We start from the raw sequence: 65,052 nt of genomic DNA on the forward strand, positions 1-65,052 counted from the left end.
CTTTAGTTATCCGAGGGTATCTGGCTTGATCCCAAGAGGCTTCCGTGCCTTATATGGCAGCTCTATGGCACAGAGGAGTCAGGAGTGAAGTTAACCTGGAAAAATTGGGTGAGGTGTGAGAGAAGATGTTTTTTAAATGTTTGTCTTTGTTTCTCACTGCCCAAGTCTATTTTAAATTGCATTAAATTATTTTTTCCCTAAGTCGAGTCTGTTTTGCCTATGATGGTAATTGGCAAGCGACGTCCCCGTCTTTATCTCAACCCATGAGCTTTTTCATCTTATTTCCTTCCCCTGTCCTGTCGTGGAGGGCATGTGATTCAAGGCATAGGTTTATGCTGTATGTTATATTTAAATGGAACATAATATATTCCAAATGGAACATAATATATTCCACCAGTGGTCAATCCAGGGAATGTAAGAGCATGCCACAACTAGTAACCAATATTGCTAGGACTGTATTTTAAGTGGTAGAAGCTCCTTGGTTGCTGCTGTAGTTCAACCTCAGCACTGCTGATGCCCTTATCACTTTAAAAGATTTAGGCATATAAATAAATAGATTTCATACTTTCTTACTGTTGCTATTCTTGCCTTCTTCCTCCACTGATGTTATCATCATGTGAGGTTTACTTTAAATAGTATATCTCCAAAAGCCCTTGTCACTTTACTGCCTATTATGTGCCAGTCCTACACCTGTGCTGCTATATAAATGCTAATAATACATTAATATGCTCATTCTTTCTAAGTTCTGTAGGTGGAATTCCATCTGGTTTGTATATGTCAAGTGAGATGATAGTGTGAAAAGTCCTTGCTGTTCGGAATTTGTGATGGCTTATGAGCAGTTGGGAAATGACAGAAAAAAAGATCACAGAACTGGACATGCCTATCATGTGAACAAAGAGATCCAGACATACGCTTAAGACAGCAGCTCGGACTGGTGCAGAATACCCAAGTGGTGTAATTCTTCTCTAATCTCCGAAAAACCTTAGTGAAGTAATTAGGACATTAACCAGCCTTTTCAGTTGTTTCTTAATATTTTCATCTCAACCTCATCTATTTAAGACAGTTTTGATACTTGGAGCACTGGCATTTCTTTGACAAGATGTATCCACTGTGGACTCTTTTGGGAGAGAGTGGCAAGAACTCAGAGCATGTCCAGCCTCCCAGAAAATCTTTCCTCCTTCAGCCAGATAACTGGTCTCGGATAGGCAGGTCCTCAGTTCCAGAAAGATCTGTCTTGGCTTCCGCATACCCGTGCAGGAACTCACCAGCAGGGAGTGATATGCAGGGCCAGGGTAAATTTGTACAAAATACGATGGTTCTATGATTCTGTGAAAGTATCTTGATTATTCCCTGGGCTGAAGTTGTGTCCTTTCCCATGAGATATGGATGGATTTGGCTGAATTTGACTAGGAAAACTTTATCCTAAGAACTTTGTAATCCAAAGTGTAAAAAGCTAGAGAATATAGGAAATAATTTTGCAACTTTTCCAAGTTGCAAATTGGATGACGTCTGAAAGTGTCCCCATTGGCTAATCTAAATTGTATTCTGAGCTGCTCTAAGTATTCATCGCTTGCCAAGGATTCATGTAACCACGGATTACAAAGGGGAGAAATTCAGTGCTTCCTTGGTAAAGAGAAAACAAGTTTTCCCTTCCTGCATTTAATCTCTTGGTCACTTCCACTGGAACAAATACTGATTGTGATTAAGCCTAAACCAGGAACTTTCGAAACCAGAAATAATTAATAGAAATTAGCCTTTAAAATAGTACTCACTCATTGCTAGCTGCACAGTCTAGATGCTTGTTGCAGAGATACACACACAGCTACACACAAGCTGTCTTGTGGGGTGAGACTTAGGAATGGAACTTTTATCGTGCACAGAAAACCGTATCATCATCATCATCCAGGTTTTAAGGCTGGTTAGGAAGCAGGAGAGCTGAGAATCACAGAAGCTGGGACAGCCCTGGGGCTGAGGGCGGGAGGAGGAGGAGAGGGAGGAGGAGGAAGGCAGCTGCTTGCCGGCTCTCCTCGCAGCCTGCAGCGCTGCCGGCCAGCAGTGCCCCTATGGCCAGGAGCAAGGCCACCCTCCGCACATGGCTGGGCTGCCCTGGGCTGCTGGGCTGTTTCTTGCTGGGCTTTCTTGCAGGTGAGTACAGAGCCACCGGGGCTCAGCCTGCAGACTTTGCCCTGTGCAGATACTTACAGGCAACTCCTGTTGTGATTCACTCCCCATCGGGGAGCTTTCATTGCCTTTTAGGGACGTTATAAAATACCCGTCCCGCTGCTGTTTTCTAAGAGATTGTTCTCTCTAGCAGTTTTGGTCTTCAGGGAGGGAGGAATACAATGGCTGCACGCTTCAGCCCGAGAGGAGCCCTGGTGAACTGACAGCCTCCTGCAACGGGCAGTCAGACCTTCAAAGAGGAGAGATTAATATAAGAGTTTGAGACTTCTGTGCTTCCAAAACGTCCAAGATTATTTTTTTTTATTTGTATTTCCTGATTTTTTCTGAGGATCTATTTAAATGCTCCTATTCAGTTGCTATTTTAGAAATTAAGGGCAGAATGTAGAGGAGGAGTTTTGACTGACAGCCAAGAGTGCAGTTGCTGAATTTTCCATCATGTACAATGAACTTCACTAGAACATTAGATCCTTTTTCTGCAATTGCTTGCAGCATTTGATTCTAAGTCTAAAATGGCATGTCTGCATCTGTCCTTTTTAAACTTGTGTTGTCGCACACACCCGAGGCTAAAGCATGAAGGAAAAATCTATGAGGGCTGTTAAATATAAAAAAAAAAAAAAAATCATTAGGTTGATTTAGGAGATCCCTGAGCTGCAAATTTCTGGTGCTTGTGCTATTATACATTTCCCTGAACATCATCTTTTGGCCATGCTCCAAAGCAGGATACTGGGAAAGATGGACCTTTGGTTTGATCCAGTACCACTGTTGTGTTCAGGGTGTTACTGCAATTGCATTTAAACCTAACAGCTCATGTGCGCATGTGACAGCACATATACTTGGCTTTATTATCTCAATTTTCCCAGTTTGGGATTTTCTAGCTATTATAGTAAAAGCTTTTGTGGTTTGGTTTTTTTTTTTAAGACAAATTCATGTAGTTGATATACTCTCCCTTTCAGGTTTATGGCAACTGTGAAATCTTTAACTTTTTAAAACTGACTAGGGTGACAGTTAACTTTATTCCTTTAATTATTAAATAGACTAACCCTACCCTTCCCCAAATCTGTAACTATTATAATGCTGGCAGGGTGGCTGTTGAGTCCTAGACCTTCACATTAAATATGCTTATGCACATCTTTTAAAATATATAAATTAAATAAGAGAAGTTCATCACAAATATCAGTTCAATCCTCCCACTGCAAACAGTTAATTGAGAATTTAAACTATAGTTTAAATTTAATGATAGATGAATCTACCTTTAAAAGGGGACTGTATTTAATCCCTAAAAGGTATTTAGGGTGTTGTGCTCTTCTAATTATATCACTTTTATGTCAATTCATTTGACAAAGTGTATTTTACTTTTCTGTTTCACTTCTGTGTTTGAGCCAGCAAACACTGACAGAGGGTGCTCTAAGCCCTGTTCATCCTCATGGTTTTAATGAGACTGTTCAGCACTTTAGGTTGCACGTGGGCTCAAATCTGTGAGGGCTGTGTTCTTGCTATGTAGGAAGCTTTTTGAATGTGTTTCAGGATGGCTTACAAAACCGACTGAAAAAAACCCCAACTCTTCAGATGCTGATCAAAATGTGAGACAGAAACTTGTGGCTGAAATGAAAGCAGAAAACATCAAGCAATTCCTTCGGTAAGCCCTGTGTGTCTTGGTTTTTAAATAATACTATCAGTCACAAAAGCCAAAAGTGATAACATCAGCTCCAAGGAGCAGCCTCTGAAAGCAGAGCTGTTACGATGCTTTGGAAGTATTTGGTTTGTACAGAATGTCTGGAGGAAGGAAAAGGGAGAGACTCACAATGCTTCTGTTCCCCCTCCCCATTTTTGAAGTTACTTTTTTGGAGCAGTTGTACTGTTAAGTGTATTTCCCTCAAGCTGCCTTACTGCCAGTGCTTATCATGCTTTTTTATTATGGTTTTCCATAGCCTTGAGTTAATGCAATACAAGTGTCTGGTTTTTCCTCATGAGTGTTTGAAGCTCTAACACCAGATAACTTTGCTTTGTCTCAGACTGAGATGATTTTACTGTATTTAGGATCATAGCATCATAGAATCATAGAATGTTTTGGGTTGGAAGGCACCCCTAGAGGCCATCTAGTCCAACCCCCTGCAGTGAGCAGGGACACCCCTAATTCGATCAGGTTGCTCAGAGCCCCGTCCAACCTGGCCTTGAATGTTTCCAGGGATGGGGCCTCCACTACCTCTCTGGGCAACCCCTGCTAGTGTTTCACCACTCGCATTGTAAAGAATTTCTTCCTTATATCCAGCCTAAACCTACCCTGCTTCAGTTTAAAACCATTACCCCTTGTCTTGTCACAGCTGGCCCTACTAAAAAGATTTTCCCCATCTTTCCTATAGGCCCCCTTTAGGTACTGAAAGGCCGCAGTCAGGTCTCCCCGCAGCCTTCTCTTCTCCAGGCTGAACAAGCCCAACTCTCTCAGCCTGCCCTCATGCACTGCTGTTAATTACATTTGATTGATAATCTGTCCAGTGTCTCCTTAAACTTTCAGTTTAAGCAGCTAGTCACAGTAGGAAATGAATACATATTAAAATGTAGCATTAAAAATGATAGAGTTTACGTGGCACTGGGCTGTGTGTATAGTTGCAACCGGTAATTCCTTCAGTGTGGCCATACTGGATACCATGCTGTTAACTGGGTGCTCGAGATCCCATCACGCCCTGTCTCCTGCTTGAGAAGGTGAAGGGCCCTGTCCAAGTGCAGGGTGTGTGTAAGGTTGGGTGTGTGTAAGGTTGGTTATGCCTTGCATGGTGTATTTGTTATTAAATATGTTTTTTGCATCCTAGTGCATCCATGCAGTTCTTTCAAAACATCTAAAAAGCTAGGGATATAGAAATACCCTCTTTTTTTTTTTTTGCTATGTATTTAACTAGAAATGAAAAAAAAAATAATAATTCTTGTGCATATTTATATCTTCTACAGAGGAACAAATAAATTCACACAAAAAGTAAACGAATATAACCTCTGGTTAGTAACATGTTGGTATTCAGCATGTAACTGAGCAGCTGCATCACAAACATCAAAGGATTACTGGCAAATTTGATTTCTGTACATTGATTCTAAAACCAAAAGGTTTCATAACATTAATTAGCTTTTTAAGTCTCTAGGCCTTATCTTATTTTGTATTTGTTTCTCTCAGTAGCTTGGAGAGTTCCTGAAGATTATGTTTGAGTGAGAGCCCAGGCAATATCGAGATTGATGACAGCGTGAAATAGCTCTGCAATTATGCTAAAGTTTCTTGGCCATAGGGTATTAATAGTGTCTGGTTTGTCTTCTTGCTTTGATAATGGGCCAAATGCTTCATACTGTTGTTTTTTTTCCTAAATTCAAATAAAAAGCAGGAACTGCAGAAAAATTATATTAATACACTATCCAAAAAGTTTGTTAAAAGCATAAAAAAACGTGAACTTGAGAATTTTGGTCCATATTCTTAGTTTTTTAAAGCACTAAATCTGCTTTTGTCAAATGGGGAAAACAAACTGTGAGCCTCAGAAAATGCAATAATAAAAAAAAAAATCACTACTGTTCAGGGTGATTGTCTTCTCTAAGGAAAAGCCTGGCTATGTATATCAGTGGCTGTAACGTCCTTGACTTTAACAAGGCTTTGGACACCGTCTCCTGCAGCATTCTCTTTTGGAAGCTGAGGAAGCACATACTGAAGAACAAGGTGTTACACGAGTTGAAAATAGGCTGAACTGACAAGCTGAAGTGGTACTAATCATGATATTTGGTATCACTAATTAATTGTAATTCAATGGTATCTGACATCCGTGGGGCAGCCATTAACAAGTAGACTGTTGGGAATCCAAGACTGGTGCTTAGGACCCGGCAGACACATCAGCATTCACCATAACTCATTTGTTCAGTGGGCCAAGCAAATTCTGGACCGATTTGTGTAGGGTAGACCAGAGGGGCTGGATATCATTTCTGACTATTTATCACCATTAAATGTTATACCTGATCTGGATGTACATGTAGTTAAGAAGGCTTTTATTAATCAGGCTTTTGATTAAGAAAAAAAGAACAAATCTGTGCACATAATTTGACATCATGATTTTCAAGTTAAACTTATTAGTACATGTAATGCCAACAATGTACAAACCCGTCATCAGATACCAGAATTATTTGGAGGGCTCCTTTCTGAATGTGTAGCTTTTCTGGATCTATTTCTGCCCCTTGCATACTGTTCATATGCTTTTGCTGAATGTCTTTGGCACTGATTTTCATTGCTTGTGTGTAGAAGTGGCTATTTCTGTTTGCAAAGAGAAAGGTTCAGCTGACTTCTCTTAAGGCCTCAGGAAAGATCCTCTGCTCTGACTACATTTCATGCTTATGCTGATGCAAACTGATAAACAATCATGTTATATGGCTCAGACTTTAACTGTAAGACCTTACTTTCCATGCACGTGGCTTAAAGATAAGCTTTATACACACTGATCCAAGTTCACTATTGTGCTTTGCTGCATTTGCTGCTTACCAGCAATTTTCTGTTTTGTTCTAGCTCATTTACCAAGTTGCCTCACCTCGCAGGAACTGAACAGAATCTTCTTCTTGCCAAACAAATTCAAAGCCAGTGGAAGGAATTTGGACTGGATTCAGCAGAACTTGTTCATTATGATGTGCTGCTTTCGTACCCAAATGAAAAGCAGCCAAACTACATCTCAGTAATTGATGATCAAGGGAATGAGGTGATCTTTTTAATGATTAAACTATATTTATGTAAGACTTCTTTAAAGAAACAGTGTCTTCCTCTGTTTTCCCACCCACTCATCCCAGCATGTGCTTTATAATACAATAAAAAATCCAGTGCAAAGGGGAGTCATATTTAGAAATGGTTTTCCAGGCTGTGCAGCAGAACAGAGCAGAGTGGCTGAAATCTCAGTGCCTCATACAGTAGAGGAAGCATGTGTGGGAGATACTGTGATTGGACTGGATGATCTCCCAAGGTGCCTTCCAACCCTTGCCATCCTGTGATTCTGTGATTCTGTAAGGTGTAAGAACGGCCATACTGGTTCAGATTAAGGATGCATGTAGGCCAATACCCTGTTTCTGTAATCAGCCTCAAGTGGATGCACAGGGAAGTTTGAAAACAAAGAATTGTGTGTAAGGCACGCAATTCTTCCAGTGCCTAGCTGTTTTCAGCTCAGGGGTTCTCTGAACATGATGCAAGTAGTCTCTTTAAGAATCCTCATTAGACCTCTTTTCCAAGATAGTAACCCTTGTTAGATCTCTCTTCCAAGTAGCTATCTAAACTGTGCTTGAACATCTGTACAATTTTTGCTTCCACAACATGCTGAGGTAAGGAATCCCACACAGACCCTATCCATTGCATCAAGTGCTGCCTTGTTGCATTCACTCTGAACCTGATCCTACTTCCTACGGGAGTCTCCTAAGTTAGTGTTGGAAGTAATAATGAACTGTCAATCTATAGTCACCTTCTTCACTTTGTGCACCCAGGAGAATTCAAGAAGTAGGTGCAAAATATGGCAAGGAGCAAGGAGAGGAGATGGGACTGCTAGAGAAGCATCATAGCACAGGGGTAGGGATGAAGAGCCCTGGTAGAAACTGAGGAATGTGTGCTTGGGGGAGCTTAGAGGTGAAAGAATAGAGACATTCTTCCAGAAACTCCCTCACCCGGTCTCTCAGCTATAATCTCACAAGGTGACAAAGAGTGGACATGAACATTGAGGCAACATGAGAGTTACAATAGATAGTGATGAAAGGCAGCGTGTTTAACTGGAGCGTAACTAGCAAAGAGGTGAAGAGAGGAGCAGTAATACAGGTGGGAGTAATCACAAAAAATGCCTGGGATGGCATGGACGAACTAGGTGTCTTTTTATTGTCATCACCTCTTGGCAATTTTCAGCTCTTCTTTGCTTAAGTTCAGGCAGTGACTGATGAGCATCTTCCGACAAGTGATCTGTCTCTCTGTACTCATATCTGCATTCTGTTACAAAAAATAAGCTTTGTATCCCTAGCTGGTTTTTCATTTGAATTTATACATGATAGTCAGAATTGTATTTTTTTGCTAACAATTTCTGGAAACTAGCATATAATTTGCAATAGCTGAGTAAATTTTTGCCTGGAGGTAGAATGTTTGACTGAAGACTTCTGTTATCTATTGATAGATTTTCAATACATCATTGTTTGAACCACGTCCACAGGGGTACGAAAACGTTACTGATATACTACCACCATATAATGCTTTTTCAGCACAAGGAGTACCAGAGGTAAGAAAAAAAAAGAGTAAAAGTATTATTAGCTGAAGTCATACTTTGTGACACACTTGATGGGATAGATTGCTGCAACTTCATAAAATATTTCTTGCAGTAGTTTTAATTAACTGCTAGCATAAGAGAACATGTAAGGACACATAGGCCACATATTGTGTGAAGGTTAGAAGTTGTCGGTTAGAAAAAGTGTTCTCTCAAATTGCTAGAAACCTGGATCACATAATAAGTGAAAAGCTTTTATCTTTCTGGAGAATGTTAGGTGCTTCTCAGAGTGCTCCACATTACTCGATCACATGGAGAGGCCTTGCTTAAGTGTTAAGTAGAAGTAGCAATATATAAATCAAGTTGGAAGATGTTTTGGATTAAGCAAATTCTCTTCAAAGGCAACAAAGGTCCCTCACTTAATCTGATAATTCATCATGGAGGAGCAAGTCAGGGACATCATTGCATTGCATAGATGGATGAAATTATATCATAGTGGGTTTGTATGCAAGGGATACCACTGTTTTTTCACTGCCACAGATGTTTGTCAGTTTAGCAAAGTACATTGGTTCATTTTCCAACCTGTTTATAGGGCTGCTGTTAAGTGCAGCATAATACAGAAAGGTCAGCAGGTTGAGCCAAAGCTTCCTATAGAATGTTATGGAAATCCTTTGCTATTGTTTTTATGGGCACTGGATCTAATTTGTAGAAACGCAAAAAAATAACGATATCATACATAGTGAATAAAACTGGGTATTTCTGAAAACAGATATTTTGTTTATTGAGTGACCAGTTGCCATGAAACTGCTTTTCTTTTCTGTGCAGGCAGATCTCGTATATGTGAATTATGGCCGCACCGAAGATTATTTTAAACTGGAGCGTGAAATGGGAATTAACTGTACAGGAAAGATTGTCATTGCCAGATATGGGAAGATCTTCAGAGGAAACAAAGTAAGGGTAGTGTTTTATTTTTTCCTCTGTGGGTCAGACACTGCTCATGGTAGAGCCGGTGGGAGTTAATGAGGGCTGTAAGTTGGAACATATGAGCAGAAGGAAGCCTGCAATGTATCCATTGTGACTGTATTCTAAGAATAGCTTCCAAAACAATAAAAACAGATGAATGTATTAATCTCCTGGGACGGAGATGACTGCAGACTCCTTCGGCAGTTCTGGCAAAAGATTAGTATAGGGAACAGGATAGTCTGTAGAGCCAAGGCTTTTAATACTTTTCCTCCATAGAACTGCCGTATTTTGAAGAAGTGTTTGACAAGGAATTTGATGCACAGAGACTGAATAACTAACTCTTCTGACTCTGGACAGCAACTCTGGCAAAACTGGTGACAATGGGACAGTGGGAATAGCAGTCAGTTTTGGTGCCTCGATTTTATGTCCTGTGCTTTATTTCACAGCCTTGAGCTACGACTAAAGGTATGATACAAATAACGAACATACTGCGTTCCACTGTGGCTTGCTCTTCTGCTGAGTCCGTGGTCATTTTCACTCTTCCACATATACAACTTCTAAAGCTATGTCCCCATGGAAGTAAATTGCAATATTCAGATTTATTACTGCATTAAAAAAAAAAAAAGGCATTTCTTAAAAGCAAATAATTTCACAGGTTAAAAATGCCATATTAGCAGGAGCCCAAGGGATCATACTTTATTCAGACCCTGCTGACTACTGCGCCCCAGGAGTAGCTCCATATCCAAATGGCTGGAACCTGCCAGGGGGAGGAGTCCAGCGTGGGAATGCGTTAAACCTGAATGGAGCTGGGGACCCTCTAACACCAGGTTATCCTGCAAAAGGTGAGTGAAAATCTGTAGCCTGGATCATCAAGTACTTTATAGATTGGTGCTGAAAGTTATTGTGGTGCTAGAAATTAATCTATTTTTGGTACAGATGCAAAGAAAAAAGCTGCTTAAAATTATTTTTAGCAGGAGTTAACTAAGTTCTACCTGTATGTCATTTCAAGTGGTTGCTTTTGAGTTAGGCAGGGAAAATACATTTTTAGGAAAATCTCTTTGTATGATTCCAGCCTCGTAACCCTTAGAAAAGCAGGACATGTAGGTTTACAGACTGTGAAGCAGTAGAAAATGGCTGAGAATTTACAGCCATTTTTAAATATCTGTATTTCTCAAGAGGACCAGTTTAAACTTGATTATAGTCTACCATTAAAGAGGAGTAATAGCTTTGCTTGAAGGTATGTTTCCTTGTTGATCCTGAATTCCAAGAAGAAAAACAGTTTAAAATCCTCTTTTCAGGGAGTAAAGTTTCTGTACGAAAAATAACAGTAGCCTGGAGTCTTTTGAAACTTGGCACCATGGTGCTTGTCTTGTCCTTGTAGGCATCCTGAACTCTGAATTAAGGTGCCTACCAGTCCTGTCTGCCAATGGGATGGGAACACAGGGGTGCTTCTGGAAAGCTCACTGGCTTGTGTGCTCATTGTTGTGGGCATAAAACACCACCATACTGAAAAACCAGGATAGACTGTGTGTGCCTGGCTCACCAGATTCAGAGAGACATTGACTGTCTTCAACATAGGTAAATGCATCTGTGGATGTCTTCTGCAGCTTGTCAACAGGCTGAACGTGGGCTGTCTGCACTTCACACACCAGCTTGGTTGCCCTACAGTCAGCTTTGAGGAGATGTAATAATATTCATGGACAGCAAATCTAACCTTGCTTTAAGTGTGGGAGCTTCTCTTACACAGTTGTGCAGATGTGCTATTGGGTTTGTGGTTCTGTCATTACATTTTGGTTTCCTAGAAGCAATATCTAATAAATGATGTAGGAGTTAAAAAAATGGTGTATGTATGTGGCTACTGTGTGGCTGCACTGTTCAGAAGTATTTCCAGTTTGATGAAAGTTGCTAAGAACACTATAAACTTGACATTTTTTTTCTGGTTTCTCAGAGTACACTTTCAGGTATAAAGTTAATGAAGGTGTAGGGATTCCCAAGATCCCAGTTCATCCCATTGGATATCATGATGCAGAAGTATTATTACAGTGAGTATACATCAGTCCTCCTCACCAGAAGTCAGTATTCATAAAGGTACAGCAAATTTTTTTATACTAAGATGGTAAAATCTATGCTGTTACTTGTATTTATTGCTCTTTTGTAGTAGTGTGTGTGCTTCAGAAAATGTGGAAAATTCAAAGCAATCTATATCTGGAATAATGTTTTTAAGAATTTTGTAAACCCACCTTGGTTTAGGTGCACTAATTATTAAGGGAATTTAAGGTTTTAGCCTACTGGTCAACTACATTTGTCTTGGTTTTGACTTAACAGTTCAATGGGAGGACCTGCAGCCCCAGACAGCAGCTGGAAGGGAAGTCTCAATGTGTCTTATAACATAGGGCCAGGATTTGCAGACAACTCTTCTACAAGGTCTGTTTTAACACTTGCCTATTTATAAATTATTGCCAAAAAAATCTCAACAGGAAAAAGACTGTGAAACAATACATCTAGAGATATTCTGGAGAAATTTACTTGGTTCTGAGTGGGCATCACTTGGTCATAATTATTAGAATTTGAAAATAAAATAGCAAAACTATGGTTTTCCTCAGTGTCCCCAGTGTCAATGGATAGACAGATTCAGAGGGTATAGGTCCAGCCCTGTGGTTCCAACTTTAATACTTACTTTAAGGTTCAGACATTATTTCACTGGTCCTTTTAAAAAATGGCTATATAGCACTAAGTAGACATTTTTTAATACTGTTGGATTGACCCTAAACTTAAACCCTAAGCTAAATTCCAAGTTTGGTCTTTCTTTTCTGTTTTTGGTGACCAGGGGGACAATAGGACAGCCAGCTTGTACCAGTCCAATGGGGAAGGACTGACAATTCGGTAGCTGTCTTCTCCTTACATTTTTCTTGTCCATTGGAAGCCTCCCAAGGTTTCTGTGAACTTAGATCTGTGAACTGTGGCAATGATTTGGGAGTCCATTAACTGTTCCCCAAAGCTGGTAGGCCCCATGGTTGTAAGCCCTGAACCCAGAACAGAAAAGCCCAAAGCACATATATCTTACAATTTGTTTGGGAGGAGCTGGCCTTTGACCACTTGGATTAGCAATACGATGTTTGCGGTTTACAGGTTTTTTTCAGCTCTAACAGAGAAATAGGTCTAGGTCTCCAGCACTAACAGAGCTGCTCTCTAGCAGACGAAGCCACAGAACTGTTGCATTTGGTGATCAGGGATTTGACTGGCTGTCAGGGACTGTCACAGCAGTCTTCCTTGCTTATAAATGATAAGCTGCAATAGTTAAAGCTAAGATCACTTTTCTATCACTTTTTCACATAAAAATACTTTCAGTTTCTATCAGGACTGGTAGCGGACCACAGTGAACCAAAAATGTTGTATCATTATGACTGCTCCACCTCCTACAAAACAAGAGTATGTCTGAATGTATAATTTTATAAAGACCTCATTTGTCATGATTCTTTTCTTCTCTGCTTTAACACTAGCTGAAAAGTGGGAAAAAATAAACAAGAAAGCATATTTGACATTATTAAGGTGCTGTTTGGAATGTCTTGAAGAGCAGCAATGAGAAAAGAAACAATATGATTCATGCACAAAACACATACATAGGAAATATTTTTGAGTGCACTTTTTAACATCTTCCTACTTGATAGGGTAACAGTTTTTGTAAATATGGGCTAATCCTACACATACTTCTTTCTCAGAGAAACTCCATATCAAAAATGAACCTTTTGAGCCTACCTAGAAAGTCCTTTGCATGTGGATAGTGTGCAAGTATATTCATGCTCAAGGCACTGGTGTCAGTTATTTCCTGGGCAAAGATCCAGTAGCTGTCCTGAAGTAGGTTTTGATTTTGACATTTGTGCAGATTTGCTGCTGAAAAGATAACTTCAAATGCGAAACTCTGGAGTTTTGCCAGACACAAAAAAAAGCATTGTTTGATGCTTTGTTTCTTCTACAAGTTAAGAGGAGCTGAATACTACATTATTTTGAGCTCTCCTAACACCTGAATTTCCTTCCTTTTGATTTATTTATTCCTGGAGGCGTATTTCTAATGACCTTCTCTCCAAGTTCTATCATGACACACAATTGTGGTACAAAACCAAAGTGTATTTTTAGTAAAATATGTATATCTGTAATTATCATTTTGGCCAAAATATAAATGTATTTTTAATTACTGTATGTGCTTTTCAATTTACTCCTCTAATACACAATTATCCGATTGACTCCCATAAATAACAATTTAATGAATTCTGTAAATGTCTGAAAGTTTATAATTGGCCCACTTCATAGGGTTGTTTCTAAGGCATCTTTCTTCCAGCAGGTTAATCTGAAATAAAAAATGGGACACTGATACAGCATGACAGGTTAGACCAGTGCTGAACACACAAAGCAGAACAGCAGCACAAACCTTCTGGCTTACACGCTATTCTGTTGAATTTTTATTTCCTCCTCAGTCAGAAATGGTTACTCCCTACTGCTTTTTCATTTCAGAAAAGTCAGAATGCATGTTCATACAAACAATAAAATAACACGAATTTACAATGTCATTGGAATCCTCAGAGGAGCTGTGGAACCAGGTGAGCATTGGCTGTGTGAGGATTTTAGTTCCTTCTTTATCTTGTGTTTGGTGAAATTGTTCTTACGTTGCAAGAAACTTCAAGTTTTTTAGATAGCCAGATAATAGGGAGTCTGAGGAACCCTGTTCTCCTGTCCCTCCCAGCACACAGTTTTTCATTGGCATTCCCAAGAATATATTTGAATGAAAAAGTTAGAATGATAGATGTCAAAGAATTTTTTTATAATGCCTGTCATTTTACAGTAGGTTGCCCCTTACATTATTTGTACATTTTTCCTTTGCAAAAATTAACACAATGCAAAGTACAGAAAAGTAGTAATGATTTGGGACCTCTACATACTGTTGTTCATACCTTAGTAGCAGGCCAAATACATGAGAGACTTTTAAGTAGAAAAATAGGTATAAAATATTTCTTGTCTTCATTTATATACTTCAGTAGAGAAAGTGAATGATTGCAGATTACCTTAACACAAAAAAAATTATAGAACCGGTATTAAACTTCATATTTTGTTTGACACAAGTAGTGATGCAATCAAAGGAAATACAGGTAACCAAAATGCATTTTTAATTAAAGTTTGATATTATGTGTTTGTTTCCAGACAGATATATTATTTTAGGAGGTCATAGAGACTCTTGGGTATTTGGTGGTATCGATCCGACTACGGGTGCAGCTGTTCTGCAAGAGGTTGTACGGAGTTTTGGTAAAATGAAGATGGAAGGTAACTTACTTATTACAGGCATAAAATGAGGGATAGGGAAAACAGCAGCTTTGAGGAACTGTGTTCAATGTTCCGATAAGCAGTTGTGTTGATTTCACTTTTCACCTCTACAGAAAGCTGTATTTCTGATTATGAAAAAGGCAAATACATTGAAGAGATGCATATATAGCATTGCATCCTAGTTGGCTGAATTTTTTCCCTCACATCTCTCATGAGTGTAATAGTATCCTCTTAGTCATGTGGATATTAAAATAGTGCATAAGAAATGCCTCTGCAATAATATGATCTTCTAAGGAGTTTAGAGGGAATTTTTTTTACTCTGTATCAATTAAGTGCTATTTTTTTAAGTGATTGCAATTAACTGTGATCTTTCACTAGACTTTCTAGCTTTAAGCTGAATTTTCAAGTGTAACTATGTGATTGCAGGTTGGAGACCTAAGCGAACTATTATTTTTGCTAGCTGGGATGCAGAAGAATTTGGATTGTTGGGTTCCACAGAATGGGCTGAGGTAAACAAAGAACAGTGTAAAGAAAGCAAAACTTGAAAGTCTGTTGCAGGCAGCTGCAGTACCCAGTGGCATTTATTCCTAGACTGCAATCAATAGCTTCAAGGTAAAATTGGAGCACAACAGACTCCTTCAGGTGCTGTGAGGCCCTCATGTATTTATGCAAATTACCAACCTAACTTCTTACAACATAAGTGCACTAACTAGTCTAAGATTTAAAAATCTCCTTTGATTCAAAGCTAATGTCCCCCAGTGGTCTCTATGTGGAAACCTATCCCTTCAATTAACAGAATGGCATCATTTTGTGTAACCTATACTGGTTTATTTTCCAATTTTCTATTTGAGAAATTCCTTAGTTCCTGTAAACTAAAGTCCAGATCATGTACCTGTGATCCATAAGCCCACCAAGCCCTTTGTGTGGAAATTAATCCCCCTGGGCAAACAAAAGTGTAGGTAATCTAAGAATGGATAGTTCCAAATTCCTGTGAAAATTCCAGAATTGTGGAGTCTCAGGGCCAGGACAATCAATTAATTCTGTAGTGTGATCCCTGACTATATTCCTGCCTGCCAGAAGGATGTTGGGAGATTCAGAAGTAAGGTTCTGAATGTTTTTCTCTTCCTTTCCCTGTTGGGCACCTTCAGTTCTTAACCCTGTAAGTGGATTTTTTCAGCCCTGGTAAGAAATATAGGTCTTATGAGAGTTTTCATTGCTTTGTCTGTAAAATCCAAAGTAGGAATAGAGCAGGCAGAAAATTGTGTGATGAAACACATTTCTACTGAACTACATCCATTTATTAGTACTGAATGGTTTAACAGAAATATGTTGTCTTGTTCTTCTGTTAGAATTTTGTTTACAAGGTTATATTTAGATATGTGGATAGAGTTTTCAAAATCGATAAAATAAAATATTTTAATCTTTTTGGTTTATATTATTGGCATGTATTTCAGTAAACCACAAAATTACATAGCAAAATGACATGTGTCAGAGGAGGGAACAAAACTAGAAATATGCTCCCAAACACCAAAGGGATTCCATCATTCTGCTGTTAACAAAGCTGATATTTCTCTTTGGATTTCTTTCTCCCATAAACAGTTTGGCTTCCAGCTGCAATAGACTTTCTGCACCTTACTGTTGGCTTATGGGACATTAGATTAAGAAACCATAATTTAAATTATCTTTAAAATAATTTACTGAGAAATTCTAAAGACTTGGCATTAAAGTTTCATCCCACCTGATTATACTGTATATAAAATTATACTGTATATAAAACTTCATTTGTGATTTCCTTGTCTATGTATCTGTGCATGTATTTAGATGCATGTACAGATACATAGACCATGAGGACCACGAAATAATGATTCTTAAAAGATCCACTTCTCTTGACAAAGTCATGAATAAATTAGGGTTTTTTATGTTTGACTCGTTCACATATTGCTACTGCTGTTCTGTGATGTTTTTTGTTTAATAATTTAATATCTAGTAATCTATCATCCATTATTTCATGAAATGTCAGCTATACTAGGTTAGAAAGCCATGATCACAATTCATATTTGAACCTCAACATTTTTATATTATTGTTTTCTTGTTTTATGTTGTGGTGCTCATTCCTCCTCTTTGACACCTAAATTAGATTCAGTTTCTCTAGAGACATTCCTCACAGCTTACATCCATGTTCTCTGCAGCTGCCAGATCTGTCATCTACTAAATCTTGAGGAAAATTAACCCGTCATATTCAGTCTTCTGTGTAACAAAAAGACTCTGCAACTCTGACAACATCCTTCTGTTACATAGACAATCTCATAAATGCTCAGAAGTGAAGGAATTTCTTTATGTTGCAAATATGCGTTTGCATATATGCAAGGCCTCATGTATGCATATACAGGCTTGCTCCCTCCCTTCATATTCTTTTGCAGAATCTCCTCTGCTGTTTGTTTTAAAGATATTAATTTCATTATGAAGTTATCAATTACCTATCCAGTTTTTAGTTCACATGACTTACAAATGATTAGTTGGGTTATAAATTGAATGAATCAAGCAACAATTACGAACCTAATTAGAATATCTATCACAAAGCCAAGACTTAGTCAAATACCGCTTACTGATTAGAATATCGATTTCAAACATAATTACCAGTTCGCAAAAATCAAACAAGTGTGTATATATTTAGCATGAAAGTAATGCTTGGTTGACTCAAAACAGTCAGTCAAAGTCATTTTAATAAGAAAAGTCAGTGCTTTGACTCATCCCTTTCTGAAATGGAAGAGTAGAAATGACAGCAATGCTCGGTTTATCAGTGTTAAAATTGAGTTCAGTGCTGGGAGCTCACATGAATAACTAGGGATTAAAAGCATGGAGGAATTCTGGCTGACCTCCCGGTCACATGTTGCATGTTCAGAAAGCACTGCAAATGCAGAGTTAAAACACATGTATAACCTTAATTTACCCTGTTCCAATACTGCTCAGTAATTTTCCTGTTCCATCTTGCTCCTGTGTCAAGCAGCAGGCAGCACCTACATTTTGGGGATGTTTTCCACAGCAAATTAAGTCCCAGAAAGCAGGACTGAATTTCCTGTGCCCAGATCATTGACCCATCCTCAAACATTAATGTAATTAGTAAGGTACAGAGTGCTACTTTTCCTGACTGGGTTTTTAAAGGTAATGCTGTAAAAAACGGTGTGCTTAACATGCTCTTTGGCTAAATGTCAATAATTGAAAGTAATAGTTACACTTCCACACCCCCAGGAAAATGCCAGAGTCCTCCAGGAGCGGGCAGTTGCTTACATCAACACAGATTCTTCTATAGAAGGTGTGTCTTTTTTTTTTTAACTCACTTTACTTCACAGATGGCAATTTTAATAGTTCACTGTGTATTATTTATTGCATCCAGAGCTGGCAAATATAAGATAGATAATGTGATGTTCAGAATAAGTGTAGTAAATACAGAATTAAGTGGAGAGAGAGAACAATTTAAATTCTTATGTTGCTTTCTTCCTGCAAATAGTGCCATCCTTGAGCTGCAGCCCACGAGTCTGAAGTCCAGAATGTCTCCTCCAGAGGTGTTTAGCATTCCGTGCTAATGAGCTGAGTGGTCTGAACGTTAAACTTGCTCTTAACTGCATTAGCTTTAATTTACAGTTATAGTTTTAATATCTGCTGCTCCTTGCTCCACTTGCAGTTCCAGCTCTTTTCCCTGTGGAATTATAGTATGTTGGGACACTAATCTATTACGATCTTAAGACAATTTGTGTCAAGACCTTAAGCTTACATTTTGTGGGGGTGGGACCCATTTTGGTCCCTTTGTTTTGGTCACCTTTGTTCATTGCTATCAGCAAGGAGAATATGCAGGGAGTTACATATATATTACTGTAGGGCTCTCCTGGAAAAATAAGCGCTGAAGAGTGTTTCACAAAAAACCTGATCCACCATTATCCAATTTAATATGACCTTCAGATTACGAGAAGAATCTGTCATATAGGAATGCTGCTTAGAAACTGGATTTCGAATTTTGGGCCCAACACTATGGCCTAAATCACAAAATCCTTCTTAAATTGTACTGAGCTTTCTTGCAGAAGGATTTAGTTTACTGTTGTCTGTGCTGAAATAATAGTCAGTAGAGTCCTGTGAAGCTGTCCTACATCATAACCTCAGTTATTTAGGGCGTTGCTCTTCCCATGTTAAACCCAACTTATTTGGGCTTACTGTGTGTGAATAAAATGAATATCAACAGGCATATCCAAGAACTCTTTTCATTCCTGTCAGCTGAAAATTTTGTCTGTCACAAAAGGATTGGAAAGAAAGAAAAGCCAAACCTAGTTTCTAAATGCTCAGTTGGAGTTGGGTTGTAGGGAGGGTTAGAGCTGTTCCTTCAATTATGCAGCCTACATGCTGTGTAAAAAGTAGAGCAGAATTTCATGCCTAGATCTCACGGATGAAAGAATAGCTTTACAACTGCTTCATATTCTCAGCATGGATTGTAACACATATTTTTTAGTTGGTTTGCAGCCAACATGCTGCTGCCTTAACGATTTTCTTCTAAATCTTGATTATTCAAACATCTCTCTTGCTTTATGCATTAAAGAAAATGTGAAAGTAAAACCACTGGAAAAGAAATATGTAATAAGGAAAAAAACACCATGTTCACTGTACTGTTTTAAGTATCTTGGACATCTTTCACCTGACTGAGCATTAATATTCCCCGTAGAGCCATAGCATCCATGTACTTCACCAATTACTTTGTTTATCATCATATATTCCCCACTGCACTTATGCCACGTTTTGGACAGCAAATTATTTCTATTCATTGTCCTTTAGCAATGAAAAGCAGAGTAGCAGGTCATCCTTTGGAGCATTTTTGTGACTTTAATTTCCAGTTCTCAAATATAGACTCTCCTTGGAAACATTATTAACAATATCTAGCATTTTTTCTATCATCACGGGGTTTTCTGTAATTGTCAGCCTAGTCCTCTGGTGAGTACACACTGTGCAAAGGATGACCCAGAGGTCTAAAGCCGTATCAAAACCTAATAACTGTGTTCTCTGAGAGCTTATGTTTTATTACATCAAAGCCTTCTCACTCCTATTCCCCTCTTTGTTGTTGTCCACAGTTGAGCACAGAGGTGCTTCCACAGCTGCTGCCTGGTGGCTGTAATCTATAGAGAAGAGTGCTTCACACTCCTGCCTGCCTCAAAAGTGGCGATAGTTTCTTTTCAATGGGGCTCTTGCAATGCAGACAGCTTCAGTATGAGATACCTGGCTCAATGCAGCCTGCAGGCACTGTGGAAACCTCACGGGTGTAAAGTGTAGAAGCCACAGCGTGGTGGTAAAAGGGGAGGTTTAGGAGACAGTAGCTGAAAACATTACTCTGCATCTTTGTTGTCTCCTACTCGGGTGAGAGTTAGTTCTGAAATACAAAATGCCAAATATCTTACGAGTCTCTTACTCAGAAGATGATCTGTCTTTCAGATACAGCCTGAAAAAACATTGAAAAAGTCCTCCTTATGATAAGAGAAGAAGCAGCTGCATTGAAAGGCTTCTTAGAATGTCTTGCAGGGAACACATCTTTCCTCCTGCACTATTCCTATCTAAACAAACTTTATTTTTAACATCCTATGAAGAGTAGGATGTTACCATTGCCTTCCGTTTAACACAAGCTTTGGGGGGAGCTTCACAAGTTCTGAGTGACAAGGGCTTGTAGCTAATGAGGGGTAGTTGGGCATATTTTACAACTCTGGGAAGGCTTAATTACATTACTGTGTACGTACTATCACCAGTGCATCACTGCTGTGTAGCAGCAGTAGCTTATACGATATGACCAAGTAGTCTATTTCTGTGTATATTCTGAGGCAAGATCTAAATTCTTGCCTTGGAGTCAAGAAGTCTGTCTAAGACAAGACTGCAGGATTTAATCCATTAGGGAGATAATGTCACTGGTATGTGAAGGGAAAAATTTCATGTCTTTGTTCATTTTCAGGCAACTACACATTAAGAGTTGACTGCACCCCTCTTCTCTACAAACTGGTGTATAATCTGACAAAAGAGGTACAGAACCAGAGTTTCTGTTATTTGTGACTTTCTATGAATGTAAAACTTCAAATTTATTGGGTAAAATTGGATTATTGAATAATATTGGATTTATCTTCTCACTGTTCTGGAAGAATCTTGACCCAATCGAAATCAATAGCAAAACATCCCATCAGTAGTCCAGGCTCACTATTCTTAGAAAGGTTGAAATGAGTCACTGACATAAGCGGAATTTTATTTGTAATGTGTAGTAAAAATAATAATAATAAAAAAAGATAATAAAACACTTGAGCAAGATCAGTTCTCTAAAGTAATAATCATTCAAGGAAATGGATTGCATTTTAAATTTCCCTTTCATGTGCAAAAGAGAATCTATTCATTTTCATATCGGCTAGCTATCATTTGCCCTCTGTCAGTTCCCCCTGAATCTCCTTAATATCTCACTGAGCCCCTGAAATACTGTGATAAGTACTGAAGGATTGGGCAGCTTTTGTAACAGGCCAGATGTCTGGATTTGCATGACTACAAGCGGTCTAATCATGTGTCCTTTGCTTTCACCTCTCAGGATGACTTGTCATAAGGCTGAAAGATTGTGGTCCACTAAAGCATGACATTTCATTGGCCACATGAGGAGTTAACCAGATTAGGGACCCAGCATGAGCCATTGTTACTACCCTCAGGTCTGGATTAATGTCAATTAACAGAAGACATCTCTGCCTGACTTAAGCAATGTAGAGTGCCTTTAAAGGCAATGGGTAGAAGTAAGTGCCTTTAGGATGAGATTCCTTTGACCGAATGTGGTTGTCCATTCTTGTACCTACAGAACTCTGAAACTGTTTTTTCCCCCTGATGAGAAGCCCAAGTATAAAAATCAGCATTGCAACTGCCCTTGGTAGGATGACTTTAGGTTAGTCTCCCATCTCTGATGGGAGATGCATTCATTCTGAGTTATTTTCAAATGCAGTACATTGACTTTTAACACTGGAAACGCCATGGTTTGAGTCTGAGGTGGATTATCCATCCTATTCCCATGGTCTTCTTTTCTTTTCTACGTTTTATTTGCTTATCAACTCTTTCTATCTTACTCTTTCTTCCTTGTGGGGGAATAAGCTGTGCTTGTTCAAATGTTAGCTGTGACACTTCACACACTGAAGGGCATTCTCTTTCACCTATAACAATTTCTATGTCCCTAGTGCTTCAGGGCCCTGAGTAGAATAATTTACTTCCTGTCTGCAGCAAGCCACTTACCCAGGGATACATTCTTCTGCAAAAGATAAAGTAAAAAAAAATATCTAGGCTAAAGATAGTACCTCACTCTTGATCTTAAGTTAACTTTTTGACTATTGGAGTTGGAGTTGGAGTAGAAAACTTGCATTAAAATTCCATATGAAGTACTTGAGACTGGCTTTTCAAAAAATTTTCATATTCAGTGTTACTTAATCATTTGACAGTAGAAGCATAATATAAACAATAGAAAGCGTGACAACTGTTCCATAATTCCATGCTTTTTCCTCGTTAAAAAGCTCCTGGAAATACATTATATTCACCCATATTTGTCATAGCTTCATTTGTAAAGGAAATTATTTTATGGCAGAGAGTTGTCAGTGAAAAGTCTAACTATTCTCTGAGCTCCTTAAAGCCACCGTTGGTACAACTTAGATTTTTTTTTTTTTCTTTTTAGCTTGTTATAGACAAAATCCACAACTACTTTTTCTTTTCCGTTGTTCCACAGAGCAGGATTCTGCACCAACATTCCGATTTTCTGCTGTTCTCTGCTTTCTGTACATAGTCGAGGAGCACTTTTCCCAGTTAACTTTTATCATATTATATCTGTCCAAAGAATCTCATCTGAAATCCTTTTTTCCATTTTACCTTTTTTTTTAATTATCTTACTGAATAAATTTGAGACACTTGCCAGATTTCTCTAGAAGAGTGTTTTTATCTTTTTCTACTGCTAAACCTGGGACTGCCTCTCATCTTTTTGAAAAATAAAATTACAGTTCAATTTTTACAGTGGTTCAATGTTGTAGTTTTCATTTCCAAACCATCTGTAGTTTACCAGTGTTGGTGTGCCACCAGTGGTCTTCATAAATCACAGGCCGTGAAACCTCTCTCCAGAACAGTTAAACTCTTTTGAACTTTTCTATAAGACCATTCATGGAGACTGCTGGAATTTTCCCAAGGAAAAATGGTGTTTTGGTGGACCCTTGGAGAGAAGTCTTAGACTAGATATAAGGAAGAAATTCTTTACAATGAGGGTGGTGAAACACTGGCACAGGTTGCCCAGAGAGGTGGTGGAGGCCCCATCCCTGGAAACATTCAAGGCCAGGTTGGATGGAGCTCAGCAACCTGATCTAGTTGAAGATGTCCCTGCTCCCTGCAGGGGGGGTTGGACTAGATGACCTCTAGGGCTCCCTTCCAACTCAAAACATTCTATGATTCTATGAAGTCAGGGATAGCAAGGGGTGTTTGCTGAAGAACCGGTTCTAACTAGGACACCATTTTTGTTGGCATAGAAACATGTATATAGATGACTGTTAGACCCTGTAGAAATGTGGCACATCTTTTACTTGACTCACTGCTTCTAATATCACAGGATAAAACTCATTTAAGGGTTCAAACATCTTTATTCTCCAGGTCTCTAAAAATTCTAGTGAATTGGATTAGCAAAAGAGGGAGAGAAACTAAAGCAACAGCTAGAACAGGGGAGCTCTGTTTTGCAGAGGGATCTGCTTAACTTTGTTCCTTCTTTTTTTCTTCGCTTGCATTTAGGTAGCCTCCTATAAAGATAATCAAAGACTACAACCTGTGCCTTTGCTAATCAGTTGTGTCTTTTTCACTAATCTGAAGAAAACCCCCATTTTTTCCTAGGGCTAGAAGGACTAAGTCAGAGTGATTATATTCTTAGTTTTGCTTTTTCAGCTGCAGTGCATTTGGGTTTGGATGATATTGGGAAGCTAGAGGTACACATCGAAGCATCAGGCCATTAAGTCTTTGCATATCCTGGTTGTTAGTTACTTGGATAGGAATAGTGAACAGTCCTGTGTGCCTCAGGAGTCCTAGTTAATTCTCAGAAACAGCATAAATGGGATGAAAATGTTCCCTATGCTTTGCATGAGGATTTTGTGTGGGACTGTATTTCATTCAGGAAGCCCAGTATGTGAAAGAACATTAGTGCAGATGTGGGTGATTATGCATGTCCAAAAGAAAGTTATTTCTATCAATATTAAAGAGCCTGACATCCAACTATTCAACATCCCAAGATCTCTTTGTCTTTCTTGTTTTTCAGAGAGCCACTTAGAATATTAGAATCATAGATTTGTTTAGGTTGGAAAAGACCTTTAAGATCATGAAATCCAACCATTAACATAACCCTGCCATCCCACCACTAAACCATGTCCCTAAGCACCTCATCTGCCCAGCTTTTAAATACCTGCAGGGATGGGGACTCGACCACTTCCCTGGGCAGCCTGTTCCAGTGCTTAACAGTTCCAATGCTTAACACTTCTCACCAAAAAAATGTAGTGTACACATGAAGTGTCATCTTTCAAGGAGTTCTGCATTTAAGTGTGACCGTCAGCATACATATGGGACATTGAGCTGTTGAAAGTCTTTTTTGGCTTTGCTATACTGCTAGGCTTTAGACAATTGGTCACCACTGGCCAGCATCTGCAGTAGTTCAATTCCTCTGTTCTGATCATCTCTTCTTACTTTGTATTTATACTTAAAGAACTCTGCATCTTCCCTTGAGGTAGCAGTAAGCTTATGCTGATTCTAGATTTGGATCTAAGTGGCAAATAGAAGGCTTTACTAGGCTCTCAGTGTTGTACGAAGAAGCTGGCCAATGAGTTTTACATAAGCTGAGCTGTCAGAATAGCATCTCTGCCAGAGCATGGAGTACTTTTACTCCCATATGTCAAGAGTTCAGCTTGCTCTTATTAATGTGCCATTTCCAATTGAGCTCTAGAACTTGAACAAAGTGCCCTGAAAATGACAGCAGCCAAGCAGTTACTTCACAAAGTCGTTATTTTTCTGCCAGCTGCTGACTTAATCTCAGAGGTCAGAACTCCTTGGATTTTCAATTTGGAGTCTGTAGATCTTTCAGGGCAGAATTTAAGTCTTCACAATACTGTGGGACCATGTATTTAGTCATGAATATTTATGGTTTGTATTTTGGAAAAAAAAGTAAAAATCCCAATCCTCTGCACTTCATAACTAATCTTATACTTAAAGGACCATGTCTGTTAAAGATTGTTTAAGTGTAGATGGAGACCAGGGCCAGAGTCTTTATTTATTTTTACTTCTGCCATAGATTTTCTAAGAGCTTTGGTCAACTATTTTTATACTCTTTCATAGTTTTCCAGGCTTTACTAATACTTACCTTTTCCATCCTGGTTACATAGCTTTTAGATTTTATTTTTAAGGTAAGGGTGGGACCTACATTTTTACATACAGTGTCTTGCACAATGGTGCTCCAGTCTTGGTTGAGTCCCATTGGCACTGTTGTAATATAGTTAATGACTGGTTTTGACCCTTCTAGAACCATTCTTTTGTACCCTTCCTATAGCAAAAAGCAGTCAAATTTCAGGCTCAGCCTGCTGGGAGAATATTGCTGCTGTGTGTGACAAACCTCCACAGGGTTTAGGGCTGTTATAAGCTGGTGTGTGTGTACATACACAGCACTATAATAAGGTGGTAATCCCAGGACCCACTTTCCCCAGAGGAGGATGAGCTCCAGCTGGTGTCCTTGAGCTTTTAACTTGCTGTTCCCCGCTGTTTACGGTTGATTCCTGAGATGCTCTTCATGGTTGAGATCCATAAATGTATGTAACAAATGTAAATAGTGTATGTACACTTCCTCGCATGCAGTAATGCTGTTGATTAACAATGATGCAGATAGCTGTAAAGGTCTCCTTTGATACTGAATTGAGTCAGAGGTACTTCCAATGAGATTATAATCTTTTCCTCTCCAGATTTTAAGCCCTGATGAGGGTTATGAAAATAGGACTCTTTATGAGAGTTGGCTTGAGAAAGATCCTGCACCTGAAAATAACAGCTATCCCAGGTAAGCTGTTAATCTTTTTTTTTCTTTCCCAGTATTTTCATCATATCATAGCATGGCTACTCTCCAGGATTTTTCAAGATCTGCTATTGATGACAGCAATACAAAACCTTTTAGTAGAAGGTGGATCTCTGGCAATATCTTTTAAAGTAAAATAAAATAAAATTTGATTACTTTTTTTTTAATGATAATGACATCTATGCCTGCTGTTAAATGAAACCTCACACTTTTTACAGGCCTTTTATTAGTAGAAAAGCAATTTGGAAAGGAATCAAAAAAGACCAGGGCAGGGAAAGAATTTAAAATATGGTTTAGTCACCTTACTAAAGGAGAGAATATCAAAATTGTTAGGATAAGCAAATGCTCAGCTGGAAGAAACTGCCTAGAGCGGTATTTAAAAAGCTCTAGTGATATTTATTCTTTGTTTATACAGTAGATGTAAATTTAATACACTACAAATCTGTATCTGAAGGTATTAAAACTTCATATTTGAAGGTATTAGAACTCCAAAACACTGCTTGAGCCTGTGACTTGTAGAGCTAAATCTTACTCATAATGTGGCATTACTCACCTAAGGTAAATAGCACTGCCCCTTTGCGTGGTCTCACCAAAATGCTCTGCGTGTGTTACCCTGTCTTTCAGGCCTTCGTAAGATGAGTTTCTAGATTCATCAGACTCACTGAGATTTGTTCCTTTTAAAAAAGCTGCCAGATCTGACCTTTCTCAGTTGATACAAATAGTTCCTTGCAGAAATTTATACTGACAGAAGAACTTTAGCTGGGTTATTTTTCTTTTTTAGCTGAGAAACACCAATTTTTCACTAGGCTAGACATATAAGCCTAAAACTTAATATAAAACTTAATTGAATATTTGAAGATACTTTGAATATTACATCTGTCTGTATTATCATTATTATTTTCTTTTCCTCTGCCTTGCCATACCTACCCAGCAGATGGCAATATTTACTCGTAAGTAGCAACTTGTGTCTTCTGCAGTAGAAATTATTTACCAGTCTTTGATTGTACTGTGGAGTATGCTAAGTATATAAACACATCTGCCTTTACATATATTGCTGCCCAGTTCATATTAGTTTGGAAATAGATGATTAATGTTTTAGGATTGCAGAGACATGTCTGATACAATTTTATGGCTCTTGTGCATAATGCGTGCTTTTTTTTTTTTACACGTGGTCAGTGTCATAAGCAGGATTGCTACCTTTAAAAGATCTTCCTAGGAATATTGGATACTGAATTAGTGTGGTGGAATAAAATCTTTTAGAGTAATTAATCTTGCCACGTATGTGGTCTCTGGTCTTACTAGTGTCCCTGATATGCCTTCTGGAAGAGCTGACCTCCATTTCTTTGAAAAAGCTGCATTTTGCATAAATTACTGCCATACAAGAAAGTAAGTGCTCTCACTGTGATGTTGTCTTCTCTACATGTAGAATAAACAAACTGGGATCAGGCAGTGATTTTGAAGCTTACTTTCAGAGACTGGGAATTGCATCAGGCAGAGTCCGTTATACCAAGAATAGGGTAAGTCTTCCAGATTGCTTGAAGAATTTTGATAGTGCTGAGCAGTCGCCTTTTAAAAACATTTATTCATGATTAATAAAAAAGCTTCAGAGAATCTTTGACTTTTGTCTGTCAGTGCCATTTCTTAATCTACCAAGAAGCCTAAACGTCTGGAGAATAAAACATGTTACGGTGGTGCGTATATTCTATAGGCTGTCAAGTTCACAGAAAGGTAGCTATAGAATTGGAGGTGTGTATTTCATTCCAACATACTATTAGTAGGCCGCTTAATATACAGAACTTCCTTGACTGTGTTCAGAAATAACAATATAAAAAGGGGCCATCCTTGAGGACTTCTGCTATCCAAACCCCCAAACTGTTTTCACTTTTAGCAAAGGCAATCTCTGTACAGTAGAACCGAAGGGAGGTCTGTGCAGCTAGAGAGAAGGAAGCCTGCTCACTTAATCTTGTGCAACAGTCCATGGGTTCAGGGTGGTTTAATTTCCTAAAATGAACACACAAAAATGGAAGGATAGTAAATTGTGTTTTGTAGCAAATAGCTATTTTGATTTGGAAACTGTGCAAAGCATCATAGTCATTAAGTGATCAATACATCCCTTAACTGCAGTTAGAATGCAGGGCACTGACAAATTTGCTTGCTCTTTTTCAGAAAGCAGACAAATTCAGCAATTATCCTGTTTATCACACTGTGTATGAGACCTTTGAGTTAGTGGAAAAATTTTATGACCCCACCTTCAAGAAACAGCTAACGATTGCCCAGTTACGAGGCAAGCTGGTTTATGAACTTGCAGATTCCCAGGTCATTCCATTCGACTGTAGAGATTATGGAGAAGCCTTAAAAGGATACAGCAATGGAATTTATAAATTGGCCAAGAAACATGAAGAACAGCTGAAAACTTACAAAGTATCATTTGGTGAGTAATACCAACAACAGTATTTCTTAAGTGCATTAATTAGAATTATGCAAGGACACAGTGTATCTGTTATAGCTCTGAAATTAAATTCCTTACTTTCCTGTTTCAATTCTGCCACCATAATAAAGATCCTCCATTATTTTTTTCCTAAACATAACACAGGTTTAACACTTTATAGATGTGAGGGTTACAGATGAGAGGGTTATAATAATTTTCAAGCATATTATAAATTTTGGGCATTATTGCAGTGGTCATGAGCAATCATGGACCACAACCAAATGCAGAACAAAGAGACAGCACCAGCCTGCTTCTCACCTTCTTGCTTAAAAAAGAAGACAAGATAAACATTTATGGCAACTGCCTGGAACTTGGGAGACACAGGTGCCCATTCCTCCCCAGCCAAAGGCTTCATCTGACTTTGGGGAACTTGCTCACCATCTGTCTCTGTCCCCAGATACCTTTTTTAGGCAACTGAAGCGCTTCTCCTAACTCCTCTGCATAGATACATCCATTTGCCGAGTGCTTGAAAACATTGCAACGAAGCATATAAACCAGGTTGGGAGCCGCAGAGTGCTCTGGATCCCAGGCGAGGATAGCTCCCACATAATTTTCTTTCTCCCTCTCTATTCTCTCTTTCTTTCTTCTTGCCTCATTCACCCCTTGTGTTTCTGCATCAAGGAGGCTTTTCAGTTGGTCCTAATTAACTTGGTATCTGGTGGACCCATGGTTTAGAGACATAAAAAAAGTTTTTTGGAGATGCAATACTCTTTTGTGTTGTGTGAAACATTAGAAGTAACTCAAATCAAATCCTCATTTGGGGAAAATTAAAAGTGACATTTAAAACTTCATGTAATGGCTTAGGTGAAAAATTCTTGACTATTCCAAAAAGACACACTTTTTTGTAAAAAGGAGGAGACAGAGGAAGACTTGAGGGATAGATTATGTGGTCTGAGATTTTGCATAACACGAGGATTTATTCCAATATGTTCTTGTGTTTACTGCAGCATATCTCATAAGGAAACATCAATTCTGGCATTTCTTTTTGCAGTAGTACAACATCTACCAAAATTTCTGTTAAATCATTTATTTTCATTGTTTGAGTTTCTTTCTCATTTCAGATTAGAAGTTGCCCAAACGACCTTCTGATCAATGCATCTATTTTTGCTCCTACATTCTAGAAGAAATCTTTTTTTTCAGCTTTTTTCCCCCCAAATATCACTTAACCCTCTCATAACTTTATAGGTGTATCACTTCGACCATTTTTTTAATAAGGCATGTTTTTCAGTATTTTCATTACTTTCATGGATCTTTGGTGCCTGATCAGCTTGAAATTATTTCTTGAATAAAACTATAACTTTTAATTTTTATTTATTCTATTGCACCAGAATGCATTAAAATATATAGGGAGTTTTTACAATACCTTGAAAATTAAAATTAATTTCGCTCAGTGTTTTCATAGAATTGCTTATTGACAAGACTGAATGTCAGAAAATTGTTAATTAAGCCTGAATAAATCACATCATTGTCCTTCAAATAATAGATGAAGGTTTTTATTTGCCTTTGGATTCATATTTCAGCTGCTCCTCTGCAACAACGAAGGCTAGAAACCTTTCTTCATGAAATATGTACATGTATCATATGCTATCAGGTACAAAGGTTTGCAGGGGAAAAAATGTGATATTTTCTAAAATAACCAATACTGAAAGCACTGAATAGCTAGTGAGCACGAGCACAAATTCTCTTACATGTTGTCAGATGACCTTTCTTTTTTTTCTCTTAAGTCCCCTCCTACTGCTTCTGAAATATAATCTGTTGCCGTGATATAACCATGATGTCAGCAGGGCAGAACTCTGTCCTCTGGCAAACTATTGCCACGGTCATGGACAAGTGTAAATTCTCACCCTCACGAGGTGACATGGGTCTGTCTATACTGCAGTCCATAAACAGGTCACATGTATAAAATCTGTGCCTCTAATTATGTAAACCAAACAAAAATATTAATACAAGAACAAGCAGGTGTAGGCTGGTGATGGATAAATAAGTTCTCTAGCAATAGAAGAGCAAACGAGACTGCAGAACAGCTTTCAGTAGGAGTCCTGGGAACAGAAAGCTTATCACACTAAATAGTGCGATAAATTTATAAACAGTGAAGGGCCATAGTTGCCAACGGAGGACCAGATTTAGGAGATGACCTAATCTTATGCCCCATATTCCCATATGATCAAAGAGAGGATACTTTGTTTTATCTAAAATTTTCTGAAACTTGTGGGCAAAATGTACAAGTTGTAAATCTTCCTTCTTTGTGATGGAGTTGAATTTTGGTAAGGCTAGAAGTTCTTCTCATCATAACATCCACCTTTTACTTATTCTACCAAAAATTGTTGTATAAATTGATACTTTCCCCAGGTGTGTATTAAATAGACCCTTCCATGGAAAAATCATCACAGCTGATACTGTCATTAAAAGGAAAGCCTACTGCTTCTTTGCCTGAGTAATTCTGCATAGCTTAGATGTTCTGCCAGGGCCAGGGCAGGAAAAAGCAACTGACTTACCCCCCAGCCCCACTGCACATAGTCAGGCGTAACAGGCAAAATCCTGGGGTTGGAGCATACGTGCTGTGGGATGGCACACGGGGTGATGACAGAGACACCTTGTATGCTCTAACTCTAGCGCATGTGTGGAGCAAGCATGGGCCTTGGCTACTTCCATGTACCTTGTTTATCACTGTGTTGCACAGCAGTTCTGTCTTTTATGCCTCACCTAATAATGGAAGACTCCTTTTCACAAGGAGTCACATGGAGAGGACAAGGGGGAATGGACACAAGTTGCTCTTGGGGAGATTCTAATTGGACATGAGAGGGAAATTTTTTCCAATGAGAACAGTCACCCATTGGAATAATCTCCCCAGGGGAGTGGTTGACTCTGCACATTGGACACTTATAAGACTTAGCTGGACAGGGTGCTGGGTCATCTTGTCTAGACTGTGCTCTTACCTAGAAAGGTTGGACCAGATGATCCTTGAGGTCCCTTCCAACCTAGAATTCTATGATTCTGTGATTCTATAATACTATCCAATAGACATATCACACTCTTGCTTAGGGACATGGTTCAGTGGTGGGATGGCAGTCTTAGGTTAAGGGTTGGACTTGATCTTAAAGGTCTTTTCCAACCTAAATGATTCTACGATTCCATGAGGGAAATCCTGCTGTCTTTCCACAGCCTGCTGGAAAAGCTGGTATTTTTGATGTAAGTCAGTCAGGGTTTTCATACTTAAATGCTGCAGTGCATCCCTTTGTTAAAAAGCAAACTGCAGAGTTCTCCATTTGCAATGCCAGCCAGTCTTTTCCTTGCCAGGCAGAGGGAAGATTTATGCTTGTGAAAACTTTATGAAGCATTTGGCTTTATTGTTGGCCTTGTTGCACAACGTCTTTGTCTATTACTGCTAGTAGTGCAGATCTTTAAAGTCTGCACTAGGGAAACTAATGAATTATGGAACAACAACAAAATGAATGCAATTATATCAGAAAAAATATATACTTTTTCTCCCACTGGGCAACTGAAAGGGCTCAGCAGGTACTCTGAAGTTGTTCACAAAGTCCTTCCTCTTCTAGATCCTCTTTTTTCCGCTGTGGCGAACTTCTCAAAGGCTGCTGCTGAATTTCATGTGAGACTCGGACAAGTTAACAAGGAAGAGTAAGTCTGAAAAACAAAAATTATATATATATATCTGTCCTAGGTACCCAGGATGGCAGTTCTTCCTTAGTTCTTCCTTTCCAGTGACTACACAAGGAGTATCTCTGATTGCTGTAGAAGAGAGCCCTTGAACTCTGAGACAGGCAATATCTGCTAAGATGAATTCTACTTCCCATGATGAATAGTATCAGATGTAGAGCTTATTACAGTATGTTTGTCATTAAAATTATTGTAATATATGGAAAGGCACACAGCAGTGAAAGTTAAAGTTGGGCTGAGCTCTGTATTTAGACACCTACACTTAAGTGTTATAGTTGATGCCAGAATTTGTCCTTTCAGCACACTTCAAGGAGACAGGGTGATGATTCAGAGTATCTAAGACATAGAATCATAGAATGCTTTGAGTTGGAAGGAACCTTAAAGATCATCTAGTTCCAGCCCCCCTGCCACGGACAGGGACACCTTCAGCTAGACCAGGTTGCTCAAAGTCCCATCCAACCTGGCCTTGGGAGGGGGCATTCACAAGTTCTCTGGGCAAGCTCTTCCAGTGCCTCACCACTCTCATAGTGAAGAATTTCTTCCTTCTATCTAATCAAAGTCTACCCTCTTTCAGTTTAAAGCCATTACCTTTGTCCTATCACTACATGCCCTTGTAAAAAGTCCCTCTACAGCTTTCTTGTAGGCCCCCTTAAGGTACTGGAAGGCTGCAGTAAGGTTTCTCTGGAGCCTTCTCTTCCACAGGCTGAAAAAGCCCAACTCTCTCAGCCTGTCCTCATAAGAAAGGTGCTCCAGCCCTCGGATCATCTTCATGGCCCTCCTCTGGATTATCTTCAACAGGTCCATGTCCTTATGTTGTGGGCCCCAGAGCCAAATGTAGTACTCCAGGTCTCACAAGAGCAGAATAGAGGGAGAGAATCACCTCCTTCAACCTGCTGGCCACGTTTCCTTTGATGGCCAGGATATGGTTGGCTTTCTGGGCTGTAAACACACATTGCCGGGTCATGCTGAGCTTCTCATCAACCAGCACCCCCGAGTCCTTCTCAGGGTTGCTCTCAATCCATTCTCCACCCAGCCTGTATTTGTGCTTGGGATTGCCCCGACCCATGTGCAGGACCTTGCACTTGGCCTTGTTGAACTTCATGAGGTTCGCATGGGCCCAAGTCTCAAGCCTGTCAAGGCCCCTCTAGATGGCTTCCTTTCCCTCAAGCGTGTCCACCGCACCACACAGCTTGGTGTCATTGGCAGTTTTGCTGAGGGTGCACTCAATCCCACTGTCCGTGTTGGCCACAAAGGTGTTAAACATTGCCGGTCCCATATGTTCCACATGATGTTTGCACACACAAGGACTCCCATCCCTCTGAGTACAGTGGCTGGGGGCCAGATGCTCCCAGGCACCTGGTATGGTACCAGATAGTTTAGGCAACTGAATCCCATCCTTACTATGTTAGTAGATAGATTAGAGTGGGAGTTGGGAACACTTGGCTTATGGGTGGACACCAAAATCTAGGTATCATCGTCTTGATGTAAATCTCAGCCTTCCTCTCCCCTCTGTTAAGTGGGATTTTTCTAGTGACATTTAATAGTAAGTATCTGACACTCTCAGAGAATCTCCATTTTATTTTTTGCAGTGTGAAATCTTGTAGCTGAGTTTTCTAGCACAGAAATCTCAATGCATGAATATAACATGTATGAAATATCTCCATCTGCAAAACTTCACCTTTTTGCAAAGTGTAGACCATCTTTGTCATTTTTTTTTTTCTGTCCAAATAAGAGGAAAAGTGTTTAAATGAAACTGGGAAGTCATGTTTCCTCATTGTGTGAAACGTCTGTCTCTATTTTCTGCAGTCCAATTGCAGTGCGAATCATGAACGATCAGCTGATGTTTATAGAAAGAGCTTTCATTGATCCCCTTGGCTTACCAGGAAGGAAGTTTTACAGGTGAGGCAACAAGTTTCTTGACCAGCTGTCTAAGGCACTGTATGTTTGCAGGTGAACCCCACCCTAACTGAAAAAAGCTGACCCGCTGTATAGGCCTCGTATAGGAATTACAGCTCAACAGATTCGGGTTTAGATACAATCCAGTGAGTCGCAGACTTTGTTTATAACCCCCAAGGAGAACTCCTTGGCTGCACCAGTCTTCTGGTGCCTAATTCCTCTTCTTGGGTCTGGCACTCTGTTTTTATTAGCCATCATAGTCTGTGACTTTTATTTATTTGCAGGTGTGTAGTACTATTTCTGTTACCCCTTGCTCTTTTAAACCTGTACCTGTATCATTTAGAGTTGTCCATTTTTTTTTCTTTTTTTTACTTGTTCGCATTGATTAATGTTGTTCTAGTGTTTATTTTTATTTTGGGGGCTTCTTTCATATCCCCTTTCACAAACGTGCTTTAATACTTCATACAAAACCCATCAATTTAAAAGCATATCTGCAAGTATTCATTATTACAAAAACCACCAACAAACCATCTAACAAATAAAATTAGGAGATACTTTTTCCTAGTTCTGTTCCAATAGAATTGCTTCTTTCCTGAAGAATTCATGCTTTTCTCAAGAATTGTCCCACAGTTTTTTTCCCCCCTCTTTTCTCATTCCTTTCCCAGATCTGCTGACCATCATTCAACTGGTTAGGTATTTTCTCATTGTACACCCATAACTAGTTTTATTCCCTGTTCCAGACTGCCACGTTCAACAGGTTTGTTGAGCTCCCTTTTTAAAAAAAAATTTGACATGCTTTCATTCCTAATTAGATAAATGCATGATCTCTTCCCAAGGAAAAGGCTACCTGTCCTGAATCTGTGCCCTTTCCCAGAGATTTTGCCCTTGGAGCTGTTTCCTCCTATCCTTTTAAAGGCAGTTCCAGCCAGATTTCCTGGGTATTTAGTAAGTTCTGATCTTCACAGGATTCACAGTTGCTTTATGTAGCACATATACGGTTCCCTACAATGAACATGCACCCCCCGTTAATGGTTATTTTATTTAGTGTACCTACATTTTCTCCTTCTTTCCCCACAGACATGTCATCTTTGCTCCAAGCAGTCACAACAAGTATGCTGGGGAGTCCTTCCCAGGGATCTATGATGCCATGTTTGATATTGAAAGCAAAGCAGATCAGCACGGTGCCTGGGAAGAAGTAAAGAGGCAGATTTCCATTGCAGCCTTCACTGTGCAGGCCGCAGCAGGGACACTGAAAGAAGTAGCATAGGATGATGGCTTCGAAAGGCTCAAACAGCAAAGTCTGAAATGCGTTGTAGTCAGGCTACCGTGGTGACCCAGTCTCTCCTGCCTGCCTGCCTGTCTGAGATTCCAACCTTCTGAATGCATGCAAGTGTACTGGTAGGGTGAGCAGGAGCTCTGTGGATCAAAGGACTCCTGAGCTAGAAATTACTGCCTCTCTCATACTGACAAAACTGTAGCTTTAAGAACAGCCCTAGATGGAAGCAAATTTGGGGGTGGAGAGAAGGAAAAATCAGTTCCCAAACAGAGTTTTCTGAAAGATCTGCCAATTTTGAGCACCCGTTATTTTGGATGTAGAATTACAAAACCAGTTATTTGCCAAGCCACCTGTGAATCTTGTCCGTAGCAGTGATCAACAGCAGACGTTTCAAGAGAAAAATATATAAGACTCCTCAGCATGTGCATTTTTCTTGTTCTCATAATTACTTTTGTTATATAAGAGACCAAAGGCATCTCTGTATTTTAGAATCTATTCTGCAGGACTGGTGAGTGCTTATTACACTGATTTGCTTTCTTTTCCTGAAAAAATAAAATACTAGTCCTCCTGCCAACAGCCAAAGCAGTAACAGCCATTCCTGATAATCAGAGAAAACAGCCACTTACAGGCAGAAATCCAAAAGCATTTTCTCAGGGAGTGGGTGCCCATCCCTCTGAAAGACAGCGCACCTCCCTCTCCTTCATTTGCACTTTGGAGTATACAGACTGTGGGGGATAACCAAAAGCTGACCTCCCTGCTCCTTTGGCACTTTCACTAGTCCCAAGCCCATGGCAGCTTTTGCTCCTATTTTTTCCTGGGAGATCGCTTTCATGCAGATGTCTTCTTCCAGTTGGGGGAGATGGTGGACATTGTCACCACTGGCACGGGGCTTGACATTATTCTGTCTTCAGATAAGGCCCGAAGAAAGTTTCCCATCAGGAGCTACATTCACATTCAAAGAGAAACCAAAATGCATGAGAAGGGCCACTGTACAAAACTGTTTAATTTGTAAAAAAATTGGTTCTTGCTTCATTTGCCCTTTAAATGTGCTTCTCATCTACATGCTTTACAATTAATAAAATTGCTAGAATTTTATTAAATCACAGTCCAGTTTGTGGGAGCTGATAATAACCAATTTCTTCTCTTATGTAAAATATACTGCAGTTTTTCTCACAACCATGAATTGCACCAGGTTGTGGGAATAAAATCCTTTTTGTTTTATGAGGAATAGAACAGATGTGGTACTAAAAGACAGAATTCGAGAAACAGGAAAATTACTAGGCAAAAGAAGGAGCAGTTCTCATCTCAGATGCCTTGAATTCAGACCAGGGGACAGGCAATTCCTGCAGTTCAGTCCTTCGGGAAGTTGGTTTGGGGGGTACATGCCCCCAAGAAGAGAGGCTTTCATTGGCATCACTTCCAATATTCCTCTCTGAAAGACAAAGGACGGTACCTATGGATGTTGCGCTCATGATTTACTGTTAAATTGCTTTCCACAAATCAAGCCTTAGGCACATGAAGAGGAAATTACACTTCCACAGTCCATGCTTTACCTCTTCTGTTGGAAAAAGCAGTGCTTACCTGACCTCCTCAGCATGCACGTGAGGGACGTGAGTAGTCAGTGCTGAGGACGCCAGAACCCTGACTCCATTTTTGTCATTCTCTTTACTTCTACCTAACTGGGGCCGCTCACAGTTATTAGGTTTTTCATCTCCACATCTGTAGCTTGAGGTGTTGCTGGAGGACGTGATACCCCATGAACAGTGACTCGTACGTAACTGCACTGGTTTTTCTTCCCTTCTCCTGAATCGCCCACTCTTCCTGCTCCCTCCCGGCTTTACATTAACCGCAATGGGCAGTAACTGAAGGTGCCCCAGGGAAGGGTTAGGATATCTGGATGGTGGAAAAAGGCCGCTAGTGCCTCCTCCTTGCGAGCAGCAGCCAGCTTTGGATCTGTCAGTGGTCGTTGCTCTAGGGTCATCAGAGGATAAGGTAAACAAGAAATTGCCACATGAAAAGGAAATATCCGATGAAGTGTGCTTCCTTCTTCATTTACAGAAATCTCTTTAATAGTATGAACCAGTGGACAAATGTTTCACCAGTAAGCATATTTTTTCAGTGGCAGTTAGCCTTTGAAGTTCTGTGCCATCACCTTGCTGCTGCAAAAGAACATATTATCTCTTCTTGTTTCCGTGAGCAGTTTGAAACTGTAAGAACAAATGACAGCTCACATCAGGCTGAATGCACAGCTGGCATCGGTCACTTTGTTCCTCTTCTCAACTTAATTGATAACCTTGTATGAACGCGCGATTCATCATGACCCGCTGCATCCTCAGAAGTACACAGAATAGCTTCAGTCTATTTCCATTCCTCTCTGTAAAGTTCTACTGAGGGAGAGTCATGTCCAAACCCTTATGAATAAGGAAACCAAAGCCCTTACAAATGGCTTATGCTAACTGATTTCCATAAAATCCCGTATTCTTGGTATTGAAAGCATCAGATAGTCGGAGCTGAGACTGCCTTCCCCGCTTGGGTCAGCAGTATCTCCTTTTCTATAGATGGGCAACCAAGTGACTGCTGCTGTCACCCAGCCCAAAGGCTGCTCTACTTGTGTAGCTCTGCCTGCCCATAACTTCAAAGTGCGTGGGGATTTTTCAGGCTCTCCTCAGAAATGGATAACACTGGAGACCCTGCTCTGCCCTTCCCTAATTACATCCGCACAGCTCGTTCACTCAACCTGGCTGCAGCAATCTGTCAATCGTATAGCTGGGTGAAACAGAGCCCCCACCCTAGACTGGGGCTGCGAAACAATTCGGCAAGATTAAACCTGGATGAACCAAAGGCCATTTGGATATCTGCTTTGCCAACTGCCTCTTTAGAAAATCAGTTTCTAAGGGACGGTAGCAGGAAGTTTTGTTTCAGACTCCCTTATGTCTGACATAGCTTTGGTTTGCCTTTGGGAAGGAAGCTGTAACACTTGGTCAAGTTAGGGATGTCTGGAAAGTGGGGATACCCAACATGCTCCATTCTCCACTAAGTGACAAACACAACCCAGTTACAACACTCATTCATTTGCACCAAAAATGGCAGTGATTTAAAATAGCTATTCTGCTGTGTTTTTCAATCGATCAATAAACAGAAATAGAACCACCTAAAAAATACTCTGCAGATCTTAAGCTTAGTAAAAACTCAAAGTAATTCAAAACCTTTGGAGATTAAGTGTTCGGGATTAAGTGATGCCAGTGCTTCTCTCAACACCCTGTAATTTAGCAACCCTTCCCAAAGTTGACTCATGCATCAAGGAACGGCCTTTCTGGAGTAATGAAATTAAAATTTCCCTCTCCCAGCATCCTGACGACTGAAGCACGAGTACAGCAACTGAAGAAGTTTCATGAATCTTCTCAGTGACAATTGCAGTTCAGGTGTTAGAACAGGGTTTTGGGACTTGTCCGGTTTTTTGGTTCAGCCAAAGCAATTTGCCAAGTCCAAGGCAAACTTTTAAATTGCTTCATCTGATCTAAAATTGCATTCTTTTCAACAGCCATAAAAATAAAACACACTGTGCAACTCAGTGTATCTGTTAAGGAAGAGACATTACAAGAGGAAGGTCCTAAAGCAGTCAGGCAGCCCATTAAGCAGATGACCACGATCAGTACCGGTGCTGTATGCTGACTTTTCCACGGACCCCATTTCTATTATTCTGTCCTTCTATAGATAATCTATAAAATATTCTCTGCATGTTCATAAGGGCCAAGAGAATGGGAGCTCTATGGACTGCAAAGTATTTTGCAACAGAAGAGGATCTGAACGCCTGGCCAGCAGCCCTCAGTGACCTGAAACCCATTCCTGGTGTGGAGCAACTATTGCTGTTCCTGTCCATGCTGCCTAATAAAATATCAGGCAGCAAGTTTAAAACAGAGGGATTACTCACACTGCATGTGATTATATGGTGAAGCTCATTGCTACAGGAGCTTGTGAAAGGTGAAATGGGTTAAAAAAGGATCAGATGCATGCAAGGAGTGCTCACACCCAAATGATCCAGATGCAACCTTTCATTCAGAAGGTCCTGAAGCACTTGGGAATTAAAGCATGTGTATGCACAAAGGGATTAAAACATACCTGCTTCATTACTTGCTTTAATCATTTGTCATGGAGACGTTATTGGGAAAGGCAGTACTTTGAACTCTCTCGTTGTGGTGCTTTCCACTGAATAGGCAGCCCCTTAAGTGCTGCCGGTGGTCCTCTATTCGTGTGCACTTGATTGAAACCCATGAAAATGAATAAATGGATCTTTAAAACGTTGCTTGTTCTCCTCTTTAAACCAAGATAATGATTAAAACTGTCAATCACAGGTCTTTTTAAAAAAAAAAAACAACAAAATTGCTGGAGAGCAGAAATAGTCTCTCCTGCGGTGGTGTCATTCAGAGGGTAAGATGTGATGTGCAGCATCTGCAGAGAAGAGCTACTGCAGCGACCCCACATTATTCCTAAGGAAAACAGTGGCAGGATGAGATTCTGGAAGATTCTGACTTGGTCTGAGAGTCACTGAGGACTTTCTGCCCCTCCTGGGCAACGCTGCAGAAACCCCTGAGGAAGGAGAGCTGGAATCTCCAGGTGATACAGCATCAAAAGCAGCTGGGGACCTGCTCTCTGCAGCTGGTAGGAATAGGATATACTCAGCATGGCCCGTTTTTCTCTCTCTCACACTCCAAATTCCTCTGTTTTTATTCCTGGGATTTTTAACATACAGTTAGGAGTGCCATTAAGAGAGCTGAGTGATAGTGAATGCCATGGACTTCCCTACAGCAAAGAGGAGAAGAAAACACTCATTAAATGAAATACAGAAATCTTGATTCTGCTGCGCTGTTCTCTTCCGAGCCGAACCGAAGCGCTGTGTTCCTCACCGAGCAACACCTGCTGCACAGAAATTATCCCTAGAGAAACCAGTAGGAGCTGAGTTTAGAGAGCAGCCTTTTCCTAACGCAGAAGACTCTTTCCATTGCACCACTGGAACTAAAAGCAACTCCAATCAAGCAAGAGTGGCTACCGTTTAACCCTGCAACTTAGCTGCAACTCTATGATGTATTACAGTTGAGCTCTGAGTCAAGTTCAGCAGTTACTTCTGTCAGTCAGTGTCAGCAGGAGGAACTTAGAAAGCTTGAATGGTTTAGGTGCTGTCTGTCCCATGGGTTCCCCCTGTTCTTGCTTGTGCCGGTGATAAACTGTGCAGTCAAGGCAGCTCCTGTCAGTGGCAACACGGTGTTGCCCTGATGGATCCTACACCTTTAAACATTTTCTTCCACTTCCAAGAAAATCTATGAGCAATACTTCACCCCAGTCTCTAAGGGACAGCCATTTTCCGGATGAGCGTGGGGAGCTCAGAGAACGCAGGAGGAGGAGGAGGAGGGCTGGTTTGTGAGGCCCCTCACGCAGGAGGGGCTGGACCTGGTTCAAGTAATCTGCAAAGACATTACAACCTTCCATAAAGGGAAAGCGGAGGAGAGCTGTGTTTACGTGGCACCTTCCCCAGATGTGCTTTGCTAGCTTGCCGACAGTAAGCTGCTGACGCATTCCTGATGCGGCCATCCACATTACCTCCAAACTTGGCTGTATTTTTAGAAGGAAACTCAAGCCACCGTTGTTGGACACGGCGGCTGTTGTGACAACACACCCTAATGTAACCCACAAGCAGCAGGACATCAGGCTGGGGAGACACGGTCAGCTGTGAATGCTGGGAAACACTGAGCACTGAAGGATTTAGCTCCCGCTGAGATCACTCGTCCCTTCGGATATTCCTGGAACCAACACTCCCCTCCTGAAACACTGCTTTTGCTTCCTCAGCTCTCTCCGTCTCCCAAGCCATGTTTCCACACTCCTTCCACCCGAGCCGGCACCTCCTGCCGGCACTCACACCCCATCCTCAGCCCCCAGCTCAGGCAGAGTTATCTGGGCACTTGGCCTGGCAGAAGTGGGGGCACGAGGCTGATGGGGAGGGGCTGAGGGAGCTGGGGGTGTTCAGCCTGGAGAAGAGGAGGCTGAGGCGAGACCTTACCGCCCTCTACAACTACCTGAAAGGAGGCTGTAGTGAAGTGGGGGTCGGCCTCTTCTCCCTGGTAACAGATGATAGGATGAGGGGGAATGGTTTGAAGCTGCACCAGGGCAGGTTTAGGCTAGACATTAGGAAAAACTTCTTCACCGAAAGGGTTGTCAGGCTCTGCAATGGGCTGCCCAGGGAGGTGGTAGAGTCCTCATCCCTGGAGGTATTTAAAAGAAGGATAGATGAGGTGCTTAGGGCCATGGTTTAGTGGTGGGATGTCAGGGTTAGGTTAAAGGTTGGACTCGATGATCTCAAAGGTCTTTTCCAACCAAAGGGCGAGTATCTCAAAGGTCTTTTCCAACCAAAGTGATTCTATGATTCTATGATTTAGTGGTGGGATGGCAGGGTTAGATTAACGGATGGACTTGATGATCTTAAAGGTCCTTTCCAACCTAAACAATTCTATGATTTCTAAGTGAGGGCACTTGCATAGCATCACCCATTGCTGTGGCAGGGGAGTAAAACCCAAGCATCCCGCCTGTCTTATTGGGGGCAGAAAGAAACAAACTTTCTAAGTAAAGACAAGTTCATTGTTAGCATACTTGAAATCTTAACTCTGTGATCAGAGAATGTCCAGTCCCTATTTATTACAGAAAAAGAAAAAACAAAGAATACTATTACAGACAAACCTTTAAATAACAAAGCAGTTAAATTGATGATGAGCTGTTTATCTTCCTGGGGTCTCCAGTATCATCCTATGCCCCTTCTCAAATAGTCCCATGCCCATGGTCCTTGATGCCACATCCCAAGCCCCAGTTTTCAAGGCCCCTGCTTGTATCAGGCTTGTATTCCTCTGCAATGTGATGCCAGAATCATAAATAAGTTGTTCTATGCAGAAAACCCGTTTGTTACAAGTATCTATGTATATATATCAAAAAAAGTAAAAGGAGAAACAAAGGTAAAATAAATATGGCAAAGCCACCTGATCATGAGAAAACTTGTAACAGCCAAACGAGCTGTAACAAAGCTCCAGGCAGGTGAAGAGAAGCTGAGCCAACGCAAGCCTGGCAAGTCCTGAGACCCTGCGGAGCTGGAACAAGGCTTGTGCCCCACTGCTGGCTGTGGCAATGCCGTGTTTATCGAGCTGCCAGCAGAGACCGGGACTCAGGGACTTCTTGGGGGAGATCCCAAAGAGCAATCGTTAAGGACAGCTGCTTAGACACAGTCGTGTATGCACTTAGTATCTGGTCCTGGCTAACCTGAGAAATGATGAAAGGGACCTAGCTTTTCTTTCTACATTTTCAAACCATCTCAGTTCGCATAATCCAGCCTGATTGGACTTTGGTTTTGCAAATATCAGTCATTCTTGTCATCCACAGTCTGATAAATGACAGCCTGCCTGAGGACTAGATATATAGGATTCAGCACTTGCCTCTCAGACAGTATTATACTCCGTTTTGTACTAAAATGTAATTACCAGAATACAGAGAAGCTCTTGCATGGCTACTACTCGTTCTGCAGACAACTGGGCTTACAATTTCAGTGAAGAATACCTACAACCTGTGGAGGGAAAGTGAGGACGAACAACACTGCAGGTTGCAATACACCCTTGAAAAGCTATGTTTACTTAAGTACCCCTATGGGCCAGCTTAAGATAAAACATATGTGCTTTCTATAATAAAACTGTGAAATGCAAAAGCTCATTAAGATGGCACAGGCTTTAGCTTAAAAGCCACGCACTCAACATTTTGGCACAGCCACTCAACCATGCTGAAGAGTTTGGCTACTTTTTGTTGTATGAGTCCCAACCACACTGCAGTCTTCAGGCAATGTACATCAATGTAAGGGTTCGATAATAAATGCAATAAATTTAATTATCTGCGTTCTAAAGTGAAATACTGTTGAGGAAAAGTATCAGCAGCAGAAGAAATTCTGAACAATGCCACTGTGCTCATGTAGCACAGGCGAACAAGGTGAACCTTTATGAAGATATGGGAAAAAAATGATAAAACACCGTGATTTGAAAAGTTTCAGTGCTTTGGCTCATTCATGGCTGGAGTTGTTGCTTTCTATTAACCTTCAGTCTTAGCATGTTTTCTGTGCACTACTTCATTGTTCTATAAACACACGAAAACCTTTCTCTTAAAAAATTATTTTCAGCTACATTTTAATATTCTCCATTCATTTTACCAGCCTTATCTTCTTTACAGCTGTTACCTGCTCGTGGAAAGCATAAACATCCCATTTAAATCATAAATCCACTGAAGTAAAAATTTTATAACAGAAGTGCCACCAGGCTTCCCATCGGCAGAGCTACAATTAAAGAATTCCGAACTGAGCGCTTTTGTTGCAGGTGTTGTTCATGTGTAGACACTCCAAATGTTAACTGCTTTTACAGATGAAAGAACATTCGAAATTTGCATTAATGTTTTGTACACTACAATATAATTTGATTACAAGGCATTCCCTTTAAAAAAAATATTCAGTCCCTTGGGGTCTAGCAGCGTATGGTATCAACTCTGCCTCTTACACGAGTCTGATTTTCAATAAGGGAAGAACAAATTAGGTTAACCAGATTAGGCTAGAAGCATGTTAGGTTAGTTTTATCCCAAGCATTGGATTCAGCAATAATACTGTAGTATCAATATTTATCATAAATTAAAAACACATTTCAGAGAACAAAGTTTCTGGACTAAAAGTATTTCATAGATGGTTGCAAGGTAACAGCTCTGCCTCCAGCGAGCTTTGAATGACTTCCGTGGCAAGGCAGCTTTTATTACTATTTAGCAAGGGACTGATTTTTCAAATACTTATTTCCAGTAGGCAACAAGGATATTTTATACAAGAAGCTGCTTCCTTCTCACATGGAAGCCCACTGGCTGCAAAAAAACCTGCACGCTTTCTGGATGGCCGGAATCAGTTGTCATACAGGTTGATCAATGAAGCTGAAGAAAACCACACCGATGCGTGTCACGTACCTGCAGGGTGCAGGTACCTGCTCCTCCAGCCCCGTTCCTTTCAGGCTCACCGGGCTGACTACAAATGTGTAGTTGACAGTGGTCACGTACAGTCGTTCTTTGTTCCCGTTCATGCCAATGTTGTGTCAGGAAATCAAAATATTCAGGAGTTGAACAGAAAAACATTGTGTTTATGAACACGGGTTGAAACCTGTGCCGCCTATGGAGAAGTCTTAAGGACCGTACTCTTTGCCCGCCCTCCCTCCTCACTCCTACCATCCCATCTCACTAACACCTACCCTTTGCTGCGCAAACTCAGAGAAACTGGATTTGCTTTGCTAACAACCATTTGCCACAGTAACTATGGATTAGTTTATGTCTAAGACCAACCAGAAGAGCCCAAGTCAAGTATTTCCTTGTCTCAAACAACTCGGGCAGGCAGAAGAGGAGCAGAGAGAAACAGGACGAGCCCCGCGGAGGCAGGGCGGCGAGCTGCCGCCTCTATTTCTTCTTGCGGGCAACAACTGAGCAAGCGCTGGACACCAGGTCAAATTTCGGCCAACTCGCTGAGGGAGTGCGTGATCGCCACAGACCCCCGCTGTCCCACCGACACCCCCCGAAGCGAATTCAACAGTCGGTCACCACCCCAGGGGCAGTCTTGGACCAATGGGACTATGTAAGGATGAGCGCATACGTTTTGCCTTGTCGACCCAACACCTGCGGCCCAAGACTGTGGAACAAGACAACGCGGGACCCAAGGGTGGTGATGTCTTCCCAGTCTTCTCTCTCTCTCCTCTCTCCCTCTCCTTCTTGTTCACCCATTTCCCTTTGACGGTTGTGACCTAGATTCAGCCTAAAATTGTTGGCAGGAAAAACTTTCCCGTGCCAAAGTCTTTTACTCACGAAGTTTGTTAATTGTTGCCAATAAATTGTTTTGCACTGTTCTGCTGAGCCACTCCCACGACCCGACTGGCTTTGCAGCCCTGCTGCGCAGGGATCGGCTCTCCTGTCGGTGCTCCCCTCGGGGGATCACCAAGATTCACCTCCCTCGTCACCCACCCGGGGGGATGAGTCTCTTGACAGTATCTTGGTTAGCTTTGGTCAAAACACCTACCCAAACTTTGAGAAAACACAGTTTTTATTACTGCCGAAGATTTCAGGGCCCAAGAAGTGAATCCTTTTTCTCTCCATTGTGGGAATGCCAGAGGTTTTGACAGGTATTGTCCTGCTTTTTCCAAGAAACCAAGAAAATAGAAAAAAAAAACCCAAACCACAGCATTCTTAGAACAGCCCAACCATTGCATTTGGAATTATTCCAGTTCCACTAAGTTTGTGACAACTCAAAATTCTTGGAGAGAACAATTCCTGTGAAGGAGACCGGCCCCCATCAAAGCAGCCACACTTGCCCAAAGTGCCGCAGAACGTACGGACCTGGACTGGGCTGCTGCGTTAGAAAGCAACAGGGGAAGGAAGAAACCAGGGAAAGGAAGAAACCAAGGGGGTGGGGAAAAAGCCCTTTGCCACATGGCTTCCCTCAGCTATAGGTTTGTCCTGGTTTTGGCTGGGACAGAGTTAATTTTCTTCCGAGTACCTGGCATAGCGCTGCGTTTTGGATTTAGTACCAGAAGAATGTTGATAACTCACTGATGGTTTGGTTGTTGCTGGGTAGTGCTTAGACTGGCCAAGGGCTTCTCAGCTCTCAGCTCTGCCAGGGGCACAAGGAGCTGGGAGGGGGCACAGCCAGGACAGCTGACCCCAACTGGCCCAAGGGGACCATACAGCGTCATGCTCAGCATGTAAAGCTGGGGGAAGAAGAAGGAAGCGGGGATGATCGGAGTGATGGTGTTTGTCTTCCCAAGTCACCGTTACACGTGATGGAGCCCTGCTTTCCTGGAGATGGCTGAGCCCCTGCCTGCCCATGGGAAGTGGTGAATGAATTCCTTGCTTTGCTTTGCTTGCACATGTGCGGCTTTTGCTTTCCCTATTAAACTGTCTTTATCTCAGCCCACGAGTTTTCTCACTTTTAATCTTCTGATTCTCTCCCCCGTCCCATTGTGGGGGCAGTGAGCGAGCGGCTGGGTGGGGTTGAGTTGCCAGCTGGGGTTAAACCACGACAAGGCTGACCTGCAGAAAATGCCCACTTATGTTTTATTTTGACAACCGTGTTGCAAACCCAAAGGGAAGCTCTCTCCTGTAACAAAAGAAGTCAAAAAACCCCAAATGCAACCAGCATGTAATAAGAATTTTATTGAATACATTTAGAAAAAAACTAGAGCGTGAAGATATGAGATTAATTTCTGCGTATAAGTTTTATGAAGGTGCGGAATCAAACAACCATGCAAAAAGACATCTCCCCCCTTCAGCTGTAATTCAAGACTCTTATGATGGCAAAATTATTACCACCTTAAAACAGTGTTCCAGACACATAACTCATTACTTTAAAAAGGATCTCGTTCCTGAACAGAGATAAAATAATTTTAGTAGCAACAGGGAAAGACCAATGATTAACGGGTACAGTATTTAACCAACACTCATGCCATGTTTAAAGAATGCAAGCAAAAAATGCATCGTTCCGTAGAATAAGTAGATTTTTTTTCCAAGGCAAAATTCCTAGTAAAACTAGTCCCTAAACTACTGAAATGGTGACTTGATAATGTACATGTTCCAGAAGATCATCCAGTGGAAGGTTTTTTTGACAAGCTGCATCAATGCCCTGTAAAACCTAAGAGTCGGAGTAGCTGAACAGCCCGGTGCTTAACAGGATGTTAACTTTAAAAATAAATCCCAACTCCTCTAAGAAATGTTGTGACAGATATAACACGTAATGCTAGGCAGGAAAACGGGCTTATACATGAGGGAAATGAGTTCCACTTTCTGTCACAAACTTGTATACCCAGGCCATTTTTCATATTAAAAAGGGATTGTGAAGGAAGCCTTACGTGCCCCTGGACGGTCAGTTCGGAGACACGTAACAGCCTGTCTGCACATGGAACAGTAAACCCGGACTGACACACACTATAGCTCTGAAGGACTCATTCAGTATAGAGCTAGACTGTATCAAGCTACCCAACTCCTTAACCACAGCACAACTTCTGAAAGCAGGAAAAAATGGGTAAATTCAGCAGCAAGTGTTCCAGTACATGCTTGCTCACAGTTAATTAATAACAGTTTCACTATTATTAGACAGGTGAATGCCTATGTCATCAAAAATCACATAGCTTCATTTCCAAATCTTGCTTTTAGGAAAGGATTGTGTTGGGTTTGGCACGCTACCGGTGGTTTCCCCTTCTCTCCACGTTCACTAACGTAAGTTACGGCCAAACCAATATTCCGTCGGAGCATCAGCTGCCACTACCCACGTCGAGATGTCATTTCATGCAACACCGGGATCAAACACTGCTGCGCCGAAGCCCGTTCCGAGCAACTGCTCGCAACGCTCCAGTAAGTGGTACAGCTCTTGCAGCCCCATGATGGATGCGGGCATATGGGTATAAAAAGCTGCTACGAATTAATGCAGTTAAACAAGAGACTTAGGGCAATCCATACCAGCTGAAAGTTTATCCTTTTATTCTGAACAAGGCCACAGGCCACAGAAAACTGGGCTATTATCTGTAAAACCTCTACCTTCTTGCCTGATCGAAGCTGGTTTGTTTGGTTTCTCTTCTGTTTGCTTACTTCTTTTAAACGGGTGAATTTTAAAAGTGGTTTTATTGCCACTGATAGGCAAAGTCATTATGGAACTCCTGAAAGATCTTTAATTTTGTGCTGAAAGTATGAACAGGAAAAGAGTAGGAGGAACGACTAAAAAGCAAAAGCAAAACTGAGGACCATATTTATAGGACCTGTCTTCTACTTCTGGCCAAGCTGACCCAGCTACCAGCAGAATGTGGTTTGGAAGAGCCTAACAAAGCAGTTACGGGGTCCCACAGCCAGCAGCACAGACAGCAGAAGGTCCGTCCATCCATCCACATTTCTCCCCGCTTAGCATTTAGCATACTGAGGGAGAATGTGACTTCCTTAAAACTAGAAACTCTGTTTTCCCAAGAAATTCCATTTCCCTTGCAGTTTTTTAAAACGGATTTGACGTGATGTAAGCCAACTGCATGTGAGGATGCAAATAAATTGAAAATACATTAAAAAATGTGGAAGATTTAGAGTGTTTATGTATCCATATGGATAGACACACATTTGAACTTGCTTGTTAAATAAGAACTTTATCCTGGCACTTAAACACTGCTCATTTTGCTGTCCAAGTTCAGAGTTCTGCACACAAAACCACAGGTGGCAGGCTCATAGCTACAGCTATCCCAAATCTGTCACCCACTGAAGTGACTGGTCTCAGTATTACACTAATAAGAGCTCCATGTGTTGGTTCAGAACACATCAGGGAACATCTGTTCAATTTTTAGAGGACCATTTGCAGGCATACATTTTGGTAAGCTTGTACCCTATCACTTCACAGCACCTGACATTTTCAAGTTTATTTAAAAAAAAAAAAAAAAAAAAAAAGGCAGCATTATTAGAGGTTAACAGAATCTTTCAGGCAGAACTTAAGCTGGAACTTTTAGCAGGGGCCCAAGGGAGCAAGCAACCACACTCGCTCCAAGAGGAGACAGGATCTTAAAATGAAGGTGAAGAAGCACCAAACCAAATGTTATATATACAGCACTGGTGTTACTTTCTTGGTTTTTGAGGATGGTTTCTTTGGTAATGTATTTCCTACTATTTTAAGCATGAAGTAAGATTTCAAGTACTGCTGGAGACAGAACTCTGGGCTCAAGTCAAATTACCTCTGCTGGAAAGCAGTAAGGTTCTTAGAAATCCACGTTTAACTTGAGAATGCCTTTACTACGCTCTGCGTTTCTCTTGGTGTTACTCCAGGTCGGCCAAGGTAGGCAGATGAGCACCCACACATTCCAACAGTCCACAGGACTGCTTGTTTACATATATATGTTTTGGCACAACAAATGATGGTGTACATTTTGCATGACATATACGAAAACATGTTTTTTCTTTCAGCTGCAACCCAAACCTAAGAAACTACTGCAGGCAGAAAGAGAAAGCAACATTACAGCATGTGTCGCTGCTTGGATAAAAGTCTCATCTTTAAAACTATCCTGTTTCCAGCCACAAATCCTTACCGATGGAAACTGAAAACAAAAATAAGATCTTGATTTCTAATTGCAGTGTTTTGCTTATAACGTTCAAAAGAAATATTTTTTAAATATCTTCATTCAAAGGTACAATTATGATTTGAGACAGACATTTTAAAGCTTGTTGTTTGTTTCTCCTAAGATTTGTCCTGTAGATAAATTTAGTTCTTAGATCACCATCCTCAGAAACAAGAGCCATGCATATCTACAGGACAATTTTCCTGAGACACCTACAGTGTGTACTAGCTTCTCCCACTACACATATCCACCCACTTGGAAAAAAGATTTGTAATTTTGAATGCTGCAGAATAGGACAGAATATACATTCTAAAGCCTGTCAAATATATACAGCACCTTGGTAATTTTACAATACTCTGCTGTTTGCGTATTCTCCACAGCTGAGATTTTAAGTTATTCAGCCATTTCACCGTCCACTTACTTTCATATTTAACAATCCAAATATCAAAGGTACAGTAGGAAAAAAAAAATTCCCTCTTGCCAACTTTGGTTATATTTTAACCTGATTTCCTGCTTTTATACATGAAAGACAGTAAGAGTCAGCAAGTACTGAAATCCTTAGCAAAATACCTTTTATTCCATCCCTCCATAGCCAACAGGTATTAAAACAAGCCTTAGTTTCAGAAGTCAAAAATGCAAATCAACAAGTGCTCTTTTCATATTTACGTTTATGTACCTTTTTATTCTAGATGCAGAATTGCATGTTTATTACTTCATAAACTCAGATTTTTGTATTTGTTTTACTGTACGCTTCATAATGAACAGTGCTGAATTTAACATGGGCTACCCAGTAGATCCATTCTAAACTGAACACTTGAAAAATTAACACACAGAGTGGACTGCGAGCACATCTATTTGGAGAGTCAGTGCAGGGTAGGTAAGGCTGTAAGCAAAGGGCAATAGCTCTTTTACGCTAAATCCCCATGGAGACACTCCGACTAGAATAAATACACTCATGGGAGCAAGAGCAGAAATAGCTATTACCCTTTAAGTTTACACCCCCATTTACTGTGCATCAAATTTCTTCGTAGAATGGAACATATGATCTAGCATAAAAAAAAAGAATCTCTATAAAAGTTAAATATTTGATTACAGTAGCAAGTCACCACTTCATAATGGGAAATAACTCGTCTCTTGGAATCATTATTGATCTGAATTATCTTTTTTTTGTTGTGTGTTGGATACCGGTAATTCAAGACTTGCCCATAATAGGGGCTCTGCTTTTCTCATAGTAAGCTCAATCTTTGTAGCAGTCATGTTCACATAACTCCTCTTTACATCGATTACCTAGAACAGAAAACATATTTCACATTTTAATTTAAGAAACACACTTCTAGGTATTTGGGAATTAAGTTAGGAAGAGTACCTTATGACCAAATTTCAGTACATGTTTAGGTAGATGGAGTTCCCTCTCTTACCCGGAAAAGGCAAGCCTCTCCCATTCCCAAGCCATAAACATATGCCTGTGCATATACAACATACACTGGTCTAACACATATATAGGCATGCAATTACAGGGTTTGCAACACCACTATCATAGTGTTGGGATCATAGGACAAAGTGGGACAGAAAGGACCTCAGGAGGTCACCTTCTGCTCACAGCAGCATCAGCTACGATGTCACACCTGATCACTTCAGGCATTAGATTCAGATTTAAATGTACATTACTGAATGATATGCAACTGAATTTCTTCCAATAAGCAGAGTAACAAGGAAAAACAAACTGTTTTGAAAGAGAAGAAGCTGAGGGTTTGCGTTTTGGTGTGGGTTTTGGTTTTTTTATTTTTTAAATAGAAAAATTATTCTTATACTCACTCCCCATAATTTCACGCTGCGATGAAATTCCTTTTCTCCTTCAAATACAATATGGATATTTACCTTAACAGGAAAGACAACAGAACATTTTGTCAGGCTAATAAAACATACATAAGTATGGTTAAGCAAGATATAACACATTAGGCTTAGACTCTACAATAAGCGAAGTGATCAAATTGTCCCTCAGACACAGAAGCAGAAATTCATCCCAAGAGATTCTGATACAGTATCACAGTCAATAGTGGCCATATATGCATCCTGGAAGCTGTATCATTTTCTCCAAATGCGCGATTAAGACATCAGAGAAGCATTTTAACACTTGTTAAATAAGCTGTGAAAGTGCATACCATGAAGATCTATATTAAATCGCATTAAACTAAATACAATGAAATTATGAATGTATAATTATTTTACACATATGGTGATGCAAATCAGTGACACTCAGGTTTTGATTGCAGAACTCATATTTAAGATTTTTTTTGACATATTATATTGCAGCTTTAAAAAAAAACCACATTAAAGTACAGATGTCCAAAGAGAAAAGAAGTGCTATACATACTTGAACAGACACAAATGCCAAGAAAAAGCCGTTACTCAAAAGAGATTCTTATGCTATTCTACCTCTGCCTTGTAAATAAAGCAGAAGCCAGATTTACCTAACTTCAAGCTGCTGTAAGAATTAAAAAAAAAAAATAATAAAATTACTTCTGAAGGTAGATACTCACCATTGTGCTATTTGCTTCTACGTAGCTCAGATCAGGAAGAGAGTTTTTAGCATATACAGAAATAGTCACTTCTCCTCCAGTCTGGTGCCAGTCATGCCTGCATGGAACTACTTTCTTTTCTTTCCCCAAAAAAGGAAAAAAAAAAAAAAAAAAGACATAAAATTGCATTCATGAGCATTTTCACAATCAGGATAAAAGCCCATGACTATTTTAATAGACAACAAGCATAGCTAATAAACAACTATATTGTTTTTTCACTTACATCTTCTTCTTACTAAATGTTTCAGCTACTAGTCGCTGACAAACATTAGAAGTGTGAAAAACAGTGCTTATCACAGAGACTACAGTAAGAAACTGGGACACTGTGATAGAAAAAAAATAATAAAAAGAAAACCCCACAAAAACAGCCAAAAAAAAAAAGTTATTTTTTGTATTAATGTCCTTTCCAAGACTACAGTTATCCAGCAGGTAGTAGAAAGGAACTGATCAAAGAAAAAGCAAGCCATGACTCCAAGAAACTTTCATATTACTGCAAAAAATTAGTGAATATGACCCTCTGTTCTCTGATGCATGAAAAATAAACAGTTAAAAAACCCAAAGTAATAAAAAGGTAAAGTCAAAAAAACCCTGTTAGCTAGAAGTCCTTTATCTCAATATAGACACATTTAACATACACGTAGTTCCTTAACATCTGGGTACGTTCTTTACAAAAATGCTCTCCTGCTTTAGGCTCACAACTTCAGCCTATTTTTTTTTTTAATCCCTCCTTTCTGTATCTGAAAATACTTCACAAACACAAATGCATAAATAGATCTTCAAAGGAAGCAGCAATTCCATGACTTAAAGGAAGTAATTGTTATAGAATGAAGCAACAGAACGACATTTTCGATAATATACCTTTATTTCCTTCTGTTAAACGTTCTGGTGTTCGCAGTATCAAACCCATTTTGCCTCAGCAACAGACAATATATTCACAACAAGAATTCAGTGTTCACCTGCGTTCAACACGTCACCAGCTAACATTTCTGAAGTGTTCCGTTCCTTCGTTACATTCTATAATATTCTCTAAGAACCTTTTTAAACCTTGAATGGAAATATTTTTCACCTTGTAATTCTGCAGTTTGTTCCCAACATGGCAAAGAAATACCTACAAACTAAACAGATGCTTTCTCTGTATTTCTTATACTGGCAGCCAAACCAAAATACTGAATTAGATTCTGACCAGAAGAATAGTCAGACGTGTAAACAGGACCACCCAAATTAGACAGGAAGAGACCCTTCCATTCCCACCCATGGAACCTCACGGACCTTATCTGCCCTGCCATCCCTACCTGAACTCAGCTACTCTGAATGAAACGGCAAGTACAGTCATTTTACTACAGAACACGTACAGCTGTTCTTTTCATGGTGTTTGGGGGAGGAAAGACTCCTAATAATCTTATTTTAGAAGAATATATATGGAATATATTCTATATGGAATACCATAGACTTTATTAACTAACAAAGCAGAAAGGGCTGCAATTTCTTTTCTGAATTTGCCAAAACCACTTTTACTATAAAATAGTGACGCTATATGTATCACTAAAAAGAAAAGTTGTACCCTATTACAAGTATGCTTCTACCACAGATTACTTCAAACTCCATTTTTCTCTGTTGTCATGCTGTGCATCATATAGAATCACAGAATCGTTTAGATTGGAAAAGACCTTTAAGATCATCAAGTCCAACCGTTAACCTAACCCTGCCATCCCACCACTAAACCATGGCCGCTATCCTCCATATTATTTCAGAGATAGTGATCTGTAACAGCTTGACTACAGCAATAACTCAGTCAAGCTACTAACTACATTTGAGTATCCAAAATTCAGAAGAGCCAACTGCAGAATGCAATGTTAACGCTACTTACCGCATCCTTTTTAGTCCATACATGTGTTCCTGTTGTGCAGCCTTCTTGAGCTAAAAATGTATTGAAGTCAGATGTTTTTCTTTTACAACAGCTCCAATACTTCATCCTTGAAAGTTTGCAAAGTAATTAACAAACAATATTTAGGACACTATTTACCATGAGTACTTAAGATCTTTCCTTTATGCAATACTACTGTTAATTTAGTACACTCTCTTCAAACATTGCCATTTTTGACTGAAGAAAAAACACAGAATGAAAACAATGCAACACCTACAAAGAAAGCAGGAACACAGAATAGACTAATTAAAAAACCTGAAGTTAACTGAATACTAACCCTTCATGGAATATAGGTACACCAGAATGGTATATACATACTTCTTCTGTGCTGTGTGGTCCTTCGTACGTCTAGTAAAACAAAACATTTAAAGTGTATTATTGTTCCAGGATGTGGTCCAAAGGAAAACACAGAACAAACCGAAACACAACCCACAAGAGAAACATTGAACAAAGTACTACAAAGCTTTTGAGTATATTATTCGTTCAGTGGAGTACATCAAGGGTGACATCATCTATGCTCATAAAGGTCACTTCAGATCCTCAGAGATACCGATCTTTAAAAATATTCTGAATATTCAGAGCAAATAAGTACTTAACTGAAAAAGAAATTAAATCTATAATTCATAAAATGAATGGATTCTTAAAAGGAAGTAAGTTAAACAATTTACAACTCTGCCACTGAATATTACATCAGTTCTTCCTAACACGAACAAGAGGCTGCTATAAATTCTTCTCCCACCACTTTCAGTAAAAAATGCAAAATCTGTCAAGATGCCCAGTGAAATACCTATTTAAATCCTACTGTCCCGTTCTGTACAACACAAGGGTGTCAATGTCAAAAAATTTCAGTTTAAATGACCATGTAATATAAAGACTAATTTTGGTGCTACAAGCGTTAAAACATTTTCTTTGTGGATTCTTCTGGAAGGAAGCATTAATTGGTAAGATCTGCAGATGCTTCTGACCTACACCCAGATTATCAAGAGCAATGCAAGTGTTACCAGCAGGCCACCTCTCACCAGTATGACATTTAACATTTTAAATTGAAACACGCCAGTAACACGAGCTTAGCAATATTACTAATTAGAAGTTCAGGACAGGCTTACAAAACCACTAATCTTAGACTGACTTCATCCACAGTACAAACCAGCTCACATTTGTCCACATTAGAGTGTGCTATCAAATGTGCACTCGTTAAGCCTGATGGACTTTGTGCCATTTCCAAATCGATTTGTAGCACACAAAAAACCACCCAAGTAAGGAAGACAAAACTGCACACGTAATAGCGTAGCAGCTGGGTTTAAGAGTGGAACTGTACCACTTACTTTTGAACAGCCTGCATTTTTACATGCCGTCCCAATCTTGATTTCATCACTGTCTTCCTCTGTAAACAGAATCATGTTATAGGAAATAGCAGCTGAATTGTACAATGTACTAAATATTTTGCTTTTATTGAGAACTAAAATGAGCTAAGGAGTAGGTTAGGAAGAAAACCTCTCAAGCTGTCTATTTTCTGCCTGGCACTGATGTCTGCCAGAAAGGTTCAAAGGAACAGAAATTATGCAAACATTCCAAAAGCTGTATTACCTATGCATTAGTTTCTAGGTTCTATACCTTTACACTGCTTTAAGTGAGGGAAAAAAGAAAAAAAAAAAATACATGAAGAGGATTATTACAGTCATAGGGGAAGAGAACAATCACTCATCTTGTTTTGTTTTGTAAAACTAAGGAAGTAAAAGGCTCCAACTACTGTCTATAAATACACACAAGGAAAGAATTTGGGTACCAAGTAGAAAGAAGAGCTAAATGACACTTCTTGCACAAGGACAAGAGAGTATAAAATAGCCACAAATGCAGGTTAAATTAGAAAGTGTTTCTGAAGGAACAGTGTGGTTTTGGAAGCAAATTCCAAATAAACTGTTGGAAGGAAAAAAAAAAAAAAAAAAAAGGAAAAAGAGACAAGGGAGAACCAACTAGACCTCAGAGGAATTTCATCAGTTTATAAAAGGCTTTATATGACATCATGTCTGCAGTAACACAGGAGTAGAGTTCATTGCTTGGGAAACTCTTTCAGTCAATGGATGTTCCCATCATGTCCATTCTAACCAGAAAAATCTCACAAAATAGGCAGTTCAAATAATTTTAGCAGGAACATACTGCTCTTAACACCCAAGCCTCCACATCGTTCACATCTAAAGTTTGATTATCATTCCCTAGACTGGAAGGTATTTCCCGGGTTATTAAGAAAGATATCATAATTACATGAAATAATTACTTCAGAAACAATAAAAAAAACCCCATTTCATGTATTCATGTAACAATTAGCGTGACTTAACCTCCCCATATCCTTACCTTTTTTCTCTTCGTTTTCTGATGACAGTTTCAGCTTATCTAGTGCTTGCTTCAAGGAAGCTGACACTTTCAGCTGCAAATTTATCATTGGCTCATCTGGGCTAAAAAAAATGTCCACGTATTCATGTCAGCCTCATGAAAAATAATTTACAAAAGTAACTTTTAATCTTGCTATAAGGCTTTTCCTTTACAACCTCCCTTACAACAACAAACAACCAACCAGATTCGTAAATGCCAATTCTTACTGTTTATGGAAAAATGAAATAGAAATTTAGAAGGCAATCTTGGACTTCAACAACAATAAAAATAAATCAGAGAGATTAAGGAATCTAAATACAAGCACCCTAACATTATTTTTTATGACTGTTTAAAACACCAAACACAAGTGCTAGCGGCATTCTAAGCTACGAGGCTTTAGACTGCAATTTCTGTTTCCATGTAGCTGTGACCCTAAGTGCTGAGAGATCCAGTGCTACCGTGACCTAACCAGAATTCTTTAATCTCATTCTGAAGCTTAATACAACAACACCATTGCTACCAGACACAAAATCTTTTAACATTAATTTCAGAATTTTTACCTGACACAAGATGCGTAACATTGAATAACTAAATGAGCTTTAACTTGGCCAACTGAACACAAATCTGGCAAAACTTAGTTTCATATACTGTACCTCGGCCTTTTAATTGTTTCCAATGGTTTTGGTGCCTGAATTATGTGTTCTTGAAATTTGGGTTTCAGTTCAGCCAGCTCCTTTCGTTCAGAGGTAGTTTTGACTTCTGGTTTGACAGGCTCAGGAGGTTTCTCACTGTTATGCAGACCCTTTGTACAGCCCTATTATGGAAAGCATATGTTTATATAAATGCAGCGTAGTTTGTGTGCACAATTTAAGAATTGCCAAAAACTGCAACAAATTTTCTCCATTTATTTCTTCATCCCCATCTTCTCCTTTAAACCCACTCTAAACATTGGCTGCAAAGGAAGTCCTACAACTAAAGTGGAAAATACCTTCATTTGGACATATGTTAAAGAAAAATACATACTTTCCATAATCAAGTAGAGGAACAAAAAATATTGACCTTCCTTAATTGTTAACAAGCATCTAAATAAATACATTTTGATAGAACTAATTATAACCATTAAAGCTTGAAAATGAGACCTGACTTCAACATTGTATCAAGAAAAATAGTGCATGAAAGATTAAGACACTTTTAGAAGTATGCAAATTTTAAACATGTAAGCACATGTACCATTTAGTATTTATCACTGTCATTTGACAAGTGTAAAAATTGTAAAGAATCATGAGTACATACCACAATGCTTAAGAAGTCAGAAAAATCTGTTGTTCTTCTCTTACAACATGACCAACCCTATAAGTATTTTGGAATAAAAACAAAACAAGCATGACTACCTGACTTGGCAACAGCTTATAAAAAGCAAAACACTAACTGTATTCCTTTACAAGATGTGGCACATCATGATTAGAGATTATTTTCTTCCCTTCTTTGGACAATATTGCCATTGTGTGCATTTTTAAAAGCCAGAGAAACCTGTTACAGCTGCCATTTCTAGTTCACTCATGCTGCCTTAATCAGATAGCTCAGTAACGTGAGGCAGGGTTTCCATGACAAGTTAGATGCCAACTCTGTACAAGAGAAAACAGAAATGCTACTTTATCTCGCAAAGTAACACGTAAGCAAAACAAACACCGTACCTGAGACTAGGCTCACCTGTGGCATAATGTACAGGCCCTTTTCCAAAAACGATGAAGATTTTTTTTCTTTCCTTGAGCACTAGTCAAATGTTTAAACTGCTTACTTCCCACCACAAAGCTGGAGATCTGCCTTGCATAGCCATCTATCCAACTACATCAACCAAGAGCGCTTTTTATTATATAAACCAGAAATCCAATTTCAGAGAAAATTATCTTGCCGCTGTGAATAATGGATCTTGCAACTCAAAGAACCTTATTATATGGCAACAGTTTGACTAATAAATGCAACACCGCTTTGAGAGCTTAAGCAGTGTGACACAATGGGGTTTCAGTAGGTGGTTCTAAAATATCCTCAGAGTATTAACTATCTCCACAGACAGGGAGACAAGAGCTTCACCCTGGCCACTTAGATTATCTAGAATTCATAGCAGGAAGAAAACTGCCCATACAAAACTATGATAAATTTTCAGTTAGGCCAAGAGATAGGATAAGGAAAGGAGGGAAAGTAGCACTTGTTTTAAAAACGGTGCGTCTAAGAGAAAGAGGGAGTGAACACAATCTTTTGAGGTAACCATATAATTTGTCTTTACAATCAGGTAGAAGTTTTAGGTACTGTGTTACTAGTAGAACTATAATTTTGTACAAAACAAATCGCCGTAGCCTAAGTAACTGTATCATATTTGATCTAACAGCATCCATCCTAATTTGCGGGTGGCACACTGTGGCCAGCTCCGGAGTCATGTACTGCAATGTGAGCAGTAGCTCACAGAAAACACACTACCCAGCACGTACGCACAAGCCTCCAGGAGCCCAAAAGACACCACGTTATGGGACAGGGATGAGATGCACTGCCAGCAGAAGCAGTTCCTAAATACCAAGAAAAAAAGCTTGCCCCAAAGCTCAGTTAACTGGCAGTTAGGTGTCCTAAGAAAGGTCACTTAGGCTACACCTGTATTAATACAGTAAATAGGGACAGGCTTAATTTCTGGACAGCAGATTTCTGGCCATACACTATTACATTGTTAGAATGATTTCCAGTACTGTTTTGGCAGTTGCGTCTCGGATAATTCCCTGTAGGCACTTTGGATGCATCCAGTGGATCCAAAAGTAGGAAAACAGTTTAACATAATGAATATGGGCTATGCAGTTGGCCTAAGCACAGGAGACGAGTCACAGGTATATTCAATTCACTACTGAAGATGTAGCCCAAGAATCCTGGGCAGCTGCATCGGAGGCATGGGCGACCAGTCCCAACTTAATCAACATACTCATCTGTCAGATGAACAGAACACAATTATTTTTTATGGCAGGCAAATGTCACGTACACATTAGTTCACTAGCCATGTAAGACCACAAGCAGCTGGTTTGAATTCCAAGCAAGCTAATTAACTGAAAGAGTATGACACCTCTCAATGCCTCCAAAGACCTATTCAGAGGACCTAATTGAACTGTTGAGACATAGGAAACGTGTCATACAGACTTGCATGGCATTTAGACCATATGAGTACAGTTTTTAATTTCTTCTTCAGGTTTGAGTAAGTGTGCTTTTCTAATTTCATGGGGTTACTCAAACATGATAGGCTGGACATTGGTTTCTACAACTGAAAGATTTGGAATTAAAAAGGAAAACAAGCACACTGGTTTATATATATGGAAAAAAAAGGTAAGACTTAAAAAGCTAGTTGCATACTTACTTTGAGAGCATCATGAAAGACTGGCACACCTGGATGGTATGTGCATGAATCTAGAAGAAAATGACTATTATTAGTATTCAGGCATACCAAGAATCCTTATTCATCTGATCACAAAGCCAGCAAAAATTTCACACTTGCAATTTGTGTATGCCATGAGCGGTCTCCCTTCCCCAAGTGCACAGAATTATGAAGGAAAATACCGACTCCACAGAACAAGCTTTCTGAGTGCATATATTAAACAATCCAGATTTTTTCTTCTGTATTATACAACACAAACCAGAAAGCAGGCATCTAAGACAAACTTCTACTGCATATGGAGCAAGTAAATTTTCTATGGACCATCCCTTGCCTTTATCAATCATTAGTCTTTAATGGCAATTCAGCAGAGGTAAAAAACATGGCCCTGTGGTCACCTGGCAGACATGAAGAACTGGTTTGCAGCATCAAATACATCTATTTGTACCTGATGAAGGCTTTCCATCTAGAAGCACTCTGTTAAAAATTCTCTTAATACAAATCTTGAGTTCATTATTTTATCCCTGATAATCAGCTTGTTCTTTTCTCACAGTTTGTGGTATCCTAGGTCACTTGAGGACGTGAACCCAAAGGCCAGTCTTCCACATACACAGTTTTGACATGTCAATACTATTAATTATTAATCACTTTTGTACACTTACACTGAAACATGACTTCCATTAACCGAACTCTTTATATTCACAAATGTTTATCAACACTACAGCTTTTTGTGTAGCAACTCTTCCTTTTTTACTCAACAAATGTATTTTTTCCAAGTGTAATATAATTGCTCTCATTATGTAACTTCTCTTTGACATAAACTGCATGGATAATGTTTTCATGACCTGACTCTAACAGCGATGGGAAACACTAGCTACCTTTTAGCCTTTAAAGCAAAATTTTTGTTGTTGTTAGAAACAGCTAAAATTAAAAATGACACAAGCAGTAGCAATTTTTATAATAAGCCTCCGTAAAACGCAAGAGTGAAAAATATCACAGTTCACATAATAAAAAGCAAAAGTGATAACTAACTTTATTCGTAATCTGCCTACAGATATTAAATGGGCTTAAAGAAAACTATATTTATTTCACTTTTTATAAACATGTAGACTTTTAAGAAATCTTGCTTAGTATAATTTCCTTTAGTTTTATATTCAGTGCCCAAGTCTAAAGCGCTAATACAGTCTGCGTTAAGATGACAGTTCCCATCTTAACTCAAAAGGCACAGATTTTGGGACATTTGTCCTTCAGCTGGACTTACATACATATCCATGCACTTCTACCAATTCCTTCAGCTTCAGGACGAAAAGCTAACGCTTTCATAAATGTAAATCTCACAGGAAAAAAAAAAAAAAAGAAAAAAAAAAAGAAAAAAGCGTCGTTAACTTTGGTAAAGAGCCCAGGACTTCACTGCTAAATCAAATAGAAGTAAAAATAGAGGTTATTCTTTTCCAGAAGTATGGAAGTATGTAATCACAAGCATGATGGTAGTAAAACTCAGCTCTGTTTGCAGCAAAGATTCTTTCTGAATCAGAAGATGTAAATTAATATTTTTAATCCCTCACAAGCATGTGGGTTTAAATGAGAGAGGTGCTGTTAGTCACTGCAACATTTTTAGAGACCAAAACTGTCTTATGATCAATTAACTCGGGACAGCTATCCTCCAGCTCACAAGTCAGACACAGACAATTTGTCCACCTTGCCAAGTCCAGTCCTTTTCCCTTGCTTCCTGAAGCCCTCTCCGCAGGAGGTACATCATGGAACAAATGACAGCCCACTCTCTGGTGCTATCTCATGAGGACCATGCATGTTCTACAACAGTAAATGCTGAGACAAGGAGTTCTCCAGTACCTCAAAAAGAGGCAGTGGGGCTTACCTACTAAGCAGCCTGACCATTCTGCATACCAGGGGACAGTAAAATGTAACCCATTTTTACTTATATTGAGCCCAACAACATTTACATCCATAAAAATAGCCCATCTCAGACTAGGGGGAAAACTGGGAGTTTAGCACACATCAATAGTCACCTCAGCAGTTGGAAGCGTGTCCATTTCTGATTTGTCAGAGTTCAACTTCCAGTCTTTGGTTGCCATTCTACGTTTTTCACTGCAAAAAAATCAAGTCACCTCTCCACTGCTTTTAATACCTTTCCTTAACCAGGACAAACTTAAGGATTTTCCAAAACAAGGCATTTTCTCTCACCCACAGATTATTTTTGAAGATGTAAGTGCCACAAATTTTCTGGTTGTTTGGTGGGTTCTTTTTTTTATGCTGAGTTCATACCCAAACCAATCCCACTCTCATAACACACACACTGATGTCTGCTGTTACCTTACTGCTACATGCTTGCTTATTCACTGAAGCTCTTTAACAGTCTTTTTCATAAATGTCAAAGTTGTACTTAGAGGTATTTACAATGGAATCATGTTGAATTCTCAAGGATGAAATGAGACATCTGTTTATATACAACTTGCAAACCAACCTGCTAGCCTGTGGAAACACTCCATCACTTTGCAAGCCATGCTTTACAGCACCAAAGCAATGGAAGGTCATTAAATCTGACAAATTTCATTCAGCACCTTGGGATAGCTGATGGTGGTTGCTGAAGCTAGGAAGCTAATTCCACTGAACTTGTCACAGTGTTGGAAAAAACCATAGAAAACGGGACAAACAAGGTACGGCGAGAGCTTAAAAATAGTTCACAGAGAAAAGAAAGGCTCAGCCTGAGGAACAGAAAACTGTAGGGAAGACAGAGGATGAGAGCGTCCACTTTACAGGAACAGAGGTTGAACTGTGGGGACCAGGCAAGGATAAAGAAAGCTGACTTTGGGCATGTAGACTCAAAGTATCTAGGCTACCATTTCTTGCAACTCCATCTCTCACTCACTGCACCTCAGAAACATGTAAGATAGGTAGGTTTTCATCAGGTCTGCGATAACATTTATCCCGCAGCAGAAAAATCACTAAGTTTGATCTAAGGAAAAAGGGCATAAACAAGCAGGAAAAAAGTATGTGCTTCTGTTCTGGCAATGGACCAAACTGCATTAAGAAAGACCCAAATACAGCCTAAATCAAAGAAATGTTGCAGTACAGTGAAGAAATTGAGACAAAGACATATGACGTATCCACTTTCCACCTGTTCATGCACACCACCTTTACAACTGTCATTAAGCAGCACTACTTTCAAACCTAAATCAAAGCGTACATGTACTACCTTATACCACTGTTTTAGCAGCAAAATTTGACCTGGCTTTGAAATGGATTAGAAATGGTCATATGGGCATTCACAGGTAAAATAAATAAATAAATAAATAAACCTACTACCACTTCTGAAGTTAAGCTCTATCTTCTATGTCAGACGCTGTACAAGCCTTCAACAGTATGGATTAATTAGTAGTTAACATATCTGAAATGCACGTGAAATTTGTACCTTGCCAGGCACGCCACGGATGAATTCGTAACCACGCACTCAGTCACAACTGTGTAGACATACCTTTAATGCTTTCCCTCAGGCTGTTTTTTCCGCCTCTCTAAGAGGCATACAGTCCTTCATGTCAGCCAGTTGCCGCTTGCTGATAGTTTGGAAACAATTATGAGTTTCTACAGAAAATATACGCATGTATTATTTCAGCCATCTGGTTCTAAAGAGCAGATTAATGGCCTTGTACATCAATCATCGCTGTGGGAATATCTATACTGCAGGCTGAACGTAGACAAAAACCCTGAAAGATCCAGTACTGCCTAGGGGCCAGCAAGCCTTATTTTCTACCTGTTTTCATTTACGAATTTTTCCTGTTAATATATTGATCCTACACTTAACTATTAGATTATGTCAGTGCAAACCTTCTTATTAAAGGGATAAGTATTTTGGTGTTTAACACACGTACTAGCCTTAATCCCCTCGATACTTTAGAAGTAAACCCAAACACAGTTCTGAAAAACCAACATTTGAACTTGACAGCCATACACAGCTAAATGTGGATTTAGATGCCTAAGCAGTAATCATCTCATTGACCTTGGGGAAGTATAGGGATGCCAAAAGTTATAATCACTCTACTTCCACTGAAAATGTCAAACTTGGTTTTCTGAAGTGGTCCACAAATAACTACGCTTACCTTTAGAACTGCTCAGTGTAGGACACAGCAATTCCAGTAAGCGTTCCAGCCATTTACCGAAACAAACTTCATCTCAGGAAGTCGTTTTCCCCAATCCAAGCACCACACAATTAGCATAAGGCCATGCCAACCAGATTGGGTCTACTCCAATTTTGATCACGAATATAGGAACACATGGTAAAGGACTGCTATTTTAATAATGAATACAGGTTATGAAGCCCAAGTGAGAATTTTTCATATAAACACCCCTATCTGCTTTGTCTTTTGGGGCAAAGGGGTGCAGGGGGGGGTGGTGGTGGAAAAGATCACTAAATGGAAGCATTCCACAACTAATGCTGCCCCTCTTTGGAAAGACTTAGCTCAGAAAAATAAACACACTTTATGCCACCGTTCTTAGTAACAGGATATGCACGTGCTAGAACATGTTAGTCTAATTCTAATCTTGTGGGTCACTAAAAATTAAGGTAACATGAAGAGGCCATTCTAGAAATTCAGCCAACAGAGCTACATTACCAACCAGTTGAGGGCAAGCCCACTGAAAACTCAGATCACTCTTTTGCAGCTTCTGTGGAGTTATGAAACCCAAAATGAGACTGCTTTGAAGATGTTTCACCGGGTACTGGATCCCCAGCGCGCATAGGGGAAGCACTGCCAAGAGCTCGCAGCCCTTGGCAAAGCAGACATACAGGTATCGTAAGATACACTTCATTACCTGCTCCAAGTCCGCATACTGCAACTAATAATAAAAAAGTAGTTGATAACAGCAACACTGGCAGAGGCCTTCAAAGAAAAACGCCTGTGGCTCAAGGACTCTGGCCTTTAGAATATAGAATCATAGAATGTTTTGGGTTGGAAGGGACCCCTAGAGGCCATCTAGTCCAACCCCCCTGCAGTGAGCAGGGGCACCCCTAACTAGATCAGGTTGCTCAGAGCCCCGTCCAACCTGGCCTTGAATGTTTCCAGGGATGGGGCCTCCACCACCTCTCTGGGCAACCTGTGCCAGTGTTTTACCACCCTCATTGTAAAGAATTTCTTCCTTATATCCAGCCTAAACCTACCCTGGTTTAGCTTAAAACCATTACCCCTTGTCCTGTCACTGCTGTCCCTGCTAAAAAGATTGTCCCCATCTTTCCTACAGCCCCCCTTTAGGTACTGAAAGGCCGCAATCACTATCACATATCATATATCACAGTAACGTACAGAACTGCTTCTTACTGCCTCTTTTCCCTCATACTGCTGTGAACAGTTTTATTACGACAAAAGAACCTTAGAGCCAGGCTCACCGCCAGCCCCGCGCTTTGCATTGAAGGGACAACTCCCAGGCCGGGCGGGCTTCGCTGTCCAGCTGCCGGGGAGCCCGT

At 39.9% G+C, this 65,052-nt stretch overlaps 2 protein-coding genes across 4 annotated transcripts in view; one reads left to right on the forward strand and one right to left on the reverse strand.

The window, feature by feature from the left end:
- Positions 1-2,063: 2,063 nt before the first annotated feature.
- LOC104128837 (N-acetylated-alpha-linked acidic dipeptidase 2) lies at positions 2,064-35,126 on the forward strand. Of its 3 annotated transcripts, XM_009641685.2 has the most exons (19): positions 2,064-2,145; positions 3,706-3,817; positions 6,704-6,890; positions 8,331-8,432; positions 9,243-9,368; positions 10,036-10,222; positions 11,329-11,422; positions 11,706-11,804; positions 13,890-13,975; positions 14,574-14,693; positions 15,120-15,202; positions 17,943-18,006; positions 20,671-20,738; positions 25,694-25,785; positions 27,227-27,317; positions 27,967-28,231; positions 31,843-31,924; positions 33,770-33,862; positions 34,937-35,126. In XM_009641685.2, exons 1-19 carry the CDS (start codon positions 2,064-2,066, stop codon positions 35,124-35,126), a joined length of 2,223 nt encoding a protein of 740 aa, XP_009639980.1. The 3 variants fall into 3 exon arrangements, with proteins under 3 accessions (XP_009639980.1, XP_035752993.1, XP_035752992.1); XM_035897100.1 differs by lacking the exon at positions 2,064-2,145 and having other exon boundaries at positions 3,762-3,817; positions 27,227-27,321; positions 27,971-28,231; XM_035897099.1 differs by lacking the exons at positions 2,064-2,145; positions 33,770-33,862 and having other exon boundaries at positions 3,786-3,817; positions 27,227-27,321; positions 27,971-28,231.
- An 11,287-nt stretch (positions 35,127-46,413) lies between these two features.
- The window catches only part of CHORDC1 (cysteine and histidine rich domain containing 1), a 32,675-nt gene continuing 14,036 nt past the window's right edge, over positions 46,414-65,052 (reverse strand). Inside the window, exons 2-11 of the mRNA XM_035897097.1 lie at positions 59,562-59,656; positions 57,467-57,523; positions 56,827-56,987; positions 56,156-56,256; positions 55,129-55,187; positions 54,081-54,151; positions 53,747-53,852; positions 51,841-51,960; positions 51,116-51,178; positions 46,414-50,587 (exon numbers count right to left, since the gene is read on the reverse strand). Of these exons, the coding sequence (XP_035752990.1) occupies positions 50,444-50,587; positions 51,116-51,178; positions 51,841-51,960; positions 53,747-53,852; positions 54,081-54,151; positions 55,129-55,187; positions 56,156-56,256; positions 56,827-56,987; positions 57,467-57,523; positions 59,562-59,656 (977 nt within the window). The 3' untranslated portion in view covers positions 46,414-50,443. The remainder of the gene's footprint in view (positions 50,588-51,115; positions 51,179-51,840; positions 51,961-53,746; positions 53,853-54,080; positions 54,152-55,128; positions 55,188-56,155; positions 56,257-56,826; positions 56,988-57,466; positions 57,524-59,561; positions 59,657-65,052) is intronic.

Source organism: Egretta garzetta, unplaced genomic scaffold, assembly GCF_000687185.1.
Source record: "Egretta garzetta isolate BGI_Z169 unplaced genomic scaffold, ASM68718v1 scaffold137, whole genome shotgun sequence".
Taxonomy (NCBI): domain Eukaryota; kingdom Metazoa; phylum Chordata; class Aves; order Pelecaniformes; family Ardeidae; genus Egretta; species Egretta garzetta.

Bases quoted from the DNA above. Each gene is read 5' to 3' on its own strand.
- LOC104128837 (XM_009641685.2), top strand. From the start codon at position 2,064: ATGGCCAGGAGCAAGGCCACCCTCCGCACATGGCTGGGCTGCCCTGGG. The intron at 9,369-10,035 runs GTAAGGGTAGTG...ATAATTTCACAG, and splicing joins AGATCTTCAGAGGAAACAAA to GTTAAAAATGCCATATTAGC. The intron at 13,976-14,573 runs GTGAGCATTGGC...GTTTGTTTCCAG, and splicing joins CAGAGGAGCTGTGGAACCAG to ACAGATATATTATTTTAGGA.